Source organism: Anastrepha ludens, chromosome 5 (assembly GCF_028408465.1).
Source record: "Anastrepha ludens isolate Willacy chromosome 5, idAnaLude1.1, whole genome shotgun sequence".
NCBI classification, from domain to species: Eukaryota; Metazoa; Arthropoda; class Insecta; order Diptera; family Tephritidae; genus Anastrepha; species Anastrepha ludens.
Window position 1 is genome coordinate 50,102,295 of NC_071501.1, and position 72,089 is coordinate 50,174,383.

Consider the following 72,089-nt stretch of genomic DNA (forward strand, 5'->3'; position numbering starts at 1 on the left):
TGTCATATCACACCTTTGGAATTTTATTTGTGGGGCTATGCAAAGTTTAATGCTTTGTGGATAAACCAGCTTCGAATGAGGTCAACATTACTAAAGTTATTTACGATATATCTAGCGAGTCTTTCAAAATTGATGTTTACGAATGGCCCGAATTACGGCGCAGTTGCGGCCAACATTTCAAAGGGATTATCTTTAATAAATAAATTTCATGAGTGGTTCTACATAAAAAAATAAAGATTACCTTATCAACCTAATCAACCACAACAAAGCAGTGGCGGAATTGTATTGTTGTTGTTTTATTTCAATTTTCAAATTCGGTACCTCTAAATTGATCACCCTTTAAAATTAATTTTCAGGATTCGAATAGAGAGGTCGCTTGCAAAACCAATCGTCATCTATGACTGGTTAGACTTTTTTTCAGAAAAGTTGTATACTATAGTACGGGAGTAATCGTAAAGGTCATACCGCAATAGCGACCAAACAAAAAGCAGTGGCGGTGTAATTTTTGAAAATCGTCGAGTTACTCTGCGAGCTCGCTTCAAATTTGGGCTACTATTGAAATTCCCGTTAATCATTCAAAGAATTATAAAACCAGAAGGCATGTTATCCAAATCAATATCCTTGGCGCAATGCTGAGTAACTACACTATCACTAATAACAAGATTCAGATTTAATATATTTTTATACATTAGGCGGCTTCATATAACGGGTGGTTAAGTTTCAAGGGCCGGTGTTGATTTTGAATAATATACATTTTTTTTTAGGAAATTATTGTCATTTTTCTTTATTATGCTAATATTGGTATGGCTCAATTACGTATGGAACAAAATATCGCCAAATGGCCGCCGCGGCCTCGGCGGCACACCTCCATCGGAAGGTCCAAATTTTCGATGGCGCTAAGGCATTATTGAGGTTCTATGCCGTTAATGTGCCGAACTATCTCATCCTTTAGCTCTTGAATAGTTGCTGGCTTATCGAGGTACACCTTTTCTTTCAAATAACCCCAAAGAAAAAAGTTCAACGGTGTCAAATCACATGATCTTGGCAATCAATTGACCTCGCCGCGACGTGAAATTATTCGGCCAACAAATTTTTCGCGCAAAAGAGCCATTGTTTCATTAGCTCTGTGACAAGTGGCACCGTCCTGTTGAAACCACATATCGTCCACATCCATATCTTCCAATTCGGGCCATAAAAAGTTCGTTATCATCTCACGATAGCGAACACTATTCACAGTAACTGCCTGACCGGCCTCATTTTGGAAAAATACAGCCCAATGATGCCGCCGGTCAGTCACTCTTTTTGGGTGCATTGGTTTTTCGGCAATCACTCTTGGATTTTCATTCGCCCAAATGCGGCAATTCTGCTTATTGACGAATCCACTAAGGTGAAAATGTGCCTCATCACTGAAAATGATTTTCTTCGAAAATTGGTCATTCACTGTTGCCATTTCCTGCCACCATTCTGACCATTGACGACGCGTTGCTCGATTGTGTATCTTTCCATGCTTCAAATTGAATTAGTCTGAAATTGAAAAAAGTCAAATGAAAGAAAAAACTTGACGTTTAGGTGTGGTTCACATTCAACATCAGCCCTTGAAATTTAACCACCCTTTACTAAAGTATTTTTTCGAAAGTAGGCAGAATTAAAACTTTTCTTTTAGTGTTGAACCTGCCCTGTGCATTCTTAAAGTTAATTTTTTATGAAGTTATAAAAAAAACATCTTTTTTCACAAACATTTCCTCAATAGCATTTTTACGAATTGCATAATTAAATAAATTATTACGCAAAAGTTCAGGAATGCAAGAGTAATTCACTCTCGAGATTACAATCGACGTAAAATTGTAGCGACATACCCATTTCGAAAGAGCCATAAACAAAAATTTTAATTTTTCAAAAAACGCAAAAAACTGTTTTTGAGCTTATAAAATGTTTTAGAAATGTAAAATGTTATTTATTGGGGACAAAATGTCTTTGAAAAGCATACAAAAACACTTTTTTTTTTAACTATGACTGATCCACTTTTTATGTTATATGAAAAAATTTTAATATTTTATGTATTTATTTATACTTTGTGTTTTTCGTGCTCATTACTTTATTATTATTATATTACTTTTGTATTTAAATTTTGAATAATTTTAATAAGCATCAAGTTTTGAATTTTTGCTTACATACAGGGTTTGATTGAAAAGTAATGAGCCTCATTTTTTTGAAGCAGCTTTATTAAACCTTTTGGCTTATACTAATATTCTTCAAAATAGGACCCTTGAGCGTCAATACACCGCTGGGAGCGGTCCTTCCACTGCAGGAAACATTTTTTAAACTCATCCGCCGGAATCGCGTTCAATTCGGCTGTCACAGTTTTTTGGATCGCGTTGATGGAGTCGAAACGCCTCCCCTTCAGCTTTCTTTTCAGGCCCAGGAACAAGAAGAAGTCCGGGGGGGACAGGTCTGGGCTGTAGGGAGGGTGGGGAGTCACCGAAACCCCCATCTTGGCCAATGCAGAGGTGCAGAGAAAGGCGGTGAGCGTCGGCGCATTGTCGTGATGAAGGGTCCAATTGTTGACGTAGTCGGGCCGAACCGGGCGACGCGGTTTTTCAGCCGAAGGAGCACTTCTTTGTAAAATGCCCCGTTTACAGTGCTTCCTGGAGGTACAAACTCCTTGTGGACGATGCCTCGAAAGTCGAAAAAGATTATCAGCATGATTTTGACCTTGGATTTCGAGCTTTACGCAAAATTTGATCGAGTAACGTTGCTCCCCTCCAACTGGGGCCGGTTTCTAGTGGAAGAGGAAGGTCCAACGATCATTTTCGACGCCACCAGCCGATTCGGTTGATCGCTTGGCAGACGCTCCGCACGGGAAGGCTCATTACATTTCAATCAAACCCTGTATGTATTTTATACTGATTGTGCTTATTTTTATTATTTGTAGGTGATTTAAGCCTTGTGGGCTACCGCGCACTAAATACTAACCTCAATAGTAGTGTGGAAATTGAAAATTCACAATTTGTTTAAAAAAGTGCCTATACAATGTTTCTTTCGGTGTGGCAATACTAACGAATGTTATAAAATTTCACATTTTTTCAGCGTTCTCAATAGAAAAAGAGTTTCGCATCTAGTTACCCATGATCATAACGCAACTAAAAATGCTTGCCAATTGCAGTGCAGTGGCATTCGTAATACCAAATAGGCTTAACTATTTTTTCGACAATTTACAATAACAAATATGAGGTGGACTTTTGTTTTTTGGTAGACAGATTAGCAAAAAGCACATTTCATATAAAAATAATAATAATTGGCATATGCATATGTCCGTGACCGTTAGATATATTAAAGTCTTTACAAGAATGTATTTAATTGTTATTTTTTTTATTACTTATTTAATCCCATATAGATGGAGAGACCAGACGAAATGCAAAATTAGCAGAACGTTATGGCCCACCTACAACCTTAAGCAATCGTCGACATTGATAAGCATGAAACGCGGGACCCCTGGAGACTAACGGCAGTCATAACCGGCTTTTGATCTGTGGGAGAACAAGCAGCCAAAATGGGCATCCCTCACAACACATACTGTCACAGTTGCAAGCAACCGGAGAAAAAGGAAGCCATCTTCCATTCTCTCTTCGAATGCCCTACCCTATGGAAGGGCAGAATGTTAACCCTGGACAAACCGCTATTCGAGAGTCTTGAACAGCTGTTTGGCTTAGATGTCAACAACCTGATAAGGTTTCTGAACCGCACAGACAGGATATAGTCATGCCGTAAATAACTGGTAAACAAGAAGCTAACGAGGATGTGGACACAAAATGGTGCGGAAGCGCTAGTTGGATTCTGGACGAATCACCACTTAAACCAACCAACCAACCCCATTTAATAAGCTGCTCATATATAAAGCAATACTGAAATCAAAGTGGACATACGGAGTGCAAATCTGGGGCTCAGTTTCAAAATCAAATCTTGCCATCATTCAGAAGTTCCAGTTAAAAATGCTGCGCATATGTGTCAACGCGCCATGGTTTGCCTTCAACGATAAAAATTATCGTGATCTTGAAGTGCTATAGGTACATGAAGAAATTGACATCAGCATAAGATATAACAACCATCTTGCTAACCATCCAAATCCTCGGGCATCAAGCCTATCACACACGTCTTCTTCTAAAACTTTTATGCCTACTGATCTGCCACAAAGCTTTAAAGTATAGACTTTAAATAATCGTCTCTTTTGAAACTTCTTACACATGCCATTTTGTTTAAATTAAATGTAATACTAAATGCTATGTATGACAGATTATATTTAATAAATAAAAAAAAATTTGCCCCTTCCAGTAGGAAAATGCATTTAATCAATAGTTTTTAGGCATAAAATAAATCTGCTTTATATATGTATGTATGTATGCAAGTAGGTACAATTCGAAAATACTCTTGCCTAATCCGGTGCTCTATAAACTTGGTTGTACTGCCTTAAAAGGCAACAGATCATTAAATTTCTAGATCAACAATTTATGCATAATGAGCATCAAAAGTCTTTTGATCTTGTGTGATTTTGTGTAGAAAATGGAAATTCATCAAGTTTAATGTTCTCTTTAATTTATTCATATTGGCACACGCGCTTTTACTTACACAAATCACAATAACGCACCACTGTATCTACACGTAAAATGGAAATCGATTTGTTTATATGATTTTCCGCTCAATTGATTTGTTCTGGCGCAGCGCGCGATCGGATGCGGATGCTGAAGGCGCTTTAGTGCGGCGTGACTACTCTTACCAATCGGTGCGTACGCGTTACGAGAACGAGTTAAGAGAAGAAACTTTGCGAATACCGACGCTGTCGACAAAAAGGTGTCGAAAGAAACCAGTGAAATTGAATCGCAATTCAATAAAGCATTTAGTAGATTTTGTTAAAATCAGTAAAGGTTTTAAATTAGAATTAACAAAAAATGTTTTTTGCCTAAAGCCGTAAAATGGGCGTATTAGAAATAGACCAGCTCCTAAACACAGTTATGGAGTCCACGCCCACGCCAACGAACTTAACAGTGAAAAAAGCCGTCGCCAGTGATTTACATAGGCGATCGGAGAGTGTTGAAGAAATGCATGTAGAATTTACAAAATCTGTCGAAATCGACAACAACAGTAATGAAAATATCAATGCGACGAAATTGTCAGTGCCAGTTGGTGAAACGAAAATTCAACTCAGTTTTAGTGTTGATCGTTTACTAAATATCGAAGAAACGCGTTCAGCCGAAAATAATTCACATCAAGAGCTAAACGAAGCTTTTGAAATATTGAAAAATTGCAATAGCAGTGAAGTGAAGTGCTCAGAAAATGCAAATATGAGTGTGTACGACTCATGCACACATCCAAATTGTTCGGGCCTGGTGGAGAGCACACAAATGCGAATTGAAAATTATACGTTAAACTTAAAGAAATACTCGTCGATCGGCAATGCAATGACGGGGAAATTTTACCGTCAAATGCCGTCATTGGCGCCACCATATTTGGATTTTAAATCGATCGTGCGACCGACGCCAATAAGGGCCATCGGTAATGGGCGTGAAACAGGTGAGTGAAGCTAAGAGCTTTGAGGCAGTGAAACAGATACTTTTATAGGTGCATTCTTGAGCTACGCTTCGATGTATGGTACAAAATAAAGTCTGAAGAAAAGAAGTGGAAGAAAAAAACATGAACGCGAATTGTGAGCCTTTCTACACTGAATAAATGGAATGGGCTGCAAAACTGTTTATCAGAAATTTTTTCAAAAGTTTTAACTTTTCGAAAATTATTGAGTGGAATAGAAAACGTGAATGAATTGTCGAAATGAATAAGTTAAAATAAAATAATAGTAAAACAAAAATAAATGGAAATTAATATATTAAATAATATAAATAATAGTGCAACAATATCAATTAACAATGAATCTATTGATCTAGGAGTTATAAGCAAAGAACTTACATTCAAAGATCATATCGAATATATCTGCAAAAAAAATCAGTTTTTGGTTTCTTTAGAAGAATTCGAGCCAAAATCAACATCATGGCTGCAATCAGAGTGCACAACGCGATTGATAAGCCACATTTCGATATATTTCCTATATTTTTGCAATTTGCATTAAAAAAATATAGATAGATTGCAAAAGTTACAGAACATGGCCATAGAAATAAACATGAAATGCAGTCAGCGCAAATTCTATGTTAAGAGTTTAAAGAGTTAAAAGTAGAACAAAAATTACGTTAAGCACATATATATACAAGGTGGCGCAAAATTAATCATCAATTTTATTTTTGAATACAAAAAAACTAATTTGAGTGATGAAAATCTTTGTTTTGACGCTCCATCGTTGTTGTCTAGTTAACAAGTGTTAAATATGATTCACGTAAGACCCCATATGCAAAAATTACAAATCTTCCAATAAGGTGATTAAGTTTGCGCCACCCTGTATCAAAATAAAAAACAGCACAACATGTTTAGGTTAGGTTAGGTTAGCCTGGTTGGCAATAAGCCACGCATAAACCTTTTGGTCCCTAGCGATACCAGATGGAGACCGACCTCTATGAATACCGCACAACATGTAAAGTGAACAAAGTTATGCACTTAGAAATGTCAATTATTTGAGAATAGCACTTCACAGAACAACGGTAGCATAAAATTCGATCTACCATAAAGGATTAAGACTTTTTAACCAGTTACCAACACACACTAAAATGGAGACTAATGCCAATAATTTTTGATGACAGTGTCATAATTTTAAGGAAAGTGAAACCAGTTTCGAAAGTGATTGTGGAATATTTAGCATTAAGATAAAGTAATAGGCATATAGGTGGTTGGCATCTCTTCTTAATGATCTGCAGGAAACTGGACACATCCAAGCCTACGCAGATGATGTGTGCGTATTCATCTCAGGACGATCACTTGTAAAGGGTGTTTTTTTAGAGGTTAGGTTTTCAAGTTGGCACTACTTTTTTCGTAGATGGTCTTTTTGACAGCTGTCACTTGATTTATGCTCAGTTTGGTTTGCCATTTCATAATGAATAGACTTACACCTGAACCACGTTTGCAAATCGTGCAAATTTATTACGAAAATAATGGTTCGGTTCGCGCGACGCTTCGAAGAAAATTTTGTTCAGCGATGAAGCTCACTTTTGGTTGAATAGGTATGTCAATAAGCAAATTGTCGCATTTTGAGTGAACATAATCCACAAGCCATTGCTGAGACGCCGTTACATCCTCAAAAAGTCACTGTTTGGTGTGCTCTATGGGCAGAGGGAACCATTGGTCCATATTTCTTTAAAAATGAAGCCGGCCATAATGTTACAGTCAATGGAGAGCGCTATAGAGCCATGATTAATGACTTTTTCGTGCCTGAATTGGACGATGCTGATGTGGACGACCTTTGGTTCCAACAAGACGGCGCTACATACCATACAGCCAACGCAACAATCGATTTATTGAAGGAAACTTTTGGTGAGCGCATTATCTCGCGCCGTGGACCTGTGGCGTGGCCTCCAAGATCCTGCGATATAACACCGCTGGACTATTTCTTGTGGGGCTATGTGAAGTCGCTTGTCTACGCAGATAAGCCCGAGACGATTCACGTCTTGGAAGAGAATATTCGGCGCGTTATTGCTGACATACGGCCCCAATTGCTGCAAAAAGTGGTCGAAAATTGGGCCTCTCGGCTGGAATTTATTCGAGCCAGCCGCGGCGGCCACTTGCCCGAAAACATTTTTAAAACATAATGGGAAACCCTTATCTTTATAATAAAGCTAAATTCTTGCCCATAACATTAAATTATATACGTTTTATTTCATCTTGAAAACCTAACCTCTAAAAAACACCCTTTAGTTATATGCAATAAAATGCAGGTAGCCCTAAATATGATTGAGTATTTGTGCGAATTGCATGGCCTTTCAGTACCTTAGTGCTTTTCACTAGGAAACGCAATATGGAATGCCTGTTACTACCCACATTGAAAGGGGTAACACTGCAACTATCTTCTGAGGTTAAATATTTAGGAGTAATCCTAGATAGTAAACTTACCTCGAAGAAGCACGTCCAGTAGAAGGTCTCTCGAACACTAAAAGTCTTCTGGTAGCGTAAGAGAGCCTTTGGTAAGACATGGGGTCTAAGACCGACGATAGTACACTGGCTGTACATCACCCTGATTAGACCGATTATTACATACGCTTCTGTAGCCCTAAACAGGCTACAGAGGAGTGTGTGCTTGGGTATCACAGGTCCCATGAGTACGACATCTGCTGATGCCCTTAATGCCATTCTGAACTGTCAACCTTTAGATCTTCAAATTCGAAAGGAAGCAATGAAGGTGGCATACAGGCTCAAGTTAAACGGAGTCTGGGGAAATGAAGTAAGCACTGGCCACTGTCAGATATACCACCAGTTGTCGGAGCGGTGCACACTGTTCTCGATGTCGGTGGACGATCAGGTGCCTGTCGTTGGCTTCGGTAGGAAGTATGATGTTTTGATCCCAGATAGAGATCAATGGTTAAGCCTAGAGAACCTATTAATGGGATATCAGTTCACTTTGTACACCGACGGATCCAAAACCAGCGATGGAAGCGGATCTGGATGGCGAAGACATTAAGTACTCCTATGCCACAGGACAGATGGCCACGGTATTCCTTACGGAAGTCTATGCCATCTTGAATGTGGCAACAGTATTGAAATTTGTAGTGACAGTCAAGCTGCACTGAAAGCCCTTGTCAACCCACGCTGCTCTTCGAAGTTAGTCGGTGAATGTAAGACAGAACTGGACAGTGTTGCAAAACACAACAAAGTTAGTCTTATTTGGGTGCCTGGACATTGTGGTATTACAGGGAACGAGTTAGCTGATAAATTGGCTAATGAAGGCTCTGCAAGTATGCCACTAGACCCTGAACCCTTTCTAAGTGTTAATTCCGCATCGATTTAACTATGGATTGACGACTTCATGAGGTCTACCCACAGAAGTCGTTGGTGTGAGTTGAACTCGTGCAGAGTAGCCAAGTGCTTTATGAAAGAACCAAACAGGAAAACAGCGACCTTTCTCCTAAAACTCAGCAGAACTCAGCTGGTGGGGGTAATCACAGCGCACAACGTCTGTGGTCAGCATATGGCTACCATGGGGGTCGTAGACAGCCCGATATGCCTGCATTTTCCAGAATCAGACTTATTGTATTGGTTGCGATATACTGAGTATGGACAAAGTTCATACTCTTCCTCTTCCGGATCTCTTAAAATTCATCAATGAATCCAAGTGTTACAAATGGAGCAGAATTACTCAATTAGTACAAATTATGAACCATCAAAAACAAACATAAAAAAAAAAATAAGACGGAAGTAAAATTGTAGAAAATGCCTGATGTCATGCCCATTTTCTGGTAATTCTCGATATCGACTTTATATGCGTACTGCTTCCCTCTTCATCCAGAGCCAGCATAAATATTTTTGAGATCGGATAAAAATTTGTCCACTTGGTATATGTTAATACTAAATTTACGTCTGATAAATAATTTAAGCGGTGTATATTATATATATTTGCCATAAACAGAGTCTGGCAATCGAAGTGTAAACAACTTCAGACAGCTCACGCAGCTGACGCCCGTGCATCAGAGGTCTGTTAGTTGACTAAATGAAAGTCCAGAGTATTGTTTACAAGCACGTGGAAGCATTTTGCCGAGAGTAAACGCGAAGAAAAGAAAATCAGTAATGGATTTCAAAGGTAATAGTGTGATTGCATTATATTTGACTGGAAAATCAGAACCAGCGATGGTTTCTGAGCTCGAGCACCTTGAAATAAATAAAGCTTTTGTTTATCCCACCATGACTCGTTACAATGATACTGGTAGCATCGCGAAACGTTATGGAGGTGGTCATCAAAAGACTGCAACGTGAAATGATTCAAAAAGTGAAGGGGCGACTTTAGCGAAATCCCCGACCCGCGACGAAGTGCCAATCAAATGGCGAATGAACTGAAAATATATATCTGACCGCATCCGCCACATACTGAAAAACGACCTCAAAGTCAAGCCTGACAAGATCCCAAGGTGTAACGCGACCCGTGCCTATTGGGTGGGTTTGGCAGCCGGGGGATAAAATTTGGCTGTCTCTTAACGGAGCCCTCCTGATATCAGGCCGCCTCAGGTTGTAACGGTGGCCTTGCCATGGTATGGGGCGCTACCATGGCGGACGGCTTATTTCCCCTTCATCCTCATTCGTCACCGCACTTGGCGACATGGGCATCCCTCCGGAAGGGCAGGTGACCTTAAGAAACAGATAAATGCACAAACAAAAACAAACAAAAAATTCGGATAGCGCAACCAAACGGACTGAGGAAGTTCGTAACTCCCTCAGAGGACAAGCTCTTGGCTTCTAGTCAAGAGACGGTTGATGGCAAAACTGTAGGTCACAGCACGCCATCAACTCTAAATCAACCTTCTACATCCGCTGATGCCAAGGGGCAAAAGCGTCAACTCGTTAAAAAACGCCCGTCTAGGTATAAGCTTTACCAGAGGTCTCTCGCTACTCTCGGCAGAATAAGCAAAAATGAGGCCGAAGGTAAAACTCATCCCAAAGATGCGACCGATACGTCAAGGTGCTAAAAGGTGATTGACGTTCCAGGCCACCCAGAAGGCAGAAGCCGTAAAACGCAATCGTTCGCAGGAAACTGGGCATAAGACGTCACACACTGTTTTGACGCCCAAACCAGCCAAACGCGCGTTTAATGAGGTGGCACGGCAGGTACCTGCAAACGGCGTTGGACGAACTAACGAACCGCGGTACAACAAACTTCGGTTTGGCGTGAGAAAAGCGCATCTGAAGTTATTCCGTTCTGCGAATCCGGAGGGTGAGCAGGACGAAGTTGACGACGCTAATGAGTTGCGCATGTGCATGCAACTGGAAAACGCCGGTTCTTCCAAAAACGGCAGCGCTAATGAGCAGCATACAGGCATGCAGCTTGACGCTCCTAAAAACGACCAAAAAGTATCAAGGTTGTCCAGATCAATATTCAGGACTGCAACGGACAACCTAAACGTTCTCCTATCGGAGGAGGACGTGGATAGCGCTCTGATACAGGAACCCAGAGAGCGGAGCACTGAGGTAAGCGGATTCTCTCTTAGAAACTACAACTTGTTCTATAAGCGGACCCAGGGTAACGCCAGGGCATGTATTGTAGCAAAATGTGCGAAATGGAGGCTGCTGACGGCGTCAGCATGTACATGCCATACAATCAACCAGCACCGCCTGACGAGGCTCGCAGGCTTGTGCTTGACAGCAAAAACAATATCCTGCTATTAGAATGTGACGCCAATGCGAGACATACCTTATGGGGGAGTACCGAAACGAATGATCGCGGTGAGTCCTTACATGAATTTATTATTAATACTAACCTAACAGTATGTAACAGGGTTAATACCCCGACTTTAACCTTACCAAGCACGGAATGCTTTACAGGATGGGTGGAAGTAATAGATGTTATGTCCGAAAATACTTCAGTGAGAGTAGAAAATTGAAGGAACTCAAGCAAAAAGTCTTTTTCGGACCATAGCTGGATACTCTATCATATTGATCTTGAGGTAGATCGACCCTTACCATAGGGAACAGGACAGGAAGGATTCCGATCCATCAAATCACTCTCACAGAAAACATTGAGAGTAGGGTCGCAACATTGGAGGAAACATTTAGTAGGACCTATAAAACATCGTGTCCAATTAAATATAGCAAAAAATCCTATTCTCCATGGTGGAGCAATGAGCTCTCAAAATTAAGGGAGCAAGCCAGATCAAATTTCAATCTCAGCTACTCAACAGGTAATTGCCAGTTGTATAGAGAAAGTCGGAGACAATACAAGAAGGCAAACAGGGCCGCCAAGAAAGAGAGCTGGGGAGATTTCCGGTCTTCTATCGAATTTACCAGAGATTCTGCGAGGCTTAGCCGTATTTTGTCCAAAGATCATTCAAACGCTTCTTGGGTCAAGAGGCCAGATGGTACTTGGACTTCTACGGCAGAAGAATCTCTAAAACTTCTTTTAAATACTCACTTTCTGGGATGTAGCGCTCATGACAGCGATGTTGGGAGAATCCGGCGGAGCCTATATGGCCCATAGCATTTTGTCGATGTAATAGTTACGAAAGAGAACGTTGCATGGGCAATCAAATCATTCTCACTTTTCAAATCTCCAGGCCCTGACGGGATCTTTCCTAAGATGTTACAGGAAACTCTTGATAGTAAAAACGTTTGACCCTCTTTTAGATATGCACATTAGAAGTTCGCTGGAGAGCTGTAGTATCATATACATATCAACTGCACAACATGCTTATCTCAAAGGCAAATCTGCGGAGACAGCGCTTCACGAGGTAATCCGAACAATAGAGGGGTCTCTAGTAAGCAAACAGTATACCATGGCAGCTTTTCTTGACATAGACGGCGCATTTAATAACGTTAGCACTGATGCTATCCAACGGGCGTTAATAGACTTAGGGGTGGAAAATTGTATCAGCAATTGGATCATCTCTATGCTAGAAACCAGGATCATCAAAGCTAACATGGGTAATATCAACAAAACTAAGAGAGTCCATATAAGGCTACTCCACATGGGGCAGTATTATCTCCACTTCTTTGGTTATGTGTGATTAGCAAAACCTTAATCGAACTTAATAGAGGGCATTAAACAAAGGGCATTAGGCGAGCTTAACTCTTGGGCCACAGGCTGTGGCCTAAGTTTAAATTCGCTTAAAACAGAACTTTTGCTTTTTACCATCAGATATAAGATACCAATCTTTACCCTACCAAGTATTAACGGACAAACACTCTCACTTTCACCCAGTCACCCAAAATAACTTAGGGGTAATTTTGGACTCCAAAATTAGGTGGAAACTAAACGTCGAAGAACGTGTAAGGAAGACAGAAATGGCTTTATATGCCTGTAAACGTATACTTGGAAGAAGATGGGGTCTTCAACCTAAGCATACATTATGGTCGTGCAAGGCGGTTATACGACCAATTTTATCGTATGGTTCGGTAGTCTGGTGGAAAGCTCTAGGGAGAGAGATTACAACACCAAATTACTTGGCAGAATATAAAGATAAGCTTGCGCAATATCGTTCGGTGCAATCAGATCATGTCCTAGGGAGGCCCTCAACGCACTGGCACACGTTATTCCAATAGACCTACACATTAAGAAGACGACAACCATGAATGCATTTAGGTTAAATGAAGCGGGTCGCGGGAAAGAAATTACTTATGGTCATACCAGTCTATTATTGCGACAAACTCAGTTAATCTCGGTGAGGACTGACTATGTACATCGTTCCGACGGTAACATTCAACAGGAATTTTGCCACTCTCTTTCCAACTAAGGAGGAATGGAATAAGGGATTCTCACTAAACAACTTCGTCACTACAATTTATACAGATGGCTCTAAAATGGATTGTGGGGTAGGAGCTGCTACATATTCTTAAAATAAACTTAAAATTGAAAAATCTGTGTCTCGCAACTGTCTGGCTTAGATGTCAATAACCTAACAAGGTTCTTAAACCGCACAGACTGGATATAATCATGCTGTAAATAACTGGTAAACAAGTTAGTAACAAGGATGTGGCAACAAAATGGTGCGGAAGCGCTATTTGGTTTCTGGACGAATCACCACTCTAACCAACCAACCAACCATTCTGGAGGTTGCTTTGAAGTCGTTGGCAGACAAACATTTCGGTGACAGCCCATGGACGTTTCAACAGGACTCTGCACCGTCTTACAAAGCTCGAGTGTACCAAGAATGATTAAAAAGTAACGCTCCGAACTTCATAACGTCCACACAATGGCTCTCGCGTTCACCAGATGCAAATCCGATGGATTATTCTCTTTGGGTCATTTTGGAGAGCAAGGACCGAATTAAAAGGTTCTCCCGTCTCAAGGCGCTAAAAAAGCCATTGTCCGCGAGTGGGCCAAAATACCTGAAAGTCACTTTCGCGGAGCTTGCAATTCGATTCTAGACCGTCTCAAGGCCATAGTCAAGGCAAAAGGTGGTCATATCGAGCAAAAGTAAATTGATTCTGTGATGTGGACCTGGTTCTTCAGCTCCAATATGAGTTTGCGTCCAGAAATCGGCCAAGAAGGTGTTAGCATTCGTTTTTTGGGATGCGTCAATAAATTTCGAATACATATTATTGTAACCTGAAAAAACAAATTGTGCAAAATACCCAGTTTTCAAAAGAAAAAAATTATTTTTCATCAGGATGGCTTAAATGGCAAAATCCATTAATTAAAATTTGAACTGTTGGAGTATCCACCATATTCACAGATTTCACAACTTGAGGCTTCCACCAGCATACGCGGAAAGCGTTTTTCATCAAATGATGAGGTCATAACAGCTCCGGAAGCGTATTTTGCAGCCCTTCCAGATTCTCACTTCAGAGATGGAGTTCACATATTGGAATCTCGTTGAAACAAGTCCACTGATGGTCAGGGAGACCAAGCAAATGGACGGATCTACAGTTTTAATCCGACTCCGAACTGCAAGTGGTTTTTGGGAGAAGCTTTTTTGTAGTAGAAATACACTCGGCGTTTGCCATTGCCTGCCGAGGGGCGACCGCTATTAGAAAAAACGTATTCTATTATTTTATATTCATGCACGGATATTCGAACCTACGCAAACATGACATCTTGAAAACATAACATCATTTTTTTTTTTACAGAATTTAAAAAATAGAATTAGAATTATGACACAAAAATAAATGAATAAAATAGAATTTTTATATCCACAAAAAGAAGAAAGTATTTTAATATCCACAAAGTAAATATCCAGCAATTTTATCCAAAAGAATATTGTAGGGCAGTATTTAGGACCGACCGAAAAATATATATCGCCGAAGATTTCATAGTTCTACGAATCCACCTACCAAACTGCTCTCTGTATCTACATATAGTTAATAAAAGGTACCAAGCTAATTGGATTCATCAATGCGCCTCTATTCACTGTGAATTGGGGCTTTACCTAACTGTGCTTCCCAAGTCCTAGAAGTACAGGGTGGCGCAAATAACCATCCACTTTCAACTATCAAATTATAAATCTTCTGATGGGGTGATTAATTGATTAATGATTAAAATGAATTGTCGCGCATATTTTCTAATAAAAAATAGTTCTGTGCCCTTTAAAGTTATGTTTAAGTAATAAATTAAGCCAACTTAGAGTCTTCTGTAATATCACGACGGTATCAATACTTTCTTTTAGGAAGACGTCGCAAAAAATAATTATTCCAAGCGAGTCGCGGTACTAAAACAATTAGAAATACCTTAAGGAATGCTAGATAAAACTATCGCGCACTCCCATTTAATAAAGTTCTGTTTCATTACAGACTACGTTTTTCTTTGACCTCTTTTTGAAAGCATTTCTTTTTAATAACCACACGCCTAACTGAACTCCAAATGATCTTTGGCACGTTTTGCAAATCGTCACTGTCTAAAAGATGACCAATGACAAGAAGAAAGCTTTGATCGCTCTTCATTTGTAAATGCCATTCCAGCGAATAAACACACAGCCGTTGCAAATATCATCAATAGAACTACGAGTACAGCGAAAGTAAAATCGATGATATGTTGTTGCTGATTCGATTGTTGTTGATATGCATATGTTGTGTGTAATGCATTTTTCCATTGTTGAAAATTTTTATTTGTTTGCATTACTGTATTACACAGTTAACCTGTGCCCATACTGAACACTTGCCTTGCCACTGATGAACCTATCATCCGGGAGCAAACAGTTGGCAAATGTTTTTGACACAAACAATTCCCGCCGCACCAAATTGTGACTTCCTTTATTTCATAATTCTTGCATCCATTTGCCATCAAAGCCAATGCGAAGGAGTTCAGCCGTTCAATAAAAATTGTTTATATGATCCGTGATCACTTAAAGAAAAATAAGAAAGCAAAACAATAAATCGATACAATCTGTGAATGATTTCATAACGATTGGAAAAATGTGGAAGTAAAAGCATAATTGTTGCAGTTGATTGTACTCCAATTATTTATTTGTACTTTTTGTCCTCAGTTTTTTTGTTTAGATAATGCACATAAATTGTAACTCATTAGTGTTGCAGGAGAAAAAAGTACAATACATGCATAGGTATATGTCTATGTATGTATACTTGCGGATGAGTAGTTTGCGGTGTACATAAACAAATTAGTTTTCCAATTGGTGAATGAAGCATTAACAAGTACGAGTAAGTAGTCAAGACCAACTCTTAAACTATAGTGGAATATTAAAATATTTGTATTATTAAAATATGCACACGCACATTATGTAAATATCTAGCAGAAATATTATTTTCACTTCTGCACTCTACTGTAGTCCAAAAATGCGAGTGTTTTGATTATTAGACAAATAATCTGCCTATTTTCTAGCTGGCTAGCTTTTGTACAAAGAGGCCTCTTGCTAACATTCTGGTGGCAGATCTGCATACTTCTTAAACGCCAATGGAACACGGACGGCGTACTAGGAAAACATTTTACAATGGATTTGAATAAAAATTTATATCAGTATACTTACATATGCACGTAGAATAGAGTTAAGCGATTTCTGAAACTCTCTTCTCAATATCTCTCTCCAACCCTCTAACATATCGCGGCGGTTTTATTCTGCTTGACATCTCATAAAAAAATTGCACACTAGACCACTGTGGTTGAAAGTACAGGGTTGTCCATATTCGACGGACCCGATGGACTTCGATGACTCTTTGGGCCCATTCCACTCGACGAGGCTTGTCCGCAGGCAACAATATTTGCGTCAATTGAATCATATACGGGAATAAATGCAAATCGTTGTAAAGTGGTCCGAGCAATGCCCAACTGCTGAGATCGGTGATTTTGGGATGTCCTTGGCGACGCCTTGGTCGGTTTTGATTTGGCCTCTTTGGATTAGAAAGAGCATCACCAGTCGAAAACCTTTCGTACATCCGTTTAATGGTGTTCTTAGAAGGCGCACTTTTCACATTATTTAATTTTTTATACGCACGTTGAGTTTTCACAATTCATCTTTTGTTGAATGTAAATTTCAACATTTTGGGAGCGCTCGCGTGGCGTGTAGTAATCCGTGGTAAAAATCTGCTTGGACTGACGCTTCCAACACGGTATGTCATTAAGCGATCTGACGTCTCTGTCAAAAGATACAGGGTTGCCAGATGGGTCCGTCGAATATTGGCAACCCGTTTAGCTGCTTGACAAGGCCCCGGCCTCAACGCGCATCAAATCAAGATGTGTCAAAGAATACAGCAGGTCGCTCCCGCTTATCCGACAACACAACATCACACTTTGTTGGGTCCCCGGCCACTCTGGAGTGGAGGGAAATGAAAGAGCGGATGAGTGTACAAGGAAAGGCTATGAGCTTAACCTTCAGCGACTGGTATAGGACATAGGCATTCCTCTAAATGAATCATGCCCTGCGATTGACTTGAGCATAAACAGAAGGTGGTCGGTCTCTGAGTACTAACTGCAGGACCACAAAGTGCTCTGGCCGTAACTGAATCTAAAAATAAAATGTCAATAGACATTTAACTATTTTTTTAGCCTATAGAATGAGCGTACCTCTCAAAGACTTCTGCAAGAGCTGTGTAGATAAAGAAGAAATTGGGTCGGTACAACACCTACTCTGCGAATGTCTTGTAGTTTAAAGAAGCTGTGCCAAATATCTTGGCGATTACACCTGGGGAATTTGCAAAAGGCCTCACTGAAGGAATTAGTTACCTTCTTAAAAAGATCGAAATGGTTTAAGCAACTTAGTTAGATGCTGGAAATCAAATGTAGATATCACAATGGGCCACCAAGTCTTACACAAGCAACCTGGCTAACTTAACCTAACTGCGGTCTTTATCTACTTAACTAGGAGCTAATTTAGTGCTGTGATTGAATAAGGTGGCGCCCACCTTTGAGAAGTACGCAACAATGTTAAAGTAGCGCGGTATCTCCGTCTACAACGCTATTCTAAATGGCACATGCTTTCATGAAGCAATTTTAAAACTATTTGACCAAAACCGCACCACAGTTTACCTAGTTGCATTCGTACCACCCTTGGCATCATGGCTTTCTGTTTGGCCCAGTTCAAAAGTTCAACAATTGGCATTACTGATTATATCCACTGATTGTCATTTTCGCCATCATAGCGAGGCATAGCTGTGTATGCACATAGTTCGGTAATAAGTGGACTATTATTCCTTGCTGTCTTTTTGGTGGTACACTAAAGTCGGTTTCGGGTTTCAGCTTCCTCCTGTGAACTTTCTAATTTGGAGTTAAGCTGTTTGAGGGAGTTATTTTCTCTGTGTATCTTTCTTTCTGGAAAGATCTCTGAAGCTCATTTGCAAGTTAAATTTAGCTTGAGTCATTTAATTACAATCAACTAATTATACTCGTAATATAAAAATCCTGAATTTGTAACTCACTTGATAGATATAAGAGTACTAAGTTCGGAGTTAGATAGCAATATTATATATGTACGTATATGTATAAATATAATTGGCGCTTGTATTCTCTGTTGAGTGTTTGGCCGAGCTCCTCCTCCCATTTGCCGCGTACGCCTTGATGTTACACATTTTTTTCTATTTCAATAAGTTCAATTCACATTATGCTCGTAATGCTACTATTCAACGTGCTCTTCCTGAATTCAATGGATCTCCAATTCTAACTTCATAGATTTTTCAGTTCAAATGAAAGAATTTTCTGTGCTATTGAACGCTATTTTTTAGTTAGGTAAGCGTCAGTTTGTAATTCAATTATATTTTCATTATTTTTTGGCTTTAGTAGTCAGTTTGAAATAAAGTTTTTTTGACTTATTAAGATAAGTAAACAGAGGGATCTTTGCAGTTGTTTTCATTGGGGGGGATTTTTTAAGTGGCGGGTCCCAAACCCAGCGCACAACCAGCTATCCTGGAATGTTTCGCCTTCTCACGTTAGCTCACTCCCGAACGGGTGTTCGGAAGCTACCCAGAGGATACGTGGGCTAATCGCGGCCGTTGTGAGCTGCTTGAACCATATGTAGAAGAATCGTCCTGGCCACTCCCAAGTGAATGGCGATCAGTAACTTTCCCCACATCGCAGACGATGGAACGATGAGCTGTATGAGCTTTACGACGACATAGACATAGCGCAGCGAATAAAGATCCAGCGGCTTCGTTGGCTGGGTCATGTCGTCCGAATGGATACAAACGCTCCGGCTTTGAAAGTATTCGATGCGGTATCAGCTGGTGGTAGTAGAGGAAGAGGAAGGCCTCCTCTGCGTTGGAAAGATCAGGTGGAGAAGGACTTGGCTTCACTTGGTGTGTCCAATTGGCGCCGGTTAGCACGAGAAAGAAACGACTGGCGCGCTTTGTTAAACTCGGCCAAAATCGCGTAAGCGGTTATCGCGCCAATTAAGAAGAAGAAGAAACAGAGGGATCTACAATGTCATGCCGCCTCCGTATAGCAAATGGTTTTTTATGAGAGGCTTTTTGAAAAAAAAAGTTCTATTATTATTCTATATTCTAAGTGTTTCATGCCCAAAGTGAGTCTCAAACTCGGGCCTTATCGAATGATAGTCACGCTCTAGCCATTCGGCTACGGTGGCCGCCAATATTACTAATAAAAAAATTAATAATTTGCATCTACACTTCTGTTAGGTGTTTGGCCCACCTCCTCCTCCTATTTGTCGCGTTCGTCTTAATGTTGTTCCACAATATTACTAATTCATCATCCAATTATATCTCAATAAATCATCGAACTTTTTAAACTTTTTTTCACCGCTGTCTATGGCTTTCAGGTTTTGAAACACTTTGGGCCAAGCAATTTTAAATTTAACCACAAAAAACATTCATCTACATCCGTTTTTGGGCATTGCTCTTTTTCATTGGAAGGAAATGTTGAAATTTGTGTATCCACAAATTAACAGGATACATCCCTTCCACGGAAATCGAAAGATTTGAGTGGGAACCGATTTTACAAAAATACATAAATCAAGTTATTCATAAACACAGAATCCATACATACATAGAATGGAGATTTGTGCATACAGCTTTGGCAGAAATAATAGAAACGACTTAACAAAAAATGTTTAATCAATTTTAGCGACTTGTTTGGAAAAAAACTTTAAAACCGTCTTAGATTTAGAATAGCAAGACGAACCCCGTCGATTGGATTCCAGATCGGTAAAAGTCGGACTCTAGCAAGAACCCCAAGAAAATTATAAAAGTCTCCAAACTCGGAGATTAAAAGCTTTTGTGAAGTTGTGACGAAATTTTTAATTATTGTTAAAGTTTAGCGAATATCCGTCACTCGCTGCTCTACAATTAAGTATATCCTACTTAGAATGCACATTTTTGCTTTTCCACAAATAACTTTTATAGATTTCCCACTCGAGAGCAGGCGACATGCATATAGACATATAATTTCTATACTTGTAAAGGTTACTCTTTTGGTTTTTTTTTTGCCATGGAGGGAGCAAGACGGTCGGAAACGAACCACGTGTAATCAAAACATCTTTCCCTTCCATTTACCATTGAGAATTTTCGCTTCGATTATGTAGAGCAACAATTTTTTCTACATGTAGCAAGCCGCGTTCCTTTGCATAAACAAGTCCGATTTATCTTGCGGAGCAGAATTATAGACCTTCCAACTTTTAGTGAAAGCCCTTGTGGCGGCATTCCTAGTAGGTCTGAGGAATTTAAAAACTAGGTAGGAAACTATCCTAACGATTTCATCCGCATTCATAGCACTCAGCGGTGCCAAGTTGACGGATTTAACGTCGTTTTGAACGCAAGACAATTTGAAATGTAGACCAGCACGATTATACTTTGGCACGATTATACTCATTCAAAATTTCTCCTACAAATATCTTAATAGCTGTGTTCCAATGGTAAACGATCGGAATCCGGATACAAATTTTTCACGCAAATCCAACAAAAATGATGTGATCTTAATAAGATCTCGGGTTCAATTAATGCTTTTCGTTGTTAGTCTGGTTGCATAGCCTTTTGTAATTGGCAGTACCGACAAGTGAATATTTACCGAAACAGAAAGGTATACGAAATAAACTAAAAGGGCCTTTATTTCGGAGATAAATTTTAGGTTGAATCCGATTTTTGGCAAAAGACTTTAATGCTCCGCTATTGGGCATAACCTAATATGGCAGTCCGTGCTACGTAAGCGGAAAGACCCAGATTTATATCTGGAAATGGTTTGTCATTCCAGCAGCATTCTTCAAACATTCCAGTACGTAATTTAATATCTTGACTCCAATGCCACTTAGGGGATTAGTTAATATTCTGCAAAAAGCAACGTAAAACCTAACTTACATCAGACTTTCGCTACGATTTCTACTCGCGCGTATATTTTCCAAAAATATTGATATTAAATTTGTACACTCTGCATATGTGCCAAATCGGACTCTAGGATTCTTACAAATATCTTGACTCCAACGTCACCTATTGGGTCCAAATAAACTTATAAACAATCCCTAGAATATCCGCAAAAATATCCCAAAATTTCAACGCAGTCAGATGAATGGTGTAAGCCAAACAGATAAAACATTCTGTTGTATTTAAGTACATATTAGATCGATTCGGCGAAAAGGCCCGTCACCATTATATTTTCCAACACTGTACAGTTCTTAAGGAGCAATACATGCTACGGGTGTGTGTATGTGTATGAATGCATAAACATTGAAGCGTTTTTTAAAAGGGAAATCCATTCAACCGCCTGAGGCGTGCGATTTATAAAACAATGAATTATCTTCATAAATGCTGAAAAATTTATTGAGGAATATATGGTAAATATTTATATTTACTTAGCCATATTTTGCTGCACAATAAAGAGGTATCATCCGTTAAAATACTATGTACGGATACTACGAGAATAAAAAAATACATAGAACATTTTCATTATTTTTTTTTTAGTTTATTTAACTAACGAACACATATGAAGTGCGGAAAAAGTTGAAAGCGAGCCCAGCTGCCACGGATTTACATATATGGTATGTAGAAGAAATTTAAAGAGCGCTGCCGTTTGTTTTTGCTGTTGTGTGAACGCGGGAAATCGATACTTAATTAGCCTCATTAAGGTCTCACGCTGAATGCAAAGCTGTACGCGCAGCAAGCACTAATCAACACTTAAACACTTTTTGCTAAAAATGTGTGAAAAAATCTGGCCGTAGGCATGTGCTTTTCAAAGCATATCTAAAGGGTAATCCAATTTAAAACCAAAATACAAATTACACAAAAATAAAATACAAAGAAACACATATCATGTCAGTGTATAAATTCGAGTGAAAATCAATAGTGGTAGTAGTAGTATTCATTTATTCATATAGAAGATATAAGTAAATAACATTTCAAATTCTACTGGTTTAATAGTAATTCTCTATATTTATATGCATATTTAATGTAAAGCAAGACTTTATCCCCGAAGTTATTAACACCGTTCAAAACAATCAATTCTGATTCTTCTAATCCGGATTTTTCAAAAAATTGCATTTATACTCCCTTAGTACTGGGCAGCGCGCCGATAAGTGTGCTATATTTTCAAGCTATCCTGTATTGCACATGGAGTAAGTTTTGTTTCTCATTTCAGGCTTATTATTATTTAATAAAAGCATATAACTTTGCACTGATATTTGCTTATACTTGAAAAAATCGGACCACGTAGCAATGGAAATGAATAGTTTTTTTTATATTCACAAAGTGAAGGAGGACAGGCGGGCATCAGTTGTCTGTTAGTTGGCTAAATGATAGTCCAGAGTATTGTTTACAAGCACGTGGAAGCATTTTGCCGATAGTAAGAAAATCAGTAATGGATTTCAAACGTAATAGTGTGATTACATTATATTTGGTTGGAAAATCATAACCAGCGATTGTTCGTGAGGTCGAGAATCTTAAAGTAAATAAAGTTTTTGTTTATCGCACCATTACTCGATACAATGATACTGGTAGCATCGCGAGACGTCATGGAGGTGGTCATCAAAAGACTGCAACGTCACTTAAAATGGTTCAAAATGTGAAGAAGCGACTTGATCGAAATCCTCGACGAAGTGCCAATCAAATGGCAAAAGAACTGAAAATATCTGACCATAGCATCCACCGTATACTGAAAAATAAGCTCAAAGTCCAGCCAAAAGACACATGATCTCACACCAAAGCAGCAACATGTCAAACTTGAGAGAGCGAAAGAGTTGCTTCGCTTGGCCGAAAGCGGTAAATTTTCGAACATTATGTTTTCTGACGAGAAAATTTTTCAAATTGAGCAATTCGTAAACTCCCAAAACGATGGGGATCAATTGACCGACTGTTCGTACGAGAATTTGAGTCATCTGTATTAGCCGGCCGCGGCCTGAATAATAACTCCGCTTCAACACCTCGCTTTCTAATTGTACCTTAACTAACTAACAAACACATAAACTTTTTTTAATTTCGCTGGGTAAAACTGTTGGATCCTTTTGAATATGTCTTTTTATCAAAGAGTCATCCTGCTGAGAAGTTTTTCGCGGTCTTTCTCCCGAATGTGCGGTTATAACATCATATAAAGGACGAACTGTTTGAAGCTGTAACAGAAGCATAGGAATTTCGCAAGATGTTATTGATAACTATTTTATTAAAAGTGAATAAATAAACACATTAAAATGCAACAATTTGATTTTCTGAATCAATTTTTATTTCTGATCTCATTGTTTTGAGAAAATCAGAGATCATCATCGTTTGGATCTGCAGCTTCTTGTGAGCTTTGGCTGCATGCTGCTCAGTCTGTTATTTTTTCTTTCAGTTTTAGTTGCTCTAGATTTTCTTTCACTCCATACATCCATCTCGATCTTGGGTTTCCGCTTGATTTGTTGCTGAATGTTTTCGCATCCAGTACCTTTCTTTGGACTCTTGAACTTTCCATTCTTATAACATAACTTAGCCATCTTATTCGTTGTGTTTTGATGTTATGTACTACATTTCGCTCTAGATTAGTTCCTTCAATTCGTCATTCCATTGTATGCGGGATTCGTTTTGCGCAATTCTGACCACGCTAAATATAATATGTAATGTCTGCTAAGGAGTTTTGATTTAAAAACTTTATAATTCACGCATACGATCTATTAGCTGCTTCAATTTTGAGGCTGGTCTTGTGACCTTTTGTCAGTTTGCAGTCCGGATATGTGAACGTGCTTACTACTTCAAATTTGTGTTTTCCAATATTAGCTTCTTTTGGTGTTTGTGTGTGGTTTAGTCTAAGGAATACTTTTATTTGGTCCTTTGGCTATTACTTTTTAGTCCAAGTTTTGATGCCGCTGGCTTCAATTTCGGGAAATGTCGTTTCTAGTGCACTTTTTAATTTACAACGTATCGCAATATCGCCGGCATATTGAGTTATTCTATTTAGTGTACGCCCACTTTGTGAGAGAAACATCTCAGATTTGTTGCCCTGCATCATGATTTTGGGTTCAGTATTCCCTAGAGTCTTCATTATTAGTTCTATTCATGATAAGTTTTTCTGGGATTTTGAACCTTCTGAAAATTGTTGATATGGTCATTCGGTTAATTGTGTCAAAAGCTTGCTTGAAATCAATAAAACGCATATGAAGATCAATGTTTTGTTCATGGTGTCTTTCCTTTGATTTTTTGAGGGTGGAAATTTGGTCGACCCGGCCCCGAAAACCACATTGATTTTCCGTCAGCACTTTTTCAGCATATTTTAAAAGTCTATTGTTACTAATTCGCGCTAGAATTGTTGTGCTGCGAAGCGAGATACCGCGATAATTAGAGCTTATAGTCCTTATGAGTGCTATTCGTGTCCTGGTACGTGTGTGTTGTTCGCATCATCTGCAGAATATTCTGGCCAAACACCATCAGTAACGACGCACTGTGGAAATTAACGAACGAGGCAAATCAAACACAGAAAGTGGCGATGGGTAGGTCACACACTGAGAAAACCACCAGATAGTATCACCAGAATGGCACTGGTCTGGAACCCGCAAGGGAGCAGAGGTAGCGGTCGACCAAAAAACAGCAGATACCGACATCTCGTGGAACGGTGAAAAAACAAGAGCACAGAACTGTGGGGTGTTTTGGTCGAGCTCCTCTTCTTATTTTTTAGGCGTGTTGATGTTTTTCACAAATGGAGGTACTTATAGTTTTATGCTCTCTCCGAACAGTAGAGCTTTTTCAGAAATACACTCGGAGGTTTGCCATTGTCTGCCGAGGAGCGATCGCCATTAGAAAAAACCTGTTCTATCAATTGGTGTTCGTGGCCGGAGTTTTGAACCTGGGCATTTCCGAATAGTATTCACGCAATGCCGCGATAGTTTTTACAATAGATTTACTTATAGATTGGTATTATAAGTGTATTCTTTCGAAAAATGTACCGCTCGCAATTTTTTATATGCTCTACTGTGATTTTGCCTCGATGGTTTGTAATTTGTCATGTGTGCCATCACGTCTTGAAATTCATCCAATTATATACCTGAGCCCGCGTTTCTTCAACAACATTGCTATTAACTGCGAAGGTAGTCTCTTTTGGCTTTCTCTTTCCACACTTTTCGCATTAAGCAATCCCTTAAAATGTTCAGCTCATCTTTCAAAATTTTATGTTGAGTCTATGAGTATTTCACCGCTTTTGGATTTGCAAATATTTACTTGAGGTTGAAACCCACGTTTTCCGGCGTCGATTTGACTGTACTACATAATGTTATCGAAGATAAAATCTTTGCTGATGTTTTCTCAGTTATTCTTCATAGTTTCCCGTTTATTTCTTTGGCAGGTTTTTGTATATTTCCGCAAATTATAGAAGTAAAGATTTAATATTGAGGCCAGCTCCATTGCACCACTCAAATTGATTTACAATAGTAAGATAATTTTGGTAGTAATCATGGAAGTTAATCATGGAAGTATGATACCAATTGTCAATTAAGATGTCAAGCGGGACAAGTGTCACTACCAGAGTAACCTAAATATGATTGAAAAAGAAACTTGTATTTGTACCACCTTTTATAGTTTTTATTCATATATTTACGCCAAAACTTACACACCATGTGGTATTTGATTTACATATATTTTCCTAAATTTAAATTCTTACGCTGTTGCAAATTCTACTCACAACGAAATCAAATAATTCTTTCTACTGCCAATTGGTGGCGCATCTTCAGAGTAAAGCGCGCCCGTTGCGCTATGAAGTTCTTAAACAAATACAAAAGTACATTCACAGCCCCACTGCTGCCTATGTGCGCATGCATATAAGGTATTTATCACCTTCCTTACATTTATTACTTTTTATTCGCATTTTCCAAATTATTGTATATTTTTCCTTCACCGTTGAAAAAAATCCATGGACTTTTATTTACTGGTGCGTTGCGTACAAAAAAGTAGCAATAAATATACTTAGTTGCAGGAGAATACTACTCTCCGCCATTCTCCACTGCCAATCTGACCTGCGCGCTCTCAGTCAACGACTACTGTCGAGAGCATTCATTTGCGCTGCTCTAGTGCAAGTTGCAATTGGAATCAAGTGCAGCAACGTCAGCGGCGGCAGCAACATTTGGTTTGTGTTATCGACAATTATAATGAGTTTACTATTGTTTTCCACACCTTCATGTAAACACAAGCATTGCACCTCATCGCAGAGCAGCTTGCTGCTATTTATTGTGATGCAGCGGCCTTGCTGCTTAATTAACGCTTCCACTTTCACTTACCGCTGCGGCAATGCATTGCTACAATTTACATGCGTATAGCACATTTTTGGCTCCGTATATTAGGATGAGTGTTTATACCTAAATAGCTGTGTGTGTTTTTTCTGTTATTATTCTCTCTTATTGTGCGTAATCGATTTACCACTTAACATGCCATGCATGTTCGCTTACACCCACTCAGCATTTTGTGTGTAGGTATGTGTTTGTGCATTTTTGTTGATCGAGGATATCAACAAGACGCTTGTTGTTATTATTTCGCTTATTATTGGCTCCAAAGGGTAATGTGCTCATCATCCTTAACTCGTATTTTATCTAAAATATTGACTCATGACTTTGTTGTTGGCTGCGTCCCTCATTATTGCATTTGTATTGTTAGTCTGTTGTATTTGTTATTCGGCGGGCTACTATGTTGACTTATGCTTATTTGCTTCCGCATTTAAATTACCACCAACGCGGCATTACCGCATTTACCGATAATTTGTTAGTTTACCTTAATTACCTAGAATATTTAGAAATGAGTTTTTATTACGTGTAATACATGTGTACATACGCATATATTATATATAAAAGCTCATTTAGAAATACACAAATTGATTTTCATGGATTTCTCATGCATAAACATGGGTGTGTGTTTGTAAGTGCGCATATATGTCTTTGCTATTGTATTATCATACCAGCTTGAAAAACTTTAGGGGGGAAAATAAATTAATAATAATTTTTATTTAAATTCCACCCACGGGCTTGTGAATTCAGGTGAAGGGTGTTTTTTAGCTGCATGGGAACTATCGATGTCAATAACTATGGTTCGAACGCTGAGAATGGCAAACTGTGTTGACATTTTTATTCAGTCAAATTTGGCAAGTCATCATGAATCATTTAACGCCAGAACCAACCTTCCAAATAGTGGAAATTCGCTTTGAAAAAAATAAATCTGCTTGCGAAGTTCATAGAGCATAGTGTTGAAGATGACGCCGAGATGTCAATTCGTCGACGAGGAAAATTTCACGTAAGGATCTTGACTTACGTGCCTATAAAATGCTGCTCGTACAAGTATTGAAGCAAAATGACCATCGTTTTCGTCGTATTTTTGCTGATTGCGCTCATTTAAAGCGCGTAGTCAAAAATTGGACCGCCGAATGTTATATTCAAAAAATAAATGTCATGAAATTATCTACCAGATTATAAGAAAAAAAATAAATAAATAATAACAACAATCTTCCTGCTTTTTATTATCATTTTAAGTTCTCAAGCTCTTAAAACAGCACCCTTTATATGTACGTATGTCACTGCATTCTACTAAGAAAACAAGTTCTTGATAGTCCTAATGGAATTTTGATAGATTGTGAAAATCAGGTAGTGTGAGATTCGATAGTACGAGAACTTGTACGTGACGACCATTCATGAAACATCAAACTGTAGACCAAGCGTTTACCATAGCGGTCGCCCCTCGACTGGCAATGGAAATATCGGAATGCAATTTGAAGGTCAACAGTAATATGCACATCACAGTTCGGAGGAGACGCAAAAACCTAACAGGTTCGAGTCCCCGTGCATGAAACAGCAAACACCAAAAAAAAAGTTTTTTCTAATAGCGATCGTCCCTCGGTAGACAATAGAGAACCTCCAGGAGTATTTCTGCCATTAAAAAGCTCCTCATTAAGACCCACCTGCCGTTCGAAGTCGGCTTAACACGTTGGCTGCCACGTATCACCGGTGATCACAAAAAAAAACCTACCCCAGGTGCCAGGTATCACCGGTGATCACAAAAAAAATCTACCCCCAGGTGCCAAGCAAAAAAAGTCATGTTCCCGTTTGAATTTTAACGAGATATTTTTACCAGGAATAAAAGTCACGCTCCTCACGCGTATGAGCACGTTTTTGTGCTGTGTTCACCGGTGACCACTTGCCGTTTTTTTAAAACTATTCTTATTTTTTTTGAAATGTGATCACCGGTGATCACATTTCGAAGAAGTAAATCAAAATAAATCAGTATCAAACTTGAGTTCATAGCGAGCAGTTGGTTGCAAATTACAGTGAAATATAGTGAAGTGAATTCCGAGGAAATACGTGACGCGTTGAATTCAATGGAAAATTCCAGTGTTAGTGGTGAGGATTTTAGTCCAGATGAAGATGAGTACATCCCAGATTCAGGCAGTGATACAAGGAGTGATGACAGTATTGATGAAGACCTCGATGTTAGTGCTACAAATGTTAATAATACTGCTGATGAAGAACAGACGGAAACTACGACAGCATGGACCTCGCCTGCTACCGGAGAGACTTTGAAGAATTTCGAAGAATTTACCAATCCACCCCTGGTTTTGCAATATGATGCCGGTACGCCATTTCAATATTACAGAAAGTTTTTGACCGATGAGATATTGGATATTATTGTTGAAGAGACAAATAGTAATGCAAACTCTCAAGTAACTGGCATCGGTACTCGCAGCAGCAGTAGGATGAATATGTGGAAAGATACTGATCGCCAGGAGATCATGGAGTTTCTGGCCATAGTCATGTATATGGGAATGGTAAAATACCCTGCAATAACCGACTATTGGAAACCAAGCACATTGTTCAAAAACGCATTCGTCCCACAAGTTATGGCTCGTAACCGGTTCCAGATCTTGCTCAAATTCATTCACTTCGCAGATAATGCCCAGTCCTCTGAAACAGTGTCAAAAACTTATAAAATGCAAATATCTGACTTTCGTCAAAGCATTATCCTTTTCATGAGTGGAAAAGATAGCGCTTCAATAGCGCGCTCACCGCCGCAGGGAAAACACTTTTTAATAACGTCGACATAAGCAACAAAGGATGGTAGGCGCAAGAGACATCGTTGCGGCATGTGCTATTCAGAATTAAAGACGACAAACTCGTCGTCAGTCGCCAGGAAGAAGGCCAAACTAGTGGCAACATACTGCGCCCAATGTCGGAGGTCTATGTCCAATGTCTTAAACATTTTCAACAACTACATTAAAATTAAAAACAAAAAATATAGTTTTTTCTGTTTCCAGAATTGAATTTTCTCATTTTCAATTTCGTATTATTTCAAAACTTTGTATTTTACTATGAAATAAAATATTTTTTCTTTTAAAATAAACTTTCAATTTTCCCAAAACTCCTTCCGTTAGGGTCCCAGCCCCTAGCGTGTATCACTGGTGATACATTGGCACCTGGGGGTAGGTTTTTGAAATGATCACCAGTGATACATTGGCAGCCAACGTGTTAAAACTATAGGTAGGTGGTTGTCGTAATGTCACACTCAGACCTGTCATTAATCCATTGAGATACCACTGGATCTTTTTCCCTGCACTATGGGATCCCTCTTAAACCATCCTGTGGCTTTTATAAAAGGGCAAAGCTTCGTTAGTTTTAGTGCACGATATCCGACACATCTGTTCAGAATGCACTACCAAGAGTGCGAGGTCTCGTTCTGGCTAAGCCTTCACACTCACACGGGAGGTGTCTCATTTTTTCCTCTTCTTCCGTGGTAAGACAGCTTCTACAAAAATTATACTATGGAAATTCCAACCTTCTGGCGTGGTTACCTATTGGCCAAAGACCATTTAATAAACCTACATATCATGTTTCTTGAAACTTCTCCATTAAATCTTAACAGGCTTTTTGCTTAGTTCGCATGTAGTGAGGCTTTACCAAATTGTATTTACCGTGTTGATGGTAATCTATCTATTAGTAATTTAATTTTATGGGCATAGGTATCCACGTTTTATCCAATTGGATATCAAGAGTTGTGCCTATTCTAGCAAGTTCATCTTCTTTGGTATATTTCTGCGGCCTGGCCTGGCCTGTCGATTTCTCATAATCAGAGCGCTGACTTGCCATCTGTTTGCTTGCCGAATTGCTATATAGCTAGTAGGTTGAGCATAATGTTTAGTGACTCTGTAGGTGTAGTGCTAAGGGCCCCGCATATATTTCTTATATAAAACTAGTACAAATATACAAATATACTCTTTGTTAGGATTGGTCTTACTGTCGCTGTGTAAAGCGGGAAAGGCCCCAACTTAATCCAATTAACTTTTTGCAAGAGTAGAGCGATGTTGTCGCTCTTCTTACTCTAAATTCGACATTTGTCTTACAGCTGAGTTTTCTATCTAATATTAATCCTAAGTAGCGGGCTTCATCACTAAACGAAAGTGCCGTACCACCTAGCCTCGGAGGATTTATTTCTGAAATTCTATGTTTCCTTCCCAAAAAATTCCGAAAATTCACCTCACTTCTCAACTCTCGCTACTGAAGTTACCATCTACTAAAGGAACTTCATACTTTTTTACCGATTGAAAAGGGTTATTCAAAACTTTTCCGTCCTGCCTTATTAGCCCAACATCAGTTGGGGATGCCTTACTCAGTTCATCTAAGCAAAATACTTCAAACACGATTTACTTATAAACATTCGCGGATGCATCAGTATCTTACAGCAATTCTGGATGAAACTTTCTGTTTACTGACGGATCCAAGGCTTCAGACTTCACGTCGGTGGCAGCAATAAAAAATAATGAAAATGCAATATGTCATTGGAGGATGGTTCCATGTGTAGAAGCCCACGCAAGTGGGGAAAGTTACTGATCGCCATTCACTTGGGAATGCGATTCTTCTGCATATGGTTCAAGCAGCTCACAACGGCCGGGATTAGCCCACGTATCCTCTGGGTAGCTTCCGAACATCCGTTCGGCAGTGAGCTAACGTGAGAAGGCGAAACATTCCAGGATAGCTGGTTGTGCGTTGGGTTTGGGACGCAAATTCGGTGTCGGATTTGTTGTGGGAGAGAGACTTCGTCGCCAAGTACTGTCGTTCACTCCGGTGGACGAGCGTCTCGCAACAATCCGCATCAAAGCTCGTTTTTTCAACATATCGCTAATTTGCGCCCACGCCCCGACGGAAGAGAAGGACGATGCGACCAAAGATTCCTTCTATGAGCGCCTGGAACGTTCCTATGAGCGCTGCCCCCGCCACGACATAAAAATCGTGCTTGGCGACTTCAACGCCAGGGTGGGCAAGGAGGGAATTTTTGGTCCCACAGTCGGAAAATTCAGCCTGCACAACGAAACATCCGGTAACGGACAGAGGCTGATCGACTTCGCCGGGGCCCGAAACATGGTAGTCTGTTGCACCAGATTCCAGCATAAGAAGATTTACCAAGCCACCTGGCTGTCTCCTGATCGAAAAACACGAAACCAGATCGATCATGTTGTGATAGATGGAAGACACGCTTCTAGTGTATTAGATGTACGTACGATCCGAGGACCCAACATCGACTCGGATCACTACCTTGTTGCAGCCAAACTGCGCACACGCCTCTGTGCAGCAAAAAACGTGCATCTACCTACGCAAAGAATGTTCGACATCGAAAAGCTGCAATCACAACAGACATCCAGAAGATTCGCCACTCGACTCTCACTCCTGCTCTCGGAGAGTACTGCCCAACAAACCGGCATGCATGAGCAATGGAGCAACATTTCTCGTTCTCTACGCACCGCCGCCGAAGAAGAAATCGGATTCCGGCGAGCGCGAAAAAACAATTGGTACGACGAGGAATGTCATGCTGCCGCAGAAAGAAAGGATGCCACCTATAGAGCCACGCTGCGATCGGGCGCAACGCGAGCCATGTGGGACCGCTACAGAGAGCTGAAAAAGGAAGAGAGACGTATTATCCGAAAGAAGAAAAGAGAGGCCGAAATACAATACGTAAGTGCGAAGAGCTTGTGATGCTGGCCAACAGGAACAACGCCCGAAAATTCTACCAGAAAGTTCGGCGGCTTACAGAAGGTTTTAAGACCGGGGCGTTTCCCTGTAAGAACAAAGACGGCGAACTGGTGACTGACGTACAGAGCAATCTTAAATTATGGAGGGAACACTTCTCGAACCTATTAAACAGTGACAGCTGCGCATGTCACCGAGAAAGTGAAGATCCCGATACCCCAATCGTTGACGACGGAATTGTCGTTCCGCTACCCGATCATGACGAGGTGAGAATAGCGATAACGCAGATAAAGAGGCAAAGCGAATGGGTCTGGTGGTGAACGAGGACAAAACGAAGTACCTCCTGTCTTCAAACAAACAGTCGGCGCACTCGCGTATCGGCACCCACGTCACTGTAGACAGTTATAATTTCGAGGTTGTAAAAGACTTCGTCTATTTAGGAACCAGCATTAACACCGATAACAATGTCAGCCTTGAAATCCAACGTAGAATCTCTCTTGCCAACAAGTGCTACTTTGGACTAAGTAGGCAACTGAGCAGTAAAGTCCTCTCTCGACGAACAAAACTGACACTCTACAAGACTCTCATCATGCCCGTCCTAACGTATGGCGCTGAAGCTTGGACGATGACAACATCCGATGAAGCGACGCTTGGAGTGTTCGAGAGAAAGATTCTGCGTAAGATTTTTGGACCTTTGCACGTTGGCTACGGCGAATATCGCAGACGATGGAACGATGAGCTGTATGAGCTTTACGACGACATAGACATAGCGCAGCGCATAAAGATCCAGCGGCTACGTTGGCTGGGTCATGCCGTCCGAATGGATACAAACGCTCCGGCTTTGAAAGTATTCGATGCGGTACCAGCTGATGGTAGCAGAAGAAGAGGGCGGCCTCCTCTGCGTTGGAAAGATCAAGTGGAGAAGGACTTGGCTTCACTTGGTGTGTCCAACTGGCGCCGGTTAGCACGAGAAAGAAACGACTGGCGCGCTTTGTTATACTCGGCCAAAATCGCGTAAGCGGTTATAGCGCCAATTAAGAAGAAGAAGAATATGTCATTGATTTTTTTACACAATGCGCATAATTTTCTCGGCGGTTGTTCTAGCAATTAAACTAACCGTCGATTATGTGAGGAACCCCAAAGTGAATACATCTTTTGTTTTGATAGCAAATCACAGATCCTAGCAAATAACAGCGCTTTTTGTTATACGAAAAGTGTGAGCAACTGAGCTGGGTATAGGCCGCAGCTAGTTTTATCTCGTCTGTTGAATCAGAATGACCCAATACAAAAAAGTTATATATTTTTGAAATCCATACCTCAATACGAATCAATTGGTACTGGAACTGAAGATTATATTAAGTCAAAATAAAAGTAACATTTTTGTTTAGGAAAAATAAAAATCCCATTTGAACTGTTATTATTTGACTCTAATACTAAATGTCACCTTTAAACATTCATTTTTTTTTTCAATAAAATAAAAGTTAAAAAAATTACCTTTTTCTAAAAACTTTTTTGGTGCAAGTTATTACCGGTTCAGTTCGTTCTTAATTTCCTTAACAAAATTGATCTGAACAGCGGCATCAAGAAAGGCTCAAGCTCGATCTCGCAAGGCCATATTTCTACTAATTAAATCCGAAGAGACTGAAATCAAGACCGTTCCGTCCTCTCTATACAACAAATTTACAAAATTCTGCATTATTCACGTGAAAATAGTCCTTGAACCTCTAACAAAGAAAGTAAATACCAGACACTCTTAGAATGTCGTATTAGCCACCAATTAATAAAAAAAATCTTCTATTATCCGAGAAATTAAAACTGCATATTTTTACTTTATGACTTTTCTCTGCAACAAACAGAAAATGTACTCCAGAACGTCTAAAAATTTACAAATAAAATTAGAAAATCATAAATTTTGGTTTGAAGTTATCGATTACATGTCAACGTCGCAAGAGGGGTGATTTAGTTTCGTATCCAGTATTTAATTCATTTAATTCAATTAATAGTCTAAAAATACAGTATTTCTTACAGACTATGAAAACAGATTAATGCTAAATTAATTAATCAAAGTAAAATTAAACTTATAGTTAACTAGCTTCAATTTTAATGAGTAAAAAGAAAAAAATAAAATTTCTTATAACTTACAGAGAGGATTAATTCATTTTAGAAAGTCAAGAAATACAAAGTTTCTTACTGACTACAATAGAACTAAGAGTATTTATATAGAAGTAGTTGACAAAATTAAAGCTTATTAAACTAAATTAACAAAATATATTAGGTAGTTATTTAGAATTCTTACAAAGGAAGAAATTTTTTAATTGGGTATTAAATACATGTTTCGCTCTGGAAAAGTCTAGATCCAAAAATGAGGCGAGATAGTTAATGTCAGACAGCGTTCTAACAAGAGGTGCTTTGGAACTATATAATGTCCTCCTAACGCCAACATGAAAAATTTTGACACGGCGAAAATTCCTGCAAGGAACATTAAAATGTATTCTTTCAAGAAGAAACGGGCAGTCAATTAGTCCATTAACAAGATCGAAAATAAAAGAAACTGACTGAAACGTGCCTCTGTCACTTAATGGACAGAGACTAATCAAACGACAGCGTGAGACGTATGATGGTTTGGGGTCTGAGAAATTGAGTGAATGTAGCGCGAAACGCACAAAACTTTTTTGAACCCTCTCCACTCGATTTATATGAACTGCATGATAAGGCCTCCAAATAAAAGAGGCATAATCTAATTTGGACCGCACAAACGCGGAGTATAAAATCTTAAGAGTATATGGATCAGTGAAGTGCGATGAGTTACGTCTAACAAAGGCGAGCATAGCAAGAGAATTGGAAACGGCATAATTTAGGTGCGTTATAAAATTAAGCTTTGAATCAAAGAAAACCCCTAAATCTTTTATCACATCAGACGAGGCAAGATATGTATAATTGATATGATAAGAGGTGTTGAGGGGGTTTTGAAGCTTAGAAAATGTGATTTTATGACATTTTTCAATATTAAGAAATAGACGATTTATAAGGCACCAGGAAAATAAATTATTCAACTCGGACTGTAGGGCGGCTGAATCACTAGAATTTCTTATTTCAGCGTACACTTTAAGATCATCAGCATAGAGAAGAAAATTAGCAAAGGAAAAACACGAATAAATATCATTAATAAACAAAACAAATAACAAAGGTCCTAAAATACTACCCTGAGGTACACCAGAGGTGGCAGTGTAGTGTTTCGAAGAAACACCATCGATAACTACAGTGCAGCATCACTTTATTAAATAGGACCGAATCCAATTAAGGAAAGTAGAATGAAAACCGAGACAAGCCAATTTAGTTATTAAAATCGTATGGGAGATTTTATCAAAGGCTTTAGAAAAATCCGTGTATATCACGTCAGTTTGACAATACAGTGCACTCGCGATAACTCGAACTAATTAAAACAGGCGCTGTTCGATTTATCGAATTTGTTCGACTTATCAATTGAGTGTGCTATGTTAAAAAAACAGTCATCGATATCGATTTTTCGATCGATTGTTGAAAATGGAAGCCAGTAGAAAATTTCTGTAGTATAGTTTCGTTATACGAATCACATTTTGGTCCATTGGCTGGATCAATGGTGTCACATTCGGCGGCATAAACATAGTTAAAATTAAACCATCCTCGGACTTTAATTCGATTTCGTTGGGATGTGATGGGGCATTATCAATTAGAAGAAAAGCCTTCTCAGGTAGTCCCCCATCTTTCAAATATTTTCTTACCCAAATATTAAAGTCATTTAACTTGGTTAAAAAAATTGTTTTAATGAATCTGGATTTTACCTGCGGCACGAACGAATTATGAAACCAGTCTTTGAAAATCGCCGAAGTCATCCAGGCTGATTTGGAATTTTTGTACTCCACCGGACAGTTAAAATTTTTGAAAACACGAGGATTTCTTGCTTTGTCAATAACGAGAAGTTTAAGCTTATGGTTGCCGGTAGCGTTAGTGCAAGCCATAAATTGCCTTATCTTTCTTTTTTATAAGACTTATGGTGGACTTGGCTACCCCATATTCCTTCGCTAGAGAAGTAACACTACGTCCACGTTTAATTTTGTTAAGGACTTCAGCCCTCTCTTTTAATGTTAAACACTTCAACCTTTTACGATCCATTACTCACGTGCACTGATACACTACAAATGACAAATTTAAAGCAATTTGGTCAATGCAAGATGTTGTTCCCAGAAAACTAACGGGATATTAACGCCGAAATATTCATATGGACAATACACTAGTATACATATAATTTATATACATATACTATTACATATGTATCTATGTACAAAATGTACATGTTTGAAAAGAATGTGTGTACAAATAAATTTGTTTTTTTGTTCGAGTTATAGCGCTTTCTTATTGTTCGAGTTAAAAAGAAGTCAATAGGGGAAAAAATGTGTTCGAGTTAGCACGTCGTTCGACTTAGCGGCTATTCGAGTTACCGCGAGTGCACTGTATTTGCAGAATCAGATGAAATAATTATATGGTTTTATCTTAGCTATACCCTTAATATCATTAACAGCTACAGTATTTACAGTCCAACACCTTATTTGGAAGCAAATGACTTCTTTCCAATATACAAAGTATTTCCGTCCACTAAAATCATATGACAAAAATTTAAACCCGAATAAATTCTTCGCATACTTCTGGAGTAACAGTAAAAATGATCGTTAATTTGAGGATGGCATATCGATGGATAGCACACCAACAGCGCAGCACGCATTCAAATACGCTTGCATAAATATAATTAATAAAGGCTTATTAAATGATCATTTTTTAAAAGGTTTACAAAAAATATATCCGACTGTGTCATTTTAGTCATTATGAGCCAATCACTTCGCCACCCTGGTGTGAAGCGCCGAATGAGGTGGAGCCAGTGAATTTAAACACGAATAAACACCAATAATGTCTGAAAGAAGCACACACATTTCATGATATGCATTTAAAGTATACACATCCATATACACAACATACAAGTATGGGTAGACGACCCCACATATTAATGTGAGTACATTCCCTGCTGGAAAATCGAGTGCTTTGGCACTGTGCCCTACTAGTCAATTGGAAAGAAGGATTTATGTGTGTTTCTTCGTTTTCTTTTCCCTGGGAGGCTTCAATTGTTCCACGTCTGCATTCATTTGACTATAATTAGCAGCCTTACCTCCGTATGGTTGCAAAAAGTACGTAATGTATATTTATAATTAATTAGGGTATTTACAATATATTACTTTCCTGCATTTTATAGTCAGTGATGATATTCAGCTTAATTAGCGGAGTTCTATTTCAAAATAAAATAAACAGCAAGCCAAAAAATTACCTACTTAATAAGTGCCCACAAAGTATTTAATTGTGTACCAAAATGTGTTTTTCTGCCTCAGAACCAATGGTTATTTAGTAAAATCGAAAATTTAAGCAGTTCTCATTGTTATGTTTTACCTGCATTAGATTGAATTAGTAGAGATTTTAAAAGGCTATCTCAGTAGCTGCTTTCGATTTTTCGATGGTTCTCAAACTTTAGTTTTTGGGGCAGTAAAGGAGTTATGCATTAGGAAGATCTCTTCAAACGCGTTTAAAAGGTGCTTTGATTACTGGAATAATCGTTGGCATATGTGTATTGCTACGAATGAATCCTCTTTTGAAGGCGACAAATTTATTATATTTTCTTGATTAAACGTTTATTTTACGTTTTATTGAACAATTCCCGGTACTTTTTTTGACAGATATATATATTTTTTTAATTAATTAATTTATTTATTTATTGTCAACAATTATTATTAGTCAATAAAAACAGAACAAACAGAAAAAAATATAACATAACATCCTAAATCAAATTATTTGAAGGCATAATTAAAGAGTATTTAAAAGCAAAGTATTTAGCAAAGTCCATCCCAATAAATTTGTAAATATCATTGAAATCGATCCGATCCAATATGGAAAAAATATGAACTACGAAACGCTCAAGACGGGGTGTTAAGACAGATTCCCTACAGAAGGGAGGGCCAATCCACAACACCTTGAATAATATCAAACACGAAAGATGACCCCTTAACCTACGATTTAGTTTTGAAGATGTTGGGCCGAAATCGTATACAAACTCGCGCAGCGTTCGGAACATTCGCACGACTTATGACACCAAATAATATTCACTTCTGGCCCGACCACCGGGCTATGCCCGTCATTGTAGGTTAAGGGGCTAAAGACAAAATAGATCGCCGAGGCTGTATAAATTTCAAATCGAAAATTAGGCGTCTAGAATAGTGGGTATGGGGTAATGAAATCGAAGCGAATGTATAACAATGCCAATAAAAACTTTTTGAATACGTTCAAATCAAGTTATGTGACAGGCATGATAAGGTCTCCAGATGAAGGGTGCATATTCCACTTTAGAACGAACAAATGATGAGTCAAACAGCATTTCTGGGTGTTTGGCCGAGCTCCTCCTTCTATTTGTGGCGTGCGTTTTGATGTTGTTTCATACATGAAGGGACCAAATATTTTTTATGAGGAGCTTTTTCATGGCTATAAGACAATTTTTTTTCTTCATTTTGATGTTTCACCGAGATTCGAACCTACGTTCGCGCAGTCACGCACCAATCCATTCAGCCACGGCGGCCGCCGTGAGTATAAGTCGAATAGTTAATGTGACTAGTAAAAGTGAACTTTGTGACAAAAATGACTCCTATGCCCAATATTTCACTGACCGACCTCAGACAACAATTAGATGTCTTCAAAGGATACAAACATTTGGCGAAAGTAATATAATAGCATTCCGAAATATTTAAAAATAGTTGATTATTAGTACAGCAAGAAAAAATTTATCAAGCTCATTTTGGAGTACTTGCGAATCGGATGAGTTTCTTACAATAGAATAGATTTTAAAGTCCTCAGCATAAAATAAAACTTGGCATATGAAAAACACTGTTTTATGTCATTGGTATAGGTTCCTTCAATATTTCTATATTTGGAGAATAGGTCGATACATAACCTTGTTTGTGACCGATTTCCCATTACAAGTAAGGTGGTTGCTTTCCGATTTAATTATTTTTCAAATGCAATGATTATACAATACAATATAATTTTGCTGCTTGCGTCTCATTTTCGATGAAATTTATATAAGTATATACACTTATGGATTCAAATTAAAATTTGAAAAAAAGCGAGGCAAGAAAAACCGACAAAATGGTAACTCTTAAACACTCGGGCTAAAAAGCCGAGGAAAGGAAAAGGGTTGATAATCAAGGAGGAAAGGAGAGAAGGACAGAGTTAGCTAGTCTCGTGAAAATTTTCCAGATTCTTTGGCAAATCTGAAAATATCCTCCAGTTTGAGAGAACAAATTTTACTCAAAAGTTCGTAGCCTTACTCTAGTATAGACAGGACACTTACAGCGAAAATAATCAGTGCTATTCGACTCCTCCAAGCAAGGCAGACAAATCGGGTTCTCAATGATTCTAATGGTGGCCATACGCTGCCCCTTTGGGTTGTGTCCTGTAATAATACCGACCATCAACCGATCCCCTTTTCCACCAAGATTTAGAAGGAAACACTTTGCAGTTCTACAGCGTTCTAGACTGGACCATAGCTCTTTATGTAAATTGCATACTTAATCGTTGACCAATTCATGATTGCCGTAGAACTGATTCGGATTATTAGCTGTGGTCCCTGTGGGGTAACCGTTGATGCACAGTTAGCCAATACATTGGCAATTGCACTGATAGATTTAATTATAAGAAAACATTGCTCAAATTGCTAGATAATTATAATCGGATTGTTGGGTGATCAATTAACCTTTTGATAAATTCATGTTTGTACCAATCTCTATTCTCTAAACTTATAATATCTCTACTCAGAGAACAAAAATTTAACTGAAATTGTACAGAAAATAGAAGTGCTAAAAAATAGAACTAAAAAAGAGAAATCCCCTCAACCGTTGACCAAGTTATTTCGTACTTGTATGTACAATTTTATTTCAGTTCTTCAGAATTTTCCTGCAGGGATATACGAGAATGCAGGTGAAACGGTCAAGTCTTTGGCTGTGTCAGTTAAGCGAACCGTTTAAACTTTATTGATTTTACGAGTATTAGGTGTGATGGAATATAATCAATCAAGTGCTCATGAGTGTACATTCGCCTCAAACACTCATAAAAACGACCACGCATCCCCTTGAATGGTAATAATTTTGTTGTTGCCAATGATCAGCATTGAGAGGTTGCAGCATCACAGAATGGCAAAATAAACATACAAGCGTTCGTTAATGAAAACCATAACAAATTATATCAATAGGGGTTCTCCCACCGAGTTCGTTGCTTCGTTACTTGGCAGTTTTACGTATATTTTGTTTTAGCATATCCAACTTTTAAGCACCAAGTAACGAAGTACCGTGATGGCAAGCTTGGCAATTTGATCAGTAGTTGGCAAAATAAAAATCAGCTGGCTAACAATTGAAATTGGATAGTTAGGCGAGAAGTTTAAGTTTAAAATAGCAAAGAATGGAGAAAAAAAGTAATTTATTTATTTATAATTTAAACGAAGGTAATTCAGCTGATGCGAAAAGCATTGCCAAACAGGCAGAAATATGGAAGTCAAGAGTTTATATTAGAACTTTGTATCGCTTGTACCTACACCCAAAGCATAGAAAATATATCTGACTTCAATTGTCACCATTCACAATTAGATTAATATTATTCGATAGTGAGTTTTTTTCCTTTTTTCCGCTATTAAACAAGATTTTTATGGCCTGGATTCAAAGCAGCGCGAAGTATATTAGTCGTAACCCATGCAGCCTCTATTGGGTGCTTTTTTAAGAACTTAAGGGCTTAAAATGTTAATACAAAATAGAAATATTGTTGGAATGCATTTTTTTATTATAATCTGATAGATAATTTCATGGCGTTTATTTTTTGAAGATGATGTCCGCCGCTGCTACGAGTTACATGGTCCATTCAATCAATCCGATTTCTGGCAACTTTTTCCAATAAATCTGAATAATAAATTTAAATGAGCTGACTTATCAAAAATGCGACGCAGACGTTGATTTCAAGATCTTCACGTAAAATTTTTCACGTAGTCGAAGAACAAAGAAGAACACCCTATTAACTTCGCGAAGAGATTTATTTTCTTTTTCTTTCAAAGTAAATTTAAACTATTTGGATGCTTTGTTCTAGCGTTAAACGATGATGATGACTTGCCAAACCTTGCTGAACAAATATGTCAACAAAATTTGCCATTCTCAGCTGTCAAACCATAGTTATCGATAATTCTCATGCAGTTAAAAAAAACACCCGATATGACAAAATATGATGAATACATGTATGTATGTATGTATGGGAAGATGTTGAATGTAATATACTAAATATATATTTTCTCTTACGGGCTAAGTGTTTATAAAATACTTTGAAAATAAGTGCGTTTTCACAGATATTTCAAAAAAGCTCTTCGGTCATCCAATTCCGTTAAGTGATCGTACATTACCGTAAGGTTAAACACCTGGTACGATACCGTTATCCTTCGAAAAATTCAGTGCTTAATTCAGTTTGTCCGGCTGGAGGCATAATCGCGTCTTAATATTTGAAAAATTAAGAAAATCAATTAACCGTACGAGATAGAATCATACACTACTCGATTTTGGATGGTGTCATGTGCGCTACTGGGTGCAAAGCCAGGTGCTACGCTGGCCTCCACTATCGTGTGATTTGGCACCTTTGGACTTTGTTGTGTTGTTCAGGAGAATTGCTCAACCTCTCAAAAGAGTACATCTCAAAAGTCGTGACTTGTGTCACCGGTAACTGGCTGTTACGTAATCACTATTCTAGACTAGGAGTATTTTCTCATGAATACTGCAGAAGTTGTAGATACGAAGAAGAGGAAGAAACAGTATAACACTTCTTCTATAATTGTCCAGCCTTATTAGAGCAAGGTGGTTAGGAAAAAACCATTTTGACTCTGTAACGGAACTATCCGCTGTTGGGATAAAACCTATCCTACGCTTTATAAGAGCGTCTAAGTGGTTCCATGATAAATAAGCAATAAGGTTCCCGTGTTACACAGTGGTAGCACAACGGACCTATGTATATGATCTACATAAATAAGTTGGCTACTCTAAACCGACTACAAAAAAACCTGATGTAACCTTCTTGTGATTTTATCCAAAGTCATTAATGTATGCATTATGTATTATGGGACCTTGAATTGCTTAGAAGAAGAAGTTGAAAGGGTTCAGAATGGCATACCTCAGCTACTTTCGCTCGAAATTATTTTCCATCATCAATGTCATGAAATTTGTTACTTACTAAAATATTTTATTTATTGGTTGCTTAATATGCGTGTTCCTGATTCTTTGCTATCAAGCCAATATTTCTCAACAACAAAAATCTTATCATTTAAAATTTTGTTAACCTGATTTTCAATCTGTTACTTTTTTATTCTGAACGTCCCTTGCTAACTAGAAAAGCCTTTTGGAATTTGTATTACTGAGATTTAAAGTTCTCATTAGCTAAAAAACACTTTTCAAAACTCTTATCTATAAAATTTTCCTTACAACCAATTCCACAACACCACCAATCAGCGCTTTATGTTGTACGCGTATACTTAAGGCTACCTCAGAGTATTGTTCGCCGAATTGTTCATCAATACACGTCTTGTGCTTTCCCCATTTTTCACCGTTTATATATTATATATACATACATATGTACACATTTATACGATGATGATTCTTATACTGAAGATCATTACTTAAATATCAAAATTTTTGCAGTTCAGATTATTTGAATACCATTATGGAGATGGTGCAGGTTGTGTTGATTTTGTGGTTATTGCTTTGATGATGATGATACAACGCTATTTGATTTGATTATGTGGTGCTGATATGTGGCAGGCTGCTCTGCAGGCGGGCAGGTCGGTAATCCGAAAGACAGTCAGATGTTATCAAAGTGGCCCCCAACAGGCGCCTCATCTATCAGCGTTTAAGATCAGCGCACATTACTGATCGATTTGAGATGATTGTTGTTGTTTCTATTCTTACTCACTCATTCACTCACTCGCTGACTGCAGGTGGATGGTGATGATGATGAGTATTGGTTAATCGAATGGTTTATTTGTTTGTTTGTTCTGTTTGTCTGCAGCTTCGTGTCGGAACAATTAATTACCAACTCAATTTGGTCGATGGTATTTCTCTGCTTTTTAAATAGTGCCTTAAAGTGGAATCATTGAAAATGTAAATACGTATATTTCTTTATGTCTACTTGTATGTGTATGATTGCACGTAAACATTTCGTAATTGATTTGATTTTATTTGAATTTCGATTTAACAAAATCGTGCTGATTTTTTATTTTGCCTTCCATACGATGTTTATTTTTTGTTTAAATGACCGAACAAATTCGCTTATCTTATAGCTTACTTGAGTAATTTGGCAGGCGGAAAGAAAATATTCACACATTCAACGCTTTTCCTCCAATTGATTGTAGTGCGAATACTGATTGAAAGTGGCTTATAAATTAAATAAATTCTTTTATAAGAAATTAAAATTACTTTTAAATTAGTTTTATGTTGAATTTAATGCACAATATTTTTTCTTAAATGACTTACAAAATTTGTTCAAAGCCAAGGAGAGGGGAAAATTAAATCACGCTTTGTGTTAAATTGTTAATATTTTTTTCCTTCCTCACTCCTCTTGGGAGCATAGGGCTTCGACAAGACTCAGTCTTGCATTGGTTTCGTTAATCTATTTGATTTCTGACAGGGTAGGTGATTAGCCTGCCGCTACCAGTCCTAAGTAATGGGAATACCCGTTGCTTAGGAACAACGTCTTCTTACTGCTTGGAGCGCCTTCCTCTTGCTGGCGCCACAGATGCAATGCAACTGATTTTGCTTGTTTTGGCAGTCACAATGCAAATAATGCGCTGGCTATTGTGCGGGAGTAAGAATGGAAAGGATAAGTTTTTGGGGTTGAGGAATGAATTTTTTGTTTTTTTGTTTTTTAGAAACTGGGAAAGTAGGTAAATTTGGAAAAGTGCGAGGACCGTGCTTTACGTGGTATTCGAACCCACAATGACCCGATTTACACGAGGAGACATCTGGAAGGGAGACACAGGAAATTCTCTTTTGAAGTTTCATTCGCGTTCACACGGGCAAAAATGTTTCCGCGACATTTTGACATTTAACACTTTAGCATCGTCTGGTTCGGATGTATTCTAGCACGCGCTTACATGTAAAGCAGAGAGCGTTCGACAACAGTTTCTTAAATATATGAATGAAAAATGCAAACTGGTTAAATAATAAATAATTTGTTGTTTTTTTATTGAAATATATTTATAAATTCTTATACTTGAATAAAAAAAAATTAAATTAAAAATACTTCATATGTAAATAATTAACTTAAAATTAACTTGAGTAACTAGAAATGCGAGGAAAATTAGAATTCAACATAAACATGCCCCATAATATATTGTAAATTATACCTACTTTACTAGCAAAAATAATCGTGCATTTCCCAAGCAGTGTTCGGATGTTTGTCATCTTTGTTATCTTCCGTTTGCTTGAAAACCAACACATAACTCAGAACCTTCTTCCACGAAAGAAGAAAACGAATGAAGCAACTGTCAAAAATTGCTTTAAGATTGGAAATACGAATAAGAAGCACAAAGCGTGTCGCCGAGTACGGGAGACAAAATCCCTTCTCTCTTCCCCGACCGTCCTTCGCCCCCGAACAAAATGTTTCCCTTCCAGATGTCTCCTCGTGTAAATCGGGTCAATCTCTGGGATGGCAGGCTAGTGCACTTACGCTAGACTACCGAGGCCACTGATTGTTAGCGTCAAATTTTCAAGCCTCCTGTGAGCGTACTAGGCTCCTACTGCTGCCACAGTAATATTACACATGTACATACCCATACTTCGAAATAATAACTGTCAACAGCGGTGTGAGTGCCGATAGGTAAGTGTACCGACTGTTTGGTCCATTACAAGAGATGCTTCGTCTTATCGTAGTTCAACACCAGACCCACTTCTTTCTTTATCCAGCTTGGAAAAGGCAGAATTAACAGTGCGGTTGTTAAGACCGATAATGTCATTCAGGTATCCCTGCTTGCTATTCATTCATAACTGACCTCCACGGTTTACATGGTCAAAGTGTCTAACCTTCATTGATGATGTGAAACTATTTCGTCTGATAAATGATTCGATAAGTTCTCATTATCTAAAAATCTTGATGCATTAAAATGTTGGTGTAACACAATCATCTAAGCCCTAATGTTCCAAAATGATTTATAGTGTCTTACTCACAAAGTTATTCGCTGGAATTTTCGATTACTCCATATTCTATATTATTTAAGGTTTTATTTCACCTAGGAAAAACGTATTTAAAGATTTGGGAACCATCATTGTTTGCAAGCTAACTTTTCCCTCACTTGTGGATTATGTAACTTGCAAAGCCTACTCAATGCCTTTGCTTAACAAGTTTTAAATTTAACAAAGCGTTTCTTTATCGTGCTAACCGACACCAGTTGGAAACACCAAGCGAAGCCAAGTCCTTCTCCACTTGATCTTTCCAACGCAGAGCGGACCTTCCTCTATTACCACTAGCTGGTACCGCATCGAATGCTTTCAGAGCCGGAGCGTTGGTATCCATTAGGACGACAGGACACAGTCAAAGAAGCCGCTGGATCTTTATTCGCTCTGCTATGTCTATGTCGTCGTTAAGCTCATCCAGCAGCTCATCGCGCCATTTTGCTATTATAGCTGTTATTTGGGATCCGTACTAAGACTTTCACTCCCTACGGATTGAAGTGATCCAGAAAAAAATGATTGAATTCGGGCTCAATGGACTGCATTGGTCCCTTGATTTCCCAGCTGGTATCCCTTCTTATGAATCTAGAAGGCAACTTCTTTATCTTCAATCGCTACATATAGTACAATCATTTAGACAATGGTTCTTTTTGAAGCGTTTTCCACTAATTACAATATGCAATTTTTTGTTGCAGAAACCGCATTTAATCTTGAATATTCTGCTTCACCTGTTTAATCGTGTCTAGCGAGGCGCGATCACTATTAGAAAACACTTCGTCATCATTTGTTATTTCATGCTCCAGGTTTCGAATTCGCACACTATAGAATGATAGTCACGCACCAAGAATTCAATTACAAACTGAAAAACGAAATTTAATTATAATCTGAAAAATTAGCTGAAAAAGGGGCAAACATGTCTGAGCCTTTCTGTGGACTTAAGGAGGCATCCATTAACGAACTTCTAAGAAAGTGGAACAAGAAGGAATTCGTTGAGCACTGGCGAATTGTATCGGTCAGCGACAAGCAAAACAATTCCTAACACCGGACAGAGGAATTTCTGATAAGCTACTTTCGTTCTGTAGAATACACTTACGACTTTTAACTGGTTACTGTGCAGGCCACTTTAGCATGAGATATCACTTAAATGAAATTGGTCTCTCTGAGGCCATCAACTGCCGATTCTGTGAAATAAAAATAAAAGAAAATAAAAAATGTGAAACGCACACTGAAAATTTAGAACACATTTTTTGAGAATGTCCTGCACTCGGCAGAAAAAGGGTACACCACCTTGTTGGTATTGCGCCGTGTATTCATATAAATTATGGAACAATAAACCCCTGAATGTGTTACATTTTTTTAAAAGTCTTAAAATATAGGGTATTAGCAGGATTTGCACGACAAATATCTTTTGTTCGCAGTGCTCAGTATCCAAATAATAATAATCTGAAAAAACAAACAATTATATAAGACAATAAAAAAGTTATTCGCGTTTAACGAAAAAAGCTGCTTATCGAATAATTTCTTCAAGTTTGGATGCCTTAGACTCCACAGAAATTGTGACCAAATTTCAGATCTCGATATCATTAGATCGGATTTTGACCTACTAAAACAACTCTCTTTATCTGTTGAATACAGAAATAGTTTTAATAGTTTTAACAGTTAAAAATTTACTTTATTTATTTTAGTAACTCTCCACACACCATATTCCTCCACACTGGCCACTTCAACTCTCCTGCGTTTTCAACAACAAAAATCGAGTGCAACACATCCACAAATGCTTGCCATACCGCCGGTATTACTACAGAATTTAGGTGCTGGTGTTAGTGGCGACGTCAATCTTGGCCTTAAATCCTTCCACACCGCTTCGTTGAGTTCACAAAGCTTCGGACCATCTGCACTCCCAGCGCGATTCACAGGCTTAAAAGCACACCCACACCACCTATTGGACATTCCTATGAGCACAGCAAGTCTGATCAACCATCATCAGCAGCACCATCCTCACCATGTTGCGCCGAGTACAAGTCTATCGTCAAATCATGCCACCGGCAGCAACACGCCCACACAATTGCAAATACCGACTGCCAGCGGTAGTAGCATCAGCATGAATAATATCAACAATAACGCCACTAGCAGTAGCGGTGGTGGTGCTAAACGGAAACGCTCATGGTCGCGTGCTGTGTTTAGTAATTTACAGCGCAAGGGTCTCGAAATACAATTCCAGCAACAGAAATATATCACCAAGCCGGATCGCCGTAAGTTAGCGGCTCGCCTCAATCTTACAGATGCACAGGTTAGTAATGAAGCCTTAGATTTGAGCACAATCTATCTACTTTTGTAATGACTACTTACATATGTATGTTTTCCGCTTTTTACAGGTTAAAGTTTGGTTCCAGAATCGTCGAATGAAATGGCGGCATACGCGGGAGAATCTTAAAAGTGGACAAGAGAAGCAAATCGCTTCAGCAGCAAACAGTTGCGCAACAACAACTGCATCGCCAATTGGTAAACAGGAGAGCAATTCGCAATCAGCTAACGACGAAAAGCGTTTATTGGATGGCTATTCCAGTGATGATTCGTCAAGTGGCGAAATAAGTGAAAATGACGACGAAATCGATGTGGTGCAGTGAAAAAAAAAATATTTTTGTGTACAATATTTCCTAATTATACAATATTTGTAAAAAAAACATACATATGTAAAGCTCATTAACTTATACATGCATACTTAAAAACCAAATACGTATATAAAAACATATTTATTTACTTTTTGAACTTTTGTTACAAATTGCTCCATAATTAAAATAACTTGTTATGATATTGTTAATTTTGCCCTTCTGTAAATAAAATAAAATAAAATGTACTTATGAATATAATGAAAACTATAAATTTTTGACAAAACGATCACATACACACATCGATACGTATTTTCTGCAACCGAATAATGCCAAACAAAGGTGACCCTAGCTATAGTAAAAGAATAATATATAGTAGGGTACGTCGCACCGATCTGAGCTGATGCATTGAACATAAATAGCAACTCAAGAAAACTAATAGCCGTCATTTCAAAATTATCTGCACAGATTTCGGCTGACAACTTCACCATATTGCCCCACCTGCCCTGAAGAGCTCGAAGGCGCGAAGAACGTTCATTGCACTGTCTTCGGTCAGCTAGAAAGCGCGGTGAAGGAACCCTGGCGTGTGGCATACAACCTGTGTGTCTGCGAGCAAGTTTGCTAAGCTGGTGATGCGGTTTCAACAGCAGCAGGCAGAGGTCGATAGCTATGACGCCTGAGCCTGTATTTATTCAGCAGCAGAGCTCCAGAGGAGGTCAAATAGAGACGAATTGATGACAAGCACAGACGACTGAGTGTATTACTCTCGACTAAATCATAGATTAACAAGACGGTATTGGTCATAACATTACCGCATTTTCGATGTTCTTTTTGATCTCCCCTACAGTCGTAGCAATTGCAGAATATCTTCGACGTATTACCTCCATGCCTGTAAACGTATAGTTGGAAGAAGATGGGGTCTTCAACCCAAGTACACATTATGGTTGTATAAGGCGGTTAAGGCAATTTCATCGTATGGCTCGGTGGTTTGGTGGAAAGCTCTAGAAAGAGAATACCACATCAAATTACTTGGCAGAATACAAAGATCAGCCGGTGCAATAACGGTCGATGCAATAAGATCATGTCCTAGGGAGGCTCTCAATGCACTGACACACGTTATTCCAATAGACCTACATATGAAGAAGACGACAACCATAAGTTTATTTAGGTTAAATGAAGCGAGTCGCTGGAAGGCCAAACTTATTGTCATGCCAGTCTATGATTGTGGGAAACTCACTCAGTACATCTCGGGGAGGACTGATTATATCGTCCCGGCGGTAACTTTCAATAGCAATTTTGCCACTCTCTTCCATCTAAGGAGGAATGGAATAAGGGATTCTCACTAAACAACTTCAACACTACAGTATATACAGATTACAGTAATATGGTTAGTGGTGTTGGAGCTGGTACATATTCTCATAGACTTAAAATTAAAAAATCTGTACGTTTCCCTAATACCAGCAGTGCCTTCCAAGCGGCAATTGAGGAAGCTTGTAAGTTACTAATCGCAGATTTCTCTTTTAAGGGCAATATAGCTATTATTTCGGATAGCCATTCGGCTACAATAACCTCTAAAGTGGTGGAACAAAGTAGGAATAGCCTTACCACCTAGAGTGAAAACCATAAAGTTACCTTAATATGGGTCCCGGAACATCGAAACATTGAAGGTAACGAAAAAGTAGATGAACTGGAGTTTTGTTTTAGTGGGAGCATGCCCCACATATCATTTATGCGCCAATTGAATTCCTGAGCTTTTTATACTCCCCTCAAAAAAAAATAATAATAATAACAATAGCTGTCAATCGGATAAGCGCTTTGCAGACTATCAAGCTACAGATAGAAGAATTTCTGATGACAAATCCTGGCAGAAATTTTGAGAAAAGAAAGAAGACAGTATAAGGCTAGAAGAGAGGCGTCGGTTGATCACCCACTGGCAAGACCAGTGGAACATATCACCTAAGGGTAGATGGGCACTTGAACTAATATCGCTCCTTGTGATGTAGTTAGAAAAGAATAATGGAGGAACAAACGACCCCCTAACTCAATTCTTTTCAGAGCACAGAAAATACCTCCATAGATTTGGCTATGACAGTTTCCCAAATTGTCTGCATGGAGAGGGAAGAAGATGTTGTTTAGGTCTAGTTCCAATGCCTACGCAATGCTCCCGAAACCTCTTAAATCGTAATGTAACACATATTCAAAATGAACTAAGCCGCGCGGAGTTTCATAGGCGTCAACAACAATTATTAGCTTTTGACTAACCAGCCCCGTGAGAAGGTGTTACCTCCTTATAAAAAAAAAACCATATTCTACTCACAAATTCTATTATAGACGCCATCGATTTGTAAAGTGTTAGCAAGTGGACTATAATTACAAAATTTGCTCTATATGAACGCGGTCTAAGAAAGATTTGACAGCATTCAAAATAGTTAGTTATACCTGTTTTATGAGATATAATCATACCTGCTAGGGGCGAATCTTACTCAATAACATTATTGTTGCCTTCACATGCAAATCGTATTCGCGGTTTGTCAGACTTCCAATCTAAAATCTGGTATACCACTGAGCGGCCGCCGTAGCCGAATGGTCCGGTGCGTGACTACCATTCGGAATTCACAGAGAGAACGTAGGTTCGAGTCTCGGTGAAACACCAAAATTAAGAAAACGTTTTTCCTAATAGCGGTTGCCCCTCGGCCGGCAATGGCAAACCTTCGAGTGTATTTCTGCCATGTAAAAGCTCCTCATAAAAAATATCTGCCATTCGGAGTCGGCTTGAAACTGTAGGTCGCTCCATTTGTGGAACAACATCAAGGCGCACGCCACAAATAGGAGCAACAGCTCGGCCCAACACTCAAAAAGAGTGTAACCGCCAATTATATATATGTACCTAGTATGAAGAAAAATCACCTAAAAAGGAAAATTAAAAAAAAAATTTAAAAAAAGCCGGGGAAAATATCTTTTTAAGCCGCGTTAAAATATCAACTGTACTATTTGAATAAATTCAATACATTGGCATACTGATTTACTAAATGAACAAAATCTGTACCAGGGTAGAAAAATCAGTACGTCTGGTAACCCTAACAGTCTAACACCGATTCTGAAATGATTACACTGCCTATTTTTTATACATCCCAATCCATCGAAGTAATGCTAATCAAAGATTAATAAAAAGATTAAAAGATAATGTTTCTAAACATCACCATATTTTAATGTCAATGGTTAATTAGATAATTTAGAGCCGCTCCGCGTTTACGGTTCGTTATCGGTCTGGTAAAATGTTATCATGTACGCCTTAAACAGCCCCAATTCAAAGCACGATACAGTCATATTCAGGGTATAAACTTTCACACTAGAAAACATTCCATTATAAGATCGATCTCACTCAAACAAAAATTTGAAATATAAGAAATTATACACATACACACACACACACAACTGCGAAGTATTTTTATAATTCGTGTTTTCACAATTTAAAACGTAGTACTTCTTTTTTATTAGTTTGTTTAATTTAAAAATGATAAATCTTAAAATCACAATATTACCAAGCTATTCACAAGCAACTTCTTTTATTTTTATTTCCATATTCGCGACATTAAAGTTTATCGGTTATCAAAATCGCCAAAAATAAAGTAGCCAAGGCGAATCTATTGATGGCAGTCCAGAATTTTTTTTTTGTTCTTTCGCCGCATAGGATGTTAGCACAAAGAAACTGACGAAAAGCCGTTCCATTCGCCCCATCGTCGTATGCTTCCAGTTCCAAATGTATGTCGGCTGTTTAACGTATTTCGTCCTTTTTTGTAAAACGTTGATGTGCCAGCAACTTTAATAAACTCCAATTCTGTTGGAGAGCGACATCCCGACAGGATCAGCTTTTGAACTGATGTAGTAATTGTACTTTTTTATTCTAATTTTGCTTAAGAAACTTAACTAGCGAATTTATCTTACTACGCCGTTCCCCTCTTAGGTAAACAATTGTTGCGTCACAGCCAGAAATACTTTCACATAAGTCGCAATCTTGTAATCTACTATTGTGGGTGTGAAGTAGCCCTTATATTGCATCAATGTCAACTGGATTGCTTAACAACAAACAAGGGTCGAGAACTATGGAAGACTTCCGAACAGTTAGGTTGTCAAATTATATCTCTGACCAAAAAATTAAATAACTTGGTCGAAAAGCGAGTGGTCCGAGAATTCTGCGAAATTGAACCATTTACTTCCGACGCATTAGCAGTTCAAATCTCTAAATCGATAACAAAGATTAGTCCCGGTTTCGAGCTGATGTTCTTAAAAACCTAACATTTAAGATATTGATCAAATTATACAAGTATTCCCCTATTACATTTCGGAAATTATAATGACTCCTAAAATAAGGAAAAATGTCACAGCGTGGCAACAACTTGTTTAATAGTTATTTACATCAAGACTATATCCAGTCTGTGCGGTTTAAAAACCTTATTAGGTTTTGACGTCTAAGCCAGACAGTTGTTCGAGACTCTCGAACAGCGGTTTGCTCGGGATTGACATTATGTCCTTCCATAGGACAGGGCGTTCACAGAGGAAATACACGATTGTTTCCTTTTTCTCCGGTTGTTTACAACTATGACAGTATGTGTTGTGGGCGATGCGCATTTTGGCTGCTTGTTCTCCGACAAACCAAAAACCAGTTATGACTGCCGTTAGTCTCCAGGCGCCCCGTCGTTTCATGTTTATGAATGTTGACGATTGTTCAAGGTTATAGGTGTGCCATAGTTTAGGTTAGGTGAGGTTTTTGCAACAGTCGGCTTAGAGTAGCCAAACTCACTTAGACCATGTACGCCCGTTGTAATACCACTGTGTAACACGGGAACCTTACTGCTAATTTTACATGTCGTCTGGCCTCTTCATCTATAACCCGCGATTCGGAGGTATTTTGGGGAAATTGTAGTCCAGACTACACCTAATGGTGTGAATACCGATTCTGCCAGATCGTCGAAAAGAAATAATATCACTCAAACAATTAATATGATAAGCCAAGTTCATAGAATAGTTCACACGTTAGATCTGGCGAAAAATAATACCTATTCCGCAATTTTTCTAGATTTAGCACAGACTTTCGATAAAGTTTGGCATGAGGGACTGATCCACAAACTAAAAACATAACTTTTACTAATGTCAAGAAAGGGGGATAAAATTTTGGTAAGAATTTAGATTGCAGATAACCTAGCAAAAACAAAACAAAAAAACACTCGAATCAGTTGACTTAGAGCGCCACCTGGCGGTTGTTCCAGGAACTTTTAGATCAAGGTGTTGGTGAAAACGAGAATGTATCAACGTGGAATACAGCTTAATGAAACTAAATTACGAAAATTTTACAAAAAAAAAGAATTATTTTGAAAAACGTTTATATACTAGGTTGTTCAACAATTATATTCGTTCGATAAGAGAGGGTAGCAGCTACGCGAAAATTTAGTTTTTTTTGCTGTATTGAGTGTATCAGTTCATATATGGTATGTAAAGTTTTGAGGTTTCATTTGAAACTATCGATTCATTCTTTGTTTACAATCCATTTAGCATCGACGAGTCACAGTATCGTAGAAAAAATATAGGATACCGTAATGGATTGAAAGAGATTTAGTAGAAGCCCCAGACATCTCATTGTGCAATGTAAGCAATACTTTGACAGAAGTATTGGGTTTCAGAAAGCTGTAAGCACATTGGGTGCCACATTCGCTAACATCGGAACAAAAACATATCCGAATGCGACCTTCTCAGCAACATTTAGAGTGTTTTCGAAGGCTAAAGTGGTGCGTTGATGGATAAGACTTGGGTCTAGCACCTGAATCAAAACAAGAGCCTAAAGAGTGGTGTGAACCTGGTTCTTCGGCTCCGTTATGAGTTCATGCCCAGAAATCGGTCAAGAAAGTGCGTCAGTTTTTTGGGATGCGAAAGGAATTTCATTTGTGGATTACTTGCAAACTGGTACTGGTAAAACAGTGGATTCTGAATATTATTGTAACCTTTTAGACTAGCTGAAACAAAAAAATTCGTAAAAAAACGCTTTTTGCAAAATACAAAAAAAACTTTCTCATCAGGACAATGCACCGTGTCACAAGAGCATTATGACAATGGTTAAAATCCATGAATTAATGTTCGAATTGTTGGAGTATTCGTCGTATTCACCAGATTTGATCCCTAGAGACTTCTAATTGTTTCCAGACATATGAAAATCTGTGCGTGGAAAACGTTTCTGATCAAATGGTGAGGTCATAACAGCTGTGGAAGCGTGTTTTGTAGCCCACCCAGATTCTCACTTCGGGGATGGAATTCATAAATTTGAATCTCGTTGGATAAAGTGTATTGATGTTCAAGGAGACTATAAAGAAGTGTATTTCAAACTATAAAATTGTGTTTTTCTTATCGAACCCCAAAACTTATTGAACAACCTAGTATTTTCTATAAACATTCCGCATGCCTGCATCGCAAAGTACTTGGGCATTACGTTAAGTGCCAAGCTTAAACGGAAAGAGCATGTCAAAACCACAGTTGCTGAACTTAATTTAAAATACAAACAATTACAAATTACAAATTGAGCTTAGAAATCATCAACGTTGGTATGTACGGAATGACGACCCACCCAAAGACCTAGCGTTGTACACCGTCAAAGAAGCGATAAATCTTTACGCTGCTAAACATGGCAAAAGGATTGAGCAACACATCAATGATGTAGCCTCATCTGTTTGCATTCGTGCAATAAATAAGTATATATTTACTTGTAAGAGGAAGGTTAAGCCACTGTGCCTAGGTGTAAACAATGTCTAAAACCTAATGAATTACTAAAAAAATATTACTTGTTAGCTTTAGTTGATATGAAATATATTTATTACTTTCACGTTTCAATACAAAAAAACCAAAAAAAGAAAACTGGAATGAAAATTTATTATTATTCGGACTCTCATACAGGGGACTGCACTTTTTCTATGGGCGATAAATATAAATAAGTATATTATATATGAGTAGAAAGGGAAGGTAAGTACAGCTGAAGACTTATTTATGTTCTTTCACAAGAAATTTCGTCCACTTGATCCAAAAGGTGAACCATTCCACCTCCATCGCCGGCAGAAGAATGAACATGTGTCACATTTCCCTTGACTAAAAATTATTTCCATATCGTAGTTAATTTCTTACCCCAGTTAAAAATTATATATATATATGTATATCAATTCATTATTCATTCTAAAACCACAATTATTTGGAGCTCAAGTTCATGTCCGCTAATTGAAGGAATTCCGCTGCGTTCAGCAAAATTTGATATTTAAAATAATACCCACGATATGAGGTTACAAAAACCTTCTAATCTACAAATTGTGAGTGCGATAAATACATACGTATATATATATATAATAACATAAAAATAAGAGTGACTGAAAAGAAAAACCAGTGAGGGGAAAGTTAAAACAATCGGCAATGGCACAGAATGAAGTGCATCAAATAACAGCAGCCACGACAACTGGTTCCTCCACCATGACCACCACTACCGTACAGCAACAAAAGCAAATAAGAAAAATAAAAACAGTAGCATAAATTATGAGAATACGTAAAATTCGGCTAGCCGCTGAACGTTAAATGATATCGAAGAATGTTTTAGTAGTTGATCACGGTGCGGCAGAGCGTAAAGTCGATCGAGATTGATGTTATGAAAATGTGTTTTACATATACTTATATACGCATGATAAAAAAAATATAAATAAATAGTATTTTCTAACTAAAAAATAGAGAAAACGCATGTAAAACAGTTTTCGAACGAACAGCGGAGTGGCAGTAACAGCAAAGAAAAAAAGAATGCAACAACATGGGTAATGTCCAAACACGCCAATTTGACGCTAAGGGCATGTCCCACCGGCGCGGAAGTGAGTACTGAATGTCAAGTTAAATTTAAATATCCTTAAAGAGTTTGTAAAACAAAAGGTATTTTATGGAACTTCCGGTACGCAACGGCAAAGCGACGCGATCAAACTACAATGATGGTGTTCAATATGAAAATGAGTATATCGGATTGGCTTGATTTGCTCGACCTGCAGCAATATGAAGGCAAGTATCAGGAAGAATAAAAATATGCTTGAAAAATATATTCAAATAATGCACATAGTTGATATTTAAGCTCTTCAGATTGGAATATGTAAGAGTTAAATCGCAAAAATAACGCTTGAGAGCAAACACTTTGTCCATACAGGCTGGTTGAAAAGTCTTACAACTGGCACCAGTTAGTCAGTTGAGGAATCAAAATTTATACTCAATTTTGGTATTTCATTGTTTATTGCATCGCACACAAAAATTTCTTTCCATCTGTCAACTCGTTTTTTGTTTATAAGCTACTTGAGGTTGACGTGCCAGTGTATTTTTTACAATGGCAAGAAACGAATAACGTGCGGTGATATTATTCTTTGTTTTTGAAGGTTTATTGGCAACAGAAATCATAAAAAATGGTAAAAGTGTCAAAGAAATTTGGTTCTTCATTTTCACCTATGCACATTATAAAACAAATCTCTTTAGGCAATTTTCAAATGTATAATACTGTGGAAGATATTCTGGAAATGACCGATACCGATTTAAAGGAGAAAGGCATACGACATCCGGGTGATCGCGCAAAAATGCTATCTAGTCTAGTGGGTGTGCAGGCCAAACGGCGCCAGTCTATAAATATCGAAGGTTCGTATCTACAAGTATGTCTCTAAAAACTCGAGATTGGATTTTTAAATAAATATGCTCAAATCTACCTATTTTATATATATTTTATAATTTCTATATACTTAGTGTCCACTTTGCCGCGTACGAGGGCGCAGCGGAAATATTCTTGCCCTCCGATCTGCTTAGTACCTGAAGCTGGAAAATTATTTAGCATGCATCGCAATATCGTCAATCGTAATTCGTTTTCAAATTTTAAATCAAGCAAAGATTCGAAGAGGCCCACTTGTAATGATTCTAACAAAATGTGAGTATAATTTAATGATTATAATACTTTTTTATACTATATAACGAATTCCTACATTATATGCGGGGAGCCAACCCAAGCAAGATTCTATTAGAATCTATTACAGAATATACCAACAGCTATACTCTTAGCTAGTAGGTATCACATCTGAAAATCATCTCTCTCTGGTAATTTAAATATTGCAATAAATCAATTGTTAAGCGCGCTGTATAGCAAAGTGCACCGTCTTGTTGGAACCAAATCTCGTCGATGTTCAGCTGATTAATTTTTAGAAACAAAAATTCAATCAGCATGGCTCCATAGTGCTCGCCATTCACCGTAACGGCAGCTCTTGCGCATTTCGAAAGAAATAAAGATCGATGATGCCGCCAGTGCTCTATGAAATTCGTGAACAGATTTTTTTTCCAAAGTAAATTTCCGCTCTTTGGAAGCGTTGTTCTGACGTTAAACGATTCATAATGACTTGCCAAAGCTTACTGAACAGAAATGTCAACATAGTTTTCCATTCTCCACTCAACATTCTCAAATCATAGTTATCGATATCGATAGTTTCCATGCAGCTAAAAAAAAACCACTCGATATAAAGGGTGGGTTGATCTTGAGCAAAATACAATTTTTTTAGGAAATTATTGTCATTTCTCTTTATTATGATAATACTGGTATGGCTCAATTACGCATGGAACAAAATATCGGCCAAATGGCCGCCGCGGCCTCGGCGGCACACCTCCATCCGATGGTCCAAATTTTCGATGACGCTGAGGCATAATTGAGGTTCTATGCCGTTAATGTGCCGAATTATCTCATACTTTAGCTTTTAAATTGTTGCTGGCTTATCGACGTACACCTTTTCTTTCAAATAACCCCAAAGAAAGAAGTCCAACGCTGTCGTTGATGTTTAGGTGTGGTTCACATTCAACATCGGCCCTTAACATTTAACCACCCTTTACATTCTGTCAAAAAAGTATCGGGAATTCGTCAATAAAACGCAAAATAATTGTCTAATCATCAACATTAATTTTTTCGCCTTCAAAATAGGCTCCATTCACACATATGCCAACGATTAGTCCAGTCATCAAAGCACCATATACACGCGGTTGAAGAGATTCTCGTCAGCGAATTCTCCTTAATGGCCTCTATCGAATCAAAGCGGCGTGCGCGGAGTAGCAATTTAAGTTTTCAGAAAAGGAAAAAGTCACAGGGGGCTAAATCCGGTGAATACGGTGGTTGTTCGATGATATTTGTCGAGTTTTTGGTCAAAAAAGTGTTCACAATATACGCCTTGTGAGACGGTGCTTTACCATGGGTATTCACAATGAGTTTTCTTTCCACAAATTGGGCCGTTTTCTACGCACATTCTTTCTCATAACCGTCGCATAACTTCCTTTTTATTATTTATTTACCGTAAATTAATGATAGCAATGATATTGATGAATGATCGTTCAATCGCAATACATTCGCCTCTCGAAAATCAACTGGTGCAACAAATCTCATGTTGAAAGGATACTACCAACCGAAGTGCAGCTCAATGGAAATCGCGTGCTAGCTTTATAAGGAGCTGAAAAACTAAGAAATACTTATTTGCTGAGACAAGGAGAGGATACTAGATCCGTGAGCGCGAATATGAGGTTCTAATAGCATGTCCGCTAATTTTACCAGAAGGGTCAGCTGAAGGATTCAAGAATACAACAAATTCGTTTAAGCATAAAAATTGTGTCTTGATGATTTACAAAGAGATACACGTAAAGAGGCACACTTCAAAAGCCTACTGCACATAGACAAACCTACGGAGATAATGAAGAATTCATAATCTTGATCAACCAGTAATACGACTGTCACAACCCTTGCGGCAACGAATGAGTTCCGCATATGAAAAATAATTTGAAGCAGTGTTCCTATGCACAAGCCCTAAAGGTCCAAAAATGTTACGTGCATCTGCAGCAAAATATATGAAGGCGAAAACCAAGAAACAAAAAAACCTCTCCAACGCCGAACTTATCGTTGCGGGAAACTGAAGCAGTTTTAAGGAGAAATGGTGTTAATGTATCTAAAAACACGATTAGGCGGCATATTTTTGCAGAAGACGCCAAATTCCGGAGCTCATTGAAAAACCCGTTATACTTATTATCACGCATTGAAAGAAGACTTGCATGGTTAAAATTCATTTTTGGGGCTGCTTCTTCGAAAAAGAATTTGGCCGTTCATTTGTGTTTAACGCCAATTTGAATGCAGCTTTGATAAATAAAATTTACCAAACAGCATCATTAGCATCAGGTTCTAAGATGTTTGGAAGAACTAGCCACCCTTGGATTTAACAAGGAGACATCGACCCCAAGAAGCGAAGTCGAAGGTGTGTAGAGTGGAAACAACAAAATGAGATTGAAATCTGCGATTGGTCTTCACAGTCGACTGATGCCAATCATATAGAAAATGTTTGGCCAATATTTAAGCAAAAACAAAAAGGAAAACAAATATGGATGCTCAAACAGTTATTAATACAATTTCGGTTGATTTGGAGCCGATTACCTCAACAATCGGGAAATCCACGGAAACAGCCTTACGAGGTTATAGGGACTGTGGAAAAATCTCTGGAGGGCAAATAATTCACTTTGGCGGCCTTCATATAGATATATAGAGTATTTTTAATAACGTTATAGCGGAGTCAATTGTCACTGCGTTAGACTAGAGGTGGAAAGAACTATCTGTCTGTGGATCTCGTCCCTGCTTGACCGCAGGTAAGTTAATTCGGTGGCAGGAGGGGCTAAAATCACTAGATTTGTGCACGGAGGAACACCACAGAGTGGTGTCCTTTTGCCTCGCCTCTGCTCTGACGACGCCATGGTGCAGATCTTCATGTGCTATTTTGAAAACCCTTTGGCTCCAGTACAATATACGGAGGACTCGGAAAGTTCTGGGGACTCCACGTCATTCAATTTCCAAAACTCATGGCTGTGTTTACCGGTCATTAGAAAATCGGCGTACACGCGGAAAAGCTAGATTTATCATTAAATCCCCATTGCAGAAGCTGTGGCGACCTTTCAGAGAAGGAGACTGTTGAGCATTTTCTCCGTATATGACCGAGCTTTTTTTACACATCCACAGCGCTGGCTGGCTGTAGATATCTGCCTGATGGAGGTTTCCTAATGGTATCAAAACAGCACTGTAGTGCTACTTAGGGAGTGCCAGAGAGATACTTCAACCAGTTCACCTACCTACCTACGGCCGTAACTTACACACAAATTAACACAAAGTATGACTCGAAGAAGTGAAGCCATTCTAGCTAATGGTGGTGAGTATAGATATTATTGAATATAATGGGTATAATAAATATCATAAGTACGAAAAGGAGTTACCTGTATGCAGCGAAGCCTGCATTTGGTATTCCCGCAAAACTAATATGACCATGCCAGATGACGTTGCTCAATACCAGCAGCGCTATCAGAATTGGGAAGGGCCTCTCCGAGCCGTTTGATACCAAACGAGGTTTCAGACAGGATGACTCGCTGTCGTGTGACTTCTTTAACTTGATGTTGGAGAGGATCGTACGAGCCGCAGAACTTAATCGCTCAGGCACAATATTTTATAAGAGCGTATAATTGTTGGCGTATGAGGATGATATTGACATCATCGGCCTTAACAACCGCGCTGTTAGTTCTGCCTTCTCCAAACTGGATAAAGAGCAAAGTGAATGGGTCTGGTGATGAACGAGGACAAAACGAAGTACCTCCTGTCATCAAACAAGCAGTTAGCGCACTCGCGTATCGGCACCCACGTCACTGTTGACAGTTATGATTTCGAGATTGTAAAAGACTTCGTTTATTTAGGAACCAGCATTAACACCTATAATAATGTCAGCCTGGAAATCCAACGTAGAATCTCTCTTGCCAACAAGTGCTACTTTGGACTAGGTATGCAAATGAGTAGTGAAGTCCTCTCTCGGCGAACAAAACTAACACTCTACATGGCTCTCATCAAGCCCGTCCTAACGTATGGCGCAGAAGTGTGGACGGTGAAAACATCCGATGAAGCGACGCTTTGTTTGAGAGAAAGATTCTGAACAAGATTTTTGGATCTTTGCACGTTGGCAACGGCGAATATAGCAGGCGATGGAACGATTATCTGTATGAGCTTTACGACGGCAAACACATAGCGCAGCGAATAAAGATCCAGCGGCTACGCTGGCTGGGTCATGTCGTCGGACCCGGCTCTGAAAGTATTCGATGCGGTACCAGCTGGAGGTAGCAGAAGAAGAGGAAGACCTCCTCTGCGTGGGGAAAAATCAGGTGGAGTAGGACTTGGCATCCTTGGTGTGTCCAACTGGCGCCGCTTAGCACAAGAAAGGGACGACTGGCGCGCTTTGTTAAGCTGTTTGTTAAATATTATAAGCCCATACATGCATTTTGTTATGTAGAATCGAATTGGTCAAATAGTCTCTAAGTTATGGCGGTCACGCTTCTATTAGACACACTGTATGTACAGTAGGGTGACTCTTATTTTTCAACTTTATTTTTTTTTTTTTTCATAGAATGGAATCAAACTGAACGATAGTCCGCGGAAAATTATTGAATATTTTAAAAAGTGTTATATAGTATGGTATGCACCCTAATGTACATTTTAAGATTTCTTAAATTGGATATGGCTGAAGGCATGAATGAAACTAACTCTAAGCCGGCAATATTATATTTTAAATATAGTGTTTTTGAAATGCTTAGACGAACACTTTGTTGATGTGACAAGAACTAAGTAGCAGCTGAATGTTGTCGTGCTATATGAAGATATAACCTTACATGCGATTACGGTAATACAGGTATCCCTTGTATAACGCGATAGTTACGTTCCAGAAGAATTGCGCGTTATGTAATTCCGCGTTATCTAAAACATAGTTTTCATATAAATTTGGGGGTTATGTTTCAATAGGTTTTTTTTTAAATAAAACACATACAAAATAACAGATGCACATATATTTCAACTCAATACTAAAGTTCAGACTTTCTTATACAATTAAAAACACAAGATATGAATAATAATACATATGTACATACATATTTCAAAATTCAAAAAACAAAATTTAAATAATTATGTGCACATTTAATTTAAAAATAAACTAAAACAAATTAAAGGTTTATTAAAAACTTTATTGTTATTCTTCAAACTTCTTATGGTAATTAATCTGTTTCACTGTCTTGAAAGATCTTTGCACGTGGGCATTTTGGGGGAGCAATAGCTTCATCAGAAGATATTTCTTCAACATAGTTTTCGCTATTGGATAAGAAACTAGTTGTGGGACCTTGTGGTTCTTCTACTGGTTTTATAATTGCAAAATCTGTTATCAGTTTTTGGTGGGTGGTTTTTTTAAGCTCCTTTTCTGGTATACTCACACATGTTGTGAAGGCAAAAAAGGGTAATTCCCGGTTTACATTAAAAATACATTACATATTATATATATGTGGTACGCAAATTAGTTTTACCAGATTTTATAATTATGTATTTTCCCCTTCGCGTTATATAAGCCTAAATTTCGCGTTGTACTGAAACCTAATTTTTCCAAATCGCGTTATATCGAAACCGCGTTGTATAAGACCGCGTTATACAAGGGATACCTGTGCTAGAATTGATGGTATTGCATGAGGTACTAGTCCTTGTAAACAAAATTGGTATTGTTGATGGCATTAAGTTATACTCGTAGCTGATTGAATGTATACACAAATATAAATATAATCAAAAAAATCGAGTTTGTTTGAGACTACGTATTTAAGAAACGTATTTACTTTCCATTTCGAATTTTATGAAATATTGTCAAACTCTCTAATTCTACACAATGCCCAATGCCTTTGCTGTAGATTGTAGCGCAAAGATAGGCGCATGCGTCATTCAAACAAACAATTGAGAAATATCCTTTGTACTCGCGAGTCTCTGATGGCCAAACACTCTGGACCTAAGGGTTGAACAATTGCCAACATTATTTTGAAAGCGGCCTTTTGACAGCGAAGGATAAGCGAAAATTTCCCATTGTTACTGTTTTTGCTTTCCATTAGGTTAGGGATGTTGTATGGTTTACAAATGTTTGGCTGTTGGGGCATTAGAACATTGAATCTGGAGTTGTAATGTTGCAAATATGTATACACGAGAGGGGTTGAGGAGCAAAATCAGAATATGGAGAGAATTCGAGTAATGTGGCATGTGTGTATGTGTGTCTCAGACGGTGGGAAGACAGCGCGTATTTTGTGGCATGAAATGCAAACACAAGTATGGCAGGCGGACACAAAAAATACCTTTTGGGCAGGGCCAGTAAGTATGTCGAGTTTTCATTCAGCTACAGAACAGAGAAGGCAACGAATGTAGGCTTTGAGGAAAGAAAAGATTTTTACACATATTTTAAACATTTTTGAAAGAATAAATTATATTGTGGAATTGTGAAGAGTAAATCGAATAATTTTTATGTAGAGAATTTTTAAGGCTTATTCGGTTGTAAAATAGAGAACAATTCTAATAGGGAGTATAAGATTGGAGTTATTTAAGTAAGTACGTGCAATCTGAAAAGTGAAGCGAAATATATTCTCTAATTTACATTTTCTACTTGCATTGATAAGTGCTTACTACTATCGTAGAACGGTTGTAACCTTGATCCACGCAAATCTCTTGACAATTATTTGTACTTTACAAAAAAGTACTTCACTTTGCTATCCACTTGAAATGCAGGCGAAGCAGTTAACGAACAGGAAGTTGTGGCAAGAAGAACAGCAAAAAAGATGAACGAAAAAAAAAGAAAACAAAAACAAAAAAGGGGAGGGGGAAAGGGAAGGAGTATAGGAAAATACTCCGGTCATTTATTTTTTGTTTTGTATACTGTTGCTTCTTCTTCCACCACCCACTTTTTACTATCAACACTTCCTACTAGCGCGCAATTTTTCCACTACAACTCTTCTATGCACTTCATTTCATCAATTCATTTTTCCTTTTTCATTGCAGATATGAGGAACTAAATCTCCCAGAAACTAATTCAGCACCACCAAACGCAGCAAATTCGCCGAACAACGGCCGTTTTACTCTCAACAGCTGTGCATCGGACAACAACAACGCAAGCAATACAATGGATAGTGGTGGTGGCAGCAGCAGGAATCTTGGAAGCAGTATTGGTGGCTCTACCGCATCCATTGCCGGTCAACTGCATTTCCAACCGCATCAACCCCCACCCAATAGCATGACAGTCAGCACGCCATCTAGTGAACAGCAAGAGGCGATTGCTTTGAAGAAAGCTCTGGAGTGGGAACTTAGCTTGGATGCAAAGGATTTACGTTCACATGCATGGTATCATGGGCCGTTGTCACGACAACGCGCCGAGGAGATTGTGCAGAGGGAAGGTGAATTTTTGATAAGAGATTGCGGCTCACAGCCGGATAATTACGTGCTCACCTGTCGCACCAAAGCACAAGTGCTGCATTTTGTTATAAATAAGGTGAGTTCGAACGTCTGGGATATTTACGTACACATGTACATAAACTTATGGTATATATGTATGTATGTACATATGTAGTGACTGCAGGAATAAAAACTTTGAGGCCAACAGACTTTGTAGGTTTACCGAAAATATTGGTGTACTTTCATACCTGCCTATGGGAGTAAATAATAGCTTTGGCCTTATTCATACAGCGAAAAATATACCACTTTTTGCTGCATGAAACATTTTAAATCTACTCATAAGACATTTTGGAATTAATACGGAACAAATTGAATATATTTTTTTATCATGCAAAGAGAAAAAATATTGCTTTTTGCTAATAATATTATCAGCATGAGAGCAAAGTCTGCTGAGGTACCCTATATTTTAATGCTTCTACAATTTTTATCACATTCTGATAATTTATATGAATGCATGGCAATACCACTAAGGTGAGAGGGCCTTTTTCTGCCTGGTGTGGAACATTCACAAAGAATGTGTTCTGAATTTTCAGTGTCCATTTCACATAATCGACAGATGATGGTCTCAATTTTGTTTGTTTTTAGTCTCAAAGTCGTAAGTATACTCTGGTGAGAGAAAATAGCTTATCAGAAATTCCTCTACGCGGCATTTGTATCGCTTGTTGCAGACCAATACATTTTCACCAGTTAGCACTGGCACTTTCTAAGAAATTCGTTAATTTGACTTTTTGTCAGTCTACAGAAAGGCTCAGGATTAATTGGAAGTATGTTTGTCCCCTTTTTAGCCATTTCAATTCCCTCATATCTCTCATGTCCAGGAACCCAACCAAATAAAACTGTGTTGAAGTTCCCTAACACGCCTAGAAGGTTCAGGGTGTCATTTACCATTTTCGAGGTGATAATAAAGTTGATAAAAGGTTTTCAAAAACGACTGACTATCTGAAAGTATGTAAATGTGGCTTTTTATCATATTCCTACAGACATTCCCCCACACATATCTCGATGGCATGTATTGCTGCTTGGAAGATTGTTGGGTAAAAACCCATTCGAATCAATTTGAATTGAATTTAGGTCAATTGATTCCCGTCCCTGTTCTCCTGTTCGACCCATCAGTAAACCAAATTTGGTAGCCAAGTTTGAAGACCGTACGTTCATTAATAAGAAATTGAAAGTTACTGAAGATAATGGATGTGGGTGATAATGTATCGATCCTATAAGGAACAAGAGTATGTCGAAAATCTTTTAAAGTTTTCAAATATTCTTTAATATCCCCACTTTTTGAATCGCAGATGCCTTTTAATCTTAAAACGCTCAAACAAACTTCTTTTTCAATTAAAATGGGAAGCGGTTGTATGCATGAGAACGCACCTAATACGTCAGTTGGGAATGTTTTTATTGCTCCTGTAATATTGACACAGACGAGTCATTTGAGTTCATTTACCGCCTTTCGTTGCTTAACTTTAGGCCACCATGCTAGAGAATAGTGGCTTTAGGTTCAACAACTGTCGTGACTAGTAAGTCATTCTGGAGCTCAGTCTTCATGTTCTTCCAAATAATGCAAGGCAACTAATGCTTTTGTGACATTTGCAGTAACCTTCTCAAGATGAGAGTTCAAAGAGTCAAGATTGATGCCAAGATAGTTCGCTTCTGTGAAAAGTTGAAGAGTTGATTCATTTAATACAGGATATTTGAGGCTCATCTTCCCTTTTCGTAGTGAACGACACGAGCGCTATTTTCGATGGGTTAATAAAGAGCCCTTACTGCATGCGGTTAGAAATGGTTTCCTCATGCCAGCCTATGTATGCTATCAGATCATCAGCAAAACCTTCAGTGTGGAAACCTAGATTGTTCAGGTTGTACAGAAGTTCATCTATTACTGAGGTCCAAAGAGGAGAGAGTCTGAACCCTTGCGGACAACCTCTTATGGCCTTGAAATATGTAGTTTACGGGGCCTCCTAGTACTGCGCCGATTGTTCTAGATTTCAGCATTTATACAATCCATCTTGTAATGGGTTTAGGTACGTCCTTTTGAGAAGATCATATTTGATTGCCTAATAGGATATATTATCGAAAGCTTCTGATATGTTAACAAAAGGGGAAAGTGCGATTCGTTTAGGCTCAATAGCTTTTTCAATAATAATTACAAGACGTTGTATTCTCAGTCTCAGTAGATTTGCCGTGTTGGTAGGCAAATTGAAGTTCATGCAGTGGAACTAACTAATTTAAAAAGTGTTTCATTCTTTTGAGGAAAAATGTGTGAAGACTAATCGGCCAGAAAATTATTAAGGTTCCTGATAAAAGAACCAATAAACAAAATACCAGAATTATTCGATAATCAAAAGTAAACCGCCAAATAGTCGACTAAACAAACGTTTTACATGGTCGAGTTTAATAGATTTATAATCGCACTCAAGCTAAAAAAAATCCTGAAAATGAATTAGTTCTGAATTGGTTTTACCAATTTAAGTGGATTTTCTTTTACCCTTCTAATATTTCTTGGCATTTTTTTATATCCTTAGTTGGAGTAAAAATGTATTATTATGGAGCAGGATCTCTCAAGGATCTTTCCCTATATTCCAAATAGTGCTGGGTGTCTTCAATTAAAGCAGTTGCGTATTAGTTGAACCAAATGTTAATCAAGATCTTGGCTATATGAATTTCGCAACCCTATAAATATTTCGTTTGTAAGAGTGCTGTCTTACCAGTTTCTCAAGAGTCAACAATTCATTTTTCCACCACACACTTCTTCTGCAACCTAAGTCTAAAGGACATAACTCCGACTCCTTAGATCCGTATATAATATTATATTTGCAGTAAAATTTCAAGCTGGGGTATGTCCTCGCTATCGCCCAGGTGAGACCAGTTTTATTTCAAGATATTTCTGTTATCGTTGCATACATCCCTACTTCTTAGTGCCCTATTACCGTAACTATAATTTTTAATAAAGGGTTTTCCAATGAGAGGTGTTATTTTGAAATTCAAAGAAAAATGCTATTTTTTAATAAAAATTATCGAATGTTTATTTCATTATAAAGAGGAAGTTATGCCGTTAATAGTAGAAAATAGCATTAGGCAAATGACCACCACGACTACGCTTACAGGACAATATTCTTTTCATGAAAATTTCCATAACCGAATTGCAAAGTGGCTGCCCTATGTCCTCGATTGCCTCACGAATTCCATCTTTGAGGTCTTGAATCGACCCTGGGCTGTTGGCGTAGACCTTCTCTTTCACGTGGCCCCAAGGAAAAGAGTTACAAGGTGTTAAATCACAAGATCTCGGTGGCCAATTGTGATCACCTCTTCGAGAGATAACACGGTCCGGAAACTTTTCCCGTAAAAGATCAATGGTTTCGTTGCTTGGGTGGCACGTAGCGCCGTCTTGTTGAAAATAAACGTTGTCCAGATCAATACCAACCAATTCCTTCCATAAAAAATCGTTAATCATCTCTCGGTAGCCTTTTATATACTTAAATAACACCTGTTATTGGAAAAGCCTTTACATCTGTCTTTGGCCTATTCCGCACATCTGTTATCCTGTTGCTTTCACACTCGTTAGAGTTAGTTAGTTTTTGATTGAAAACAAACGCCTTATTCCTACGCACCAGTTCGGATTTCGAGCAAAGCACTCAACAATCGAACAAGTGCATAGGATCACAAATGTGATAGAAGAAGCAATTGAAAAGAAAAAAGTGTGCTCTTCCATATTTCTCGATGTTGCTCAGGCCTTCGACAAAGTATGGCATGACGGACTACTCCATAAAATTAAAATCTTGCTTCCAAAGGAGTTTTCGGATCTATTTACTTCATATCTAAGTAACAGATATTTCAGGATCAAGTGCGATAGCTCTTATTCAAGCCTAAAGCGAATTAAAGCCGGGGTTCCACAAGGCAGTATCCTTGGCCCTATACTTTACGTGCTTTTCACATCTGACCTACCGGTCTCTGAGACTAGCACTATAGCTACCTTTGCTGACGATACGTGCATTTTAGCAATTGGAGATGATGAGACACAGTCCTCTCGCAAACTTCAGGAAGATATTAACAAAATCACCGAATGGACTACAAAGTGGCGTATAAAACTTAATGAAGCCAAGTCACTTCATGTGGATTTTACAAACAAAAAAATTCAATATAATCCTGTATATATTTCTGGCACGAAAATTCCTTACTCCAATACGGCGAAGTACTTAGGGATGACGCTTGATGCCAAACTATGCTGGAAAGAGCACGTTAAAATAAAACACTTAGAATTAAACCTCAAAATGCAAAAATTAATCTGGCTTACTGGAAGGAGGTCTCCTCTCTCCATACAAAATAAACTATTAATTTATAAACAAGTATTTAAACCTGTGTGGACTTATGGTATACAGCTATGGGGCTGTGCCAAACAAACTCATATCGAAAAAATACAACGATTTCAAAACAAGTTCTTAAAGAACGCAGTAAACGCGCCATGGTATGTGAGGAACACTGATTTACATCGTGACCTAAAGAGGTCATTAGTATCAGAAGTTGTCAAACATTACGCTGTAGCTCATTCCGAAAGACTCGAAAAACATACTAACCCGGAGGCTCGGCGACTTGCCAATTTAGATGACCAGTGCCGGAGACTTAAACGAAAAAAACCAAATGATCTTGTTCCAGAAATTTTGATGACTGACAAATATATGTAAATTTCTGTCAGCTGTCTTCCAGTTATATACGTATTTCCTGTAAATACTGTTGAATTTAATAATTTAATCAAATAATATTACTTGATAGTTGTGAACTAGGTGTAATAGAATGAAATGTATTTAAATATTTATAACGTTTCAATAAAAAAAAAAAAAAAAAAAGTTAGTTTTTCTCCGCGAGTTCAATAAGGTGTAGCTGAAGATAAGTACGAGATTCCTATTGGATGAGGTACCGAACATAATTTCGTTTTTCACTGTAGTTCCTACCGGAAAATAAGCTCACGTGATTTGCCAGTAGGAATGACTGAGTAATACCTTATGCTGCCACAGATGGTATACACGATATTTTAGTTGAAATATAGAGAAAGAAATGATAATAACAACCATTTCATTTAAAAATGCTAGTGAACTTCTTAGATAATTTATAGGCTTTTGGGAGCTCTGAAGAAAATCTTTTAATGACTTGGAGAATTTCCGTTCCTAAAATTTACATAGACTTCTTTAACGAATTTTGTACATCTTTTTTATAGATACTCCTGCAGCCCGAGACCGTCTATGAACGTGTACAGTATCAGTTTGAGGAGGACGCTTTCGATGCAGTACCAGATCTTATAACCTTCTATGTTGGCTCGGGTAATTACTCTCACACGTAGATACAGTACTATTAATTAATTTGTTCACTACATATATATGTATATATTCCTACAGGCAAACCAATTTCGGTGGCTTCGGGTGCTCGCATTCAGTACCCTTGCAATCGCACATATCCCCTATCTTTCTATGGCCATAAGATTGTTGGTAATCATTTGCACACCCAGATGCTGGCCGGCATACGTGGCGCTAGTCCACTAAATTCGCCCCTAAGTCATAATGGAAATTTTCGTTTTGGTTCCGGTATTATAACACAAAACACGCAACAACAACAACCAGTGCACAGCCCCATGTCGTCGCCACCGCGAGTTAAACGCGACATACCTCCTCGTTTGCCATCAAAGAAGCAACGTTCGCAATCACTAACACCAGCGCACGCTACGCCTACTAGCAGCTTGCGTCAATCGCACAATAATGAGTCAAGTTCCAGCGCCGATGGTGTTATACAAGGGACGCCTACTCCCCCCGGAGAAAGCGGGAATGCGAATGGATTTCGGGATACTGGGCGCAGATTTAGTAACTTTGATCAAGAAATACGGGCTAGCGAGGCATCGTTGTTTGGCGCTGAAAACATGCAACTGCATAGCCACTTAGAATATTTAACACAAGTTGGCAAACTGCACGGCAATGGATTTCAAACAATCGCGCGCTGTTCAGCTGTCACAGAGGCATTAGATCACTTCAAGTTTACCACACATTCATTGCCACGACCAAATACGAATAATTTTCGAGGCAGTAGTGCTATGCGCATTTCAAGTTTAGCGCGTGATTTTGGCTCAGATGCCGTGGGATTAAATACTAGTTTGGAGGGTAAGCAAATACCAGAGCTGCCTGAGAAACCACCTAGTCCGCCACCGAAGCCAGTGCGCGCAAATAGTCAGACACGTAAAGAGAAGGAACAGTTGGCAGCGCATCGTGCAGGGATTGGGGCTGTTGGTTACCACGCTAGCGGTTCCGATTCGGGCAATGGTTCAGGCGATTCGGTGCAGAGTTCAATACCTGGAGACTCAAGTAATGACTTTACACAGCATCGTGGTGTGATAATCAAAAATCCACGCTTCTTAAGTAATTCAGCATCATCAGCCACATTGAAGAGTCTTACTGAATTTGATGCAATTGCAGTTGAGGAGAAACTTTTCACACTGGAAATACCCGAATTTAAGCCGGTGAGTAAGGATTATACTGTATTTTTCTCGATTTTTCTTATTTAATGTCAACTAAACTTTGTTGATCGGGTTCAACCCGCACCTGTATTTGAGGAGAAGGTGAATTGGACGACAAGAGTTAGTGGACCGTATCCCGATCATGTGCATATGACTGCGCAGTCTGCACTGGCTTGTGAGAATGTCCGTAAGGATTTTGCCTGCCATAGCCCTATACTTTGGTGGCAGCTGACCTCCCTTAGCCTAAGCTCTTCACTCCTAAGCTTCTCCTCTATGGTGTGAGCACGGGTTCTATTAATGAAGAGGCCGCAGCCTCTCTTGCCAATGCATCCGCCTCTTCGTGCTCAGTTATACCCCTTGGTTCTGGGGTCCAAATCAGCGGGATTCGATTATGGGTTTCTAACAGATTTAGTTTTTCAATACACTCAAAGATCAGTTTGGACTTATTCTCACAGAATAACAAAGCCTTGAGTGCCGCCTGACAGTTACTCAGAATGGCAATTCGTTCAACTTTTGCGTACAGACAGATGTCATGCACCTCTGTTTGGAAGATGCTTGGAAAACTACCCATCGGCACAGAACGCTTAGTTGGGACCATGTATTTCAGCGCCGATGCCTTCTTATGTCTTCGAGCCATCTGTGTACCAGTGCAGGGGGCACTCCAGGAGTCTCCTTTCAAATGCAAGTGTACCCCAGTATATCTTGTAGTTCAGTTCAATTCTGAGCTTATTTTCGAATATTATGACTTTAGTATATCACTAAACATCATAACATAGGTGGGTAGCTGGGTAAGAGCTGCAGACTCAGCAGTTACCGAATCCTACCATAGTAATATTTAACAGGGTACGGTTGTCTGATTCCTGTATAACTATGTATATGAAGTAGTGTCACCTCCAT

At 38.5% G+C, this 72,089-nt stretch overlaps 2 protein-coding genes across 2 annotated transcripts in view; both read left to right on the forward strand.

The window, feature by feature from the left end:
• The first annotated feature begins 4,775 nt into the window (after positions 1–4,775).
• On the forward strand, positions 4,776–48,422 carry LOC128864508 (homeobox protein H2.0). Its single transcript, XM_054104206.1, has 3 exons — positions 4,776–5,565; positions 47,395–47,999; positions 48,085–48,422. The coding sequence occupies exons 1-3, from the start codon at positions 4,968–4,970 to the stop codon at positions 48,334–48,336; spliced, it is 1,455 nt and encodes a 484-aa protein (XP_053960181.1). The 5' UTR covers positions 4,776–4,967; the 3' UTR covers positions 48,337–48,422.
• A 7,613-nt stretch (positions 48,423–56,035) lies between these two features.
• The window catches only part of LOC128864591 (breast cancer anti-estrogen resistance protein 3 homolog), a 19,048-nt gene continuing 2,994 nt past the window's right edge, over positions 56,036–72,089 (forward strand). Inside the window, exons 1-7 of the mRNA XM_054104342.1 lie at positions 56,036–56,204; positions 56,263–56,385; positions 56,848–57,003; positions 57,109–57,286; positions 64,253–64,739; positions 69,909–70,011; positions 70,087–71,195. Of these exons, the coding sequence (XP_053960317.1) occupies positions 56,147–56,204; positions 56,263–56,385; positions 56,848–57,003; positions 57,109–57,286; positions 64,253–64,739; positions 69,909–70,011; positions 70,087–71,195 (2,214 nt within the window). The 5' untranslated portion in view covers positions 56,036–56,146. The remainder of the gene's footprint in view (positions 56,205–56,262; positions 56,386–56,847; positions 57,004–57,108; positions 57,287–64,252; positions 64,740–69,908; positions 70,012–70,086; positions 71,196–72,089) is intronic.

Coding starts and splice junctions, on each gene's coding strand:
- LOC128864508 (XM_054104206.1), top strand. CDS start 4,968: ATGGGCGTATTAGAAATAGACCAGCTCCTAAACACAGTTATGGAGTCC. Junction 5,566..47,394: donor CGGTAATGGGCGTGAAACAG/GTGAGTGAAGCT, acceptor TATTTATTTTAG/TAACTCTCCACACACCATAT. Junction 48,000..48,084: donor TCAATCTTACAGATGCACAG/GTTAGTAATGAA, acceptor CGCTTTTTACAG/GTTAAAGTTTGGTTCCAGAA.